The 72,089-nt window shown below is 40.6% G+C and overlaps 5 protein-coding genes and 1 long non-coding RNA gene across 7 annotated transcripts in view; 2 read left to right on the forward strand and 4 right to left on the reverse strand.

Moving 5' to 3' along the window:
• The window catches only part of LOC128624272 (protein IWS1 homolog), a 7,701-nt gene extending 6,216 nt beyond the window's left edge, over positions 1-1,485 (forward strand). Inside the window, exons 15-16 of the mRNA XM_053651786.1 lie at positions 130-241; positions 1,147-1,485. Coding sequence (XP_053507761.1) covers positions 130-241; positions 1,147-1,272 — 238 coding nt within the window. The 3' untranslated portion in view covers positions 1,273-1,485. The remainder of the gene's footprint in view (positions 1-129; positions 242-1,146) is intronic.
• A 1,641-nt stretch (positions 1,486-3,126) lies between these two features.
• On the forward strand, positions 3,127-7,095 carry cbln2a (cerebellin 2a precursor). The gene is made up of 3 exons (XM_053651787.1): positions 3,127-3,603; positions 5,063-5,182; positions 5,613-7,095. Exons 1-3 carry the CDS (start codon positions 3,325-3,327, stop codon positions 5,808-5,810), a joined length of 597 nt encoding a protein of 198 aa, XP_053507762.1. The 5' UTR covers positions 3,127-3,324; the 3' UTR covers positions 5,811-7,095.
• A 10,085-nt stretch (positions 7,096-17,180) lies between these two features.
• Positions 17,181-23,539, reverse strand: socs6b (suppressor of cytokine signaling 6b). Its single transcript, XM_053651929.1, has 2 exons — positions 23,084-23,539; positions 17,181-22,279 (listed from the first exon to the last, which is right to left on the reverse strand). The coding sequence occupies exon 2, from the start codon at positions 22,147-22,149 to the stop codon at positions 20,635-20,637; it is 1,515 nt and encodes a 504-aa protein (XP_053507904.1). The 5' UTR covers positions 22,150-22,279; positions 23,084-23,539; the 3' UTR covers positions 17,181-20,634.
• A 4,399-nt stretch (positions 23,540-27,938) lies between these two features.
• On the reverse strand, positions 27,939-38,733 carry LOC128624523 (uncharacterized). Of its 2 annotated transcripts, XR_008388776.1 has the most exons (4): positions 38,508-38,733; positions 38,157-38,336; positions 29,760-29,890; positions 27,939-29,444 (listed from the first exon to the last, which is right to left on the reverse strand). It is a non-coding gene; the product is annotated as an uncharacterized LOC128624523 (long non-coding RNA). The 2 variants fall into 2 exon arrangements; XR_008388775.1 differs by having other exon boundaries at positions 27,939-29,890.
• A 1,697-nt stretch (positions 38,734-40,430) lies between these two features.
• On the reverse strand, positions 40,431-51,052 carry crispld1b (cysteine-rich secretory protein LCCL domain containing 1b). Its single transcript, XM_053652052.1, has 15 exons — positions 50,934-51,052; positions 50,074-50,377; positions 47,657-47,775; positions 46,859-46,991; positions 46,215-46,330; positions 45,921-46,021; positions 45,412-45,603; positions 44,833-44,893; positions 44,637-44,703; positions 43,789-43,919; positions 43,602-43,645; positions 43,429-43,501; positions 43,237-43,306; positions 42,307-42,440; positions 40,431-41,705 (listed from the first exon to the last, which is right to left on the reverse strand). Exons 2-15 carry the CDS (start codon positions 50,323-50,325, stop codon positions 41,654-41,656), a joined length of 1,545 nt encoding a protein of 514 aa, XP_053508027.1. The 5' UTR covers positions 50,326-50,377; positions 50,934-51,052; the 3' UTR covers positions 40,431-41,653.
• Positions 51,053-52,544: 1,492 nt separating this feature from the next.
• Positions 52,545-58,440, reverse strand: pi15b (peptidase inhibitor 15b). Its single transcript, XM_053652240.1, has 6 exons — positions 58,336-58,440; positions 57,903-58,177; positions 56,398-56,516; positions 56,172-56,304; positions 55,240-55,355; positions 52,545-54,750 (listed from the first exon to the last, which is right to left on the reverse strand). Exons 2-6 carry the CDS (start codon positions 58,158-58,160, stop codon positions 54,615-54,617), a joined length of 762 nt encoding a protein of 253 aa, XP_053508215.1. The 5' UTR covers positions 58,161-58,177; positions 58,336-58,440; the 3' UTR covers positions 52,545-54,614.
• Between the last annotated feature and the right edge of the window lie 13,649 nt (positions 58,441-72,089).

The following is a 72,089-nucleotide window of genomic DNA, read 5'->3' on the forward strand; positions in this document are numbered from 1 at the left end:
TAATATTAATAATTAACACACACACACGGATATTCATTCAGTAAAGTGTATATATTTATTTCTTTATTGTTCGTTTGTTTTATTCATTCGTTTTAAATTCTCTCTCTCTCTCTCCCTAACCCCCCCCAGAGCGTTGCGGCCTGGTGACCCTGGGTTCTGCGCGAGGGCGCGTGTTCCGATGCCCTCCAATAAAGACTACGTGGTGCGACCCAAGTGGAACGTGGAGACGGATTCAAACCGGGTCAGTGGGAGGGGCTAATCTTAGGGGACGGGATCAGTTGTGTGAAGTGGGTGGGATTAAACGTTTGGGGTGTTGTCAAATGGATAAAGTGGGAGGTGCTGAACATGTGGGGCGGGGTAAGTTAGTAGAGTGTTAATTTTGGTGGCAGGGGCATTTAAGAGACTCCTTTGATCAGACGCTGTGGTGTGGTTGTTAGAGAGGCTGTAAGAAAGGCATCAGTCTGCTGGAGAAACACAAGCGGCGTTTCCTGGAGCAGAGGAAGCAGCGGCGTGTTCAGGGAGCAGTGAAGATCAGCGTGGAGGGAAACCACATGCCCCTGTAGTTCAGCCCTGGGCCTGCAGGGGGCAGTAAGTGCTGCATGAGCACCGTGTGCAGTGTGGTAGAGGAACTCGGTGCGTCACGCTCACTAACGCTCTAACGCTGAGGGGAGACGTGAGGAGCGCCAAGCTTTTGCCTTCAACATCGTGTTTATACACGTCACAAACATCAGTACTGTTGTGATGCTGATTAACAGTCTATTGTTCTGTGTGCGCGGGCGCACGGGTGGGTGTGTGTGTGGATTGTAGACAAGACCCATGTTTAATGTCGTACTCAGTGACTTTTATTAACTGATTCTCCCTCATGTTCTCTTCCTCCTCATCCTCCTTTCATTCTCTCTCCTCCTCACTTTTTCCCTCACTTTTTCCTCCTCTACCTCTCTTAATCCTCATCCTCATCTGTTTCTTCCTTCACCTTCTTTGCTTTTTCCTCCTCCCTCCTCTCTCTTCTTTCTCTTCCTTCACTTCCTCATCCTCCTTGTCATTTTCTTCCTCCTCTTCCTGCTTTTTCCTCTCCTCTACCTCTTTTTCCTCCTCCTTTCTCTATTCCTCCTCCTCTTCTTTTCCCTCCTCCTCTTCTTCCCCCAGGGTCCTGTAAGGAAGAGTTTATCACGTGTAGATAAACAGATGCGACGCTTTGCTGATATCCGCCGCCTCACGAAGACGGGTCACGCGGTGAAGATCAGCGTCGAAGGCAACCGCATGCCTCTCTGATTCCTCGTGCGCATCACTTCCTGTATGTTTTTGTTCGTCTGATTTTTTTTCTGTGATGGAGTACGTGTGGAGGTCGACACTGCTGTAGGAGGAGGAAAAGGAGGCGGTTGTAGCTACACGTCTGTAATATAGCTGTAATAACGTGTGTAACGTGAGCCTACGATGTTCAGGTGTAACTTTCATAATAAAGACTTTCCAAACCTTTTGCTTTTACTCCCTCGTTCTCCCGCTGCGTCCTGTTTCACACGCTCACTTCCTGCAGGAGAACCCTGTCAGAAACCGATCCAAACACACATCTCTCTCGCCATACTTACTTAGAAAAAACATCAAGAGGAAACACACTGTTAAAGGAAGGAGTCTCCAGTGTCAGCGTTTTGTAACAGTCAGAGGTACAGCTGTAACTTCAGATCTCGGTTCTGGAGCGTGATCGGACAAAACTAAGTGCACCCCTGTGTTAGTCTCGAACTCCTTAACGCTTGCTGTGAATTTGGCAAAAATCAGAGAACGTCGAATTTCTCACCCAAAAAAGTGGTAAGGAGGTGGAGACTAACACAGGGGTGCACTTAGTTTTGTCCTATCATGCTCCTGAGCGGAGATCTGAGACTCATTTCCAATATATTTTACACTCAATAACATATACAAGGTTGTGAGGCACAAATAAATATTTTAATTGTCTTATCAAAGTCCACATGGGATGGAAATAAAACAGGAGGGGGCGTGTCCTAACAATGTTTAATAAGGCACTATGATTGGTGGAGAATGAACACACTGAAAGGAACGACTGTTTATAGCTGCTATAACGTAAGAAAGAACAGGAATTAACGTTTCACTGAAAATAAAATGTAACTATAAACACACACACACACAAAACAGTAACAATCCTCCACCACCAGGAGGCGCTACAACACCTTAAATTTCAATCCACTTTATTCCCCCAGTTCATCACATCACAGACCTGTTTAAAGCTTCTGGAAGCATCCACACACACACACACACACACACACACGTGACGAGTGAAACTATACAGAGAATCAGGGGCGAAAGCGAGCGGGGAAAATAGAGAACTCTGACTGTCCCTGTAAGTGTCCCACAGTGGAATATATTGGAAATGAGATGCTCAGATCTCAGCTCTGGAACGTGATAGGACAAAACTAAGTGCACCCCTGTGTTAGTCTCCATCTCCTTAACGCATGCTGTGAATTTGGAAAAAATCACAGCACGTTGATTTTGCCCAAATTCACAGCATGCATTAAGGAAGTGGAGACTAACACAGGGGTGCACTTAGTTTTGTCCTATCATGCTCCTGAGCGGAGATCTGAGACTCATTTCCAATATATACTTCACTCAATAACATATACAAGGTTGTGAGGCACAAATAAATATTTTAATTGTCTGGACTGTGGAGGATGAACACACTGAGGAAAGAGTGTTTATAGCTGCTGTAACGTAAGAAAGAACAGGAAAACACTGCCAAATGCCATCAACTTGTTTCACAGAACATTACATTTAACTAGAAACGGATAAAATGTATGACGTCGCAGTAAACACACACACACACATACACACACACACTCACTCACTGACTCTCACACACACACACACACACACACTACAGTAACTTTCATTCATCACCAGGTGGCGCTACAGCATCTTAAATGTCACTCTGGTCCACTTGATTCCCCCAGCCTGAGGTTCATCACATCAGAGAGATGTTTAAAGCAAATAAGAAGGAGAGAATAGAGGTAAAGGAGGGAGGGAGAGAGGTGTGTGTATGAGAGAGAGAGAGACAGTGTGTGTGTGTGTGTGTGTGTGTGAGAGAGAGAGAGAGAGAGAGATTAGGGAGAGAAGAGATACACAGAGATACAGAGAGTAAGTGAGAGTGACTGAGTGTGAGAGAGAGAGAGAGAGAGAGACGCAGGTCGGTGATGAGTGAGGTGAGGCAGGTGCTTTTTTCTCCTCTCCGTTTCCTGGAGTGCTCGTTTACATTTTCCTCTCTGGTTCCTCTCCGGTTCCTCTTTGGTTCCTCTCCGGTTACTCCTCACGTGTGAGAAGATGGGCTCTCCAGCCGTTTCTCTCCTCTTCTCCTCTGCTCTGCTGCTGTCCCTCTCAGTGTCTCGCTCTCAGACGCACAACGACACAGAGCCCGTGGTTCTGGAGGGGAAATGCCTGGTGGTGTGCGACTCTAATCCGTCCTCAGACGGGGGCATCACCTCCTCGTTCGGGATCTCGGTGCGAGCTCCGGGGGCGAAAGTGGCGTTCTCAGCTGTCAGGGGGACGAACCACGAACCGTCCGAGATGAGCAACAAGTCCATGACCATCTACTTTGACCAGGTTCCTGCTTTCACTCACGCTCTCAGGCGTACGGGACGAGCGATACAATGACGCGATACTGAAATTACGATATATTTTTAGAGAATGTTGTAGATATCATCAGCTGCAACTTTAATCCGTATTCGGTAACTCATTAACGTTGCTTCAGACGAGTGCAATATGCTATTGTTACTGTGATAAAATGTCACAATTAGCATTTTTTTTAAAAATATTGCTATTTAAAGTACATCATCAGGACCTTTTTAAACACAAACCAACTTTATATTTAATTAAAAACGCTGCAATCGTTACATTTCATTTTAAGAGTCTGACACTTCATAAAATTTAAACGTTATATTTTTGAAAACTTTACATTCATTCAGTGGCATGTAACATTTATACAATTAATTTTTAAAATTCTATTAAATATAGCAAAAACACCGCATAGCCAGGCATTGAATAAATAACTATCAATTCATCTATTTTATAGCTTTAAAATTCTGTTTTTAAAATGTTTTTATTTACTGTGTTTTAAATACTGGTTTATATTGATATTAGAAAACCTCGGAAAAGTCGATTGGTCTGTTTTTCTCCACTGAATATCATGATACTAATTAGGATTGTCACAATGTAAAAAACATATGAATATTAATGAATGTAAATGGAATATTAATGAGTGTATAATATTATAGCGCCACAGGGTGTGTGTGTTTATAAAGTCTTAATTTCGAGAAACTTTCAAATTATTTTAAGTCAATAAAGCATAAATTCGATAAACTCGGTCAATTATACCTTATAATTCTGTCTTAAACTGATATTTATTGGTAGATAATAAATTCGTCTATTTGCATGAACTCCACCCAGTATTTTACACTTTAAGGACAGTAGAAACATTCCCAAATAATGAGAGATTCATAAAGGAAAACAGACAAAACAGTGGTTTCTGACACTGACACACAGTAAACATGAACAAAAGGACTTCACAAAGCTAAAAACTGCAGTGGCGGCCATCTTGAACCCAGAATCACTCGACGTGAATCATACTTAAATCTTTAAATGCGCACTTATTAAAACGATTAAAGTACAACTGGTATTTTAGCCAAGTGATCGGTCATGTTAGCGTTTTCTACGATGCTAATCAGTTGTCCTAAGCAGTCTTTGCTTTTTAGGTTCAAATAATCGATCAAATTGGTCTTTAAGTTTGCACTCTAGCTGCAAAGCTAATGATGTAAACAAGCAATGGAAGCTTATAATCATTAATTAGCATCATGTGAGCTGTATGACACGCACGGCTACGCTAAATATTGATCTTGACAAACTACAAAACATGGATTAGCGAAAAAACTAATCGAAGAATATAGAATATAGAATTTGTAGTTTTACCTTACACGTCCTGTTTAACGTCCGAACCCAGTCGTGCCGAATCCTCAGCTTCCTGTTTAAGATTCTGTCCTGGAGAGATGACGTTCTCCTCTTGCAGGTTCTCGTCAACATCGGCCACCATTTTGACCTGAAGGCGAGTGTGTTCCAGGCACCGAGACGCGGCATTTACAGCTTCAGCTTTCACGTCGTCAAAGTCTACAACCGACAGACCATCCAGGTGACACGCCGATGTCTTTAACCTTCTTTCAACAGAACAGCTATGATGCTAATGTAGCTAACAAATAATGGAAACGTAGGACCACTGAGTAGAATCAAGCTGCATACAAGCATTTAAAAACATAGACATCAACATTTAAACCGCTTTCTGTGAAAATAAAATAAATTCCAAGCTGTACAGGCGGCCATTTTGAATCTGCACATGATAGCTGACTTAGCTCCACCCCTAGACCCACCCCAACTCCCACATTTAAAAAAAAAAAAACCCAAACTGAATACAAGAATTGTTACGAATTTGTGTGTGAAACTCGGCTATCATATGGAACAGTTCCAAAAGTTTTGACCCCCCAAAATGCATTCATGTTATATAAATCAACCTAAAATTCAGCACTGGATATCCAAACCCTCACCTCTGTTTTTTAAAACTCCAGGTGAACCTGATGCACAACGAGTACCCGGTCATATCAGCGTTCGCAGGAGATCAGGACGTGACTCGTGAGGCTGCGAGTAACGGAGTTCTTCTGCTTCTGGAGCGAGATGACCGACTCTACCTGAAACTGGAGAGAGGAAACCTCATGGGAGGATGGAAATATTCCACCTTCTCCGGATTTCTCGTCTTCCCGCTCTGATTTCCATGTCTTCCATCTCGGAATCCTGCTCCTTTAATCCCACTGTACTGCACATTAACAAGGGTTTCATGAATGTGTGTGCTCTACGAGTGGATTTAAGGAGCGCCAGGTTCTGAGTTAAAGGAAACATCTGGCGTTTTTCACTCTGATCTCTCTGTACTGTATCTTCAGTTTATTCCAAACTCACTTAGAATGGAAATCTAACCCTATGTTCATACCAGCAGGTAATGAGTCCGTCGTGTCGCTTGTAGTTTGTCTCTTGTGGGCGTGGCTTGTCAAGCATTTTTAAAATTCCAATACTAGCTATACGGTAGCTTCTAGTTAAACTCAATTAAATAACGCACTAATCAGTGTGAAAAACTGTTTGATTTACGTGTTATTAAACCTTACTGTGTTTACTGACGTGTTGGAAATTTAAAGATAAAAATCCATAAGAACAGTTTTGGGAAGATTTTCCCTCACATCTGTCTCATCTGAACACCGACATCGTTCCTGTAGAGCTGCTGCAGATTTCCGTTTGTGTTTTATAGTTGCGTAATTTAAACATTTATTCAGTAACGTAGCTTCACGTCTGCCCTTAGACCTCCAGACTTCTCTTCTCAGTGGATGGAGATTCGAGTGGAAAACGCTGGAGACATCTGAAACAGCTTCGGCTGGAGAACTTCCTAATGACCTTGAAGAACCTGGTGATCATCGAGTGATGATCAGGTTTAAAACCAAACTCTTTAGGAAGAATAAGGACTGAAGAGCATGAGGACATTCTTCGAAAGGACTTGTGTCATGTTGTTTGATCAAAAATACAGCTTGTATGTATCACCTTTTAAATTCTCTCCGAGTCAGGATTCAGGATTTTACAGCCTGAAGAACCTAAAAACCGTGCGTAAAGTGTCGTGAAAGAGGATTGTGTATAAACCAAATGCAGTCTAGGCATGGGTTTTTGATTATTTTTGTATTGAAAAGCACGAATTCTGTCGCACGCAGCGTGATTTTCATTTCGTGATTCAGTGCTTCAGTTGTTTTGTTCAGTATTCGTCTTTTAATTATTATTAATAGCTATTAATCCACTAGCGCGATATCCGCTCTATGTGATTTTTAAATATACGTGAATATAAACAGCCGACGATCACCATGCCATAAACACATAACACAGAATGTAATCACGAACCATTCATTCAGCTTTATCCCTCAGTAAACAAAACCAAACAAATGCAACATGGCTTATATTTGCTTTTGTTTGTTTTTTTGTACTTACAGACCATGTAGAGAATAAAACTTCACTCGATCATCTCTTTCCATGTGCAGAATGATCTGTCTCAGAATAACAGGACTAAACTATAGTACATTTGAACATTCTGATTATTGGGGGGGGGGGGGGGTATACGAGCTATACATAATCAGACATGAGGGGATTAGAATGAAAACCAATTGCCGGTTTATCAGATCCACTTAGCATTAGCGAGCCAAACTCATTAAAAACCTAGCTAATGTTATGCTAATTATGCTGTGTAATCCAGCTTCACGATGTTACGCTAACTGTTATATCAAGTTTGCTAGCCAGCTAGTTATCATGTCAATGGATTAATGGCTGTAGTGTGAAAGTTTAAAATTTGTCATATTAATACAGACTTCAGTTATTGTGATGCTCTCACACGTGTGTGTGTGTGTTCAGTATATCACTTTTAGATTTTTACAACGAGTAAAACCGACAAACGCAGAAATTCATGTCTATTTTGAGCCAGGTGCAAAAATCATCGCTTTATTTCTAATAATTAAAATGTTCAAGGGGACTTTAGCAGTTTTGAGAGGGTTCCGGTCTCTTATTGCTGGACACACAGGACTCTTAAAGGACATTTTTCCTTCCTGTTTGAGTATCTTTAAAAACATGGTAAACGTAGCCCAGAGCCTGAGCTCCATCACCCTCTCCATCACGACCTTTATTTTTACCTACAGATGATAAAGAGTGAGTCAAACAGACACCCATTACTAAACAATGCTCTGACCTTTAGGGGAAAATCCACACAATTTACACAAATTCCCCTAAACTTATCTTTGTGTTTCACCTCTAACATTTGTGTGAAATGCTCATGAAATTAGATCAACGTTACTTAAAAAAAAAAGACAAACACAAGGATATTAGCTAAACGTCGTGTTGCTTCTCGTATTCATTTTGAAATCGGTCATCATTTATCTTTATACGCCTCTTATATATTATTAGTATTATTTGTAGTAGTCGTACTGAATGACACACCGTTGCTCCTCAAAATGGCAGAACACAGATGTTTAGTTAGCAGCTGATGCTAACTGTAAACACTGTAATTTTAGCCATACAAAGTCTTTTTTTTTTAGTTGTTTACCAACACATCTGAGGTAAATGTTGACGTTCCAGATCAGTTTGTCTCATTTTTACAGTCTCTAACTGTTTAGATGGTCTTTAATAAAGACTGCATGTTAGCTAGCTAAATCATTTGCCTCAGCTAGCTTGGCTTCTCTGTTGCCAGGTTGCCTAGCAACAGTGCGGTCTTGACTTCACACGCTGGAAGCAGCATTTTTTGTGTGTGGATATTATAAATCTAGATATTTATTGTTTAGCAGAATAAAGTCCAGCCTTTTTCTTCATTTTATATATTATATTTAACTGTATTATTATTATTATTTTTAAAAAAACCTCTTAGATTAGATTTGTTTCCGTGACCTCATTATCTGTATAATGTTCACCAGATAACTAGATCAGATATGAAACCCCGGATTACAAGTGAAACCTTCCCACCTGCATTAAAACGAGAGAAACGGAAGGATATTTATATTCCCTCTGTGATGGCGTCACGCTCTGATTACGCACGTCTTCTTACTCAGTGTGATATCGAGCAGGCGTGTGAGTCATGAAGATAATCAGGATCAGTCCTGGGCCGTGAAGTGGAACCGAACTTGTCCTCTTTTCTACATGCTTAATGAGTCTGATGACTCTGAAACGACCAATCACAAACGGCTTCCTCGTTATACTGTATATGCTCACGACATAGAGCACAACATAACGGCCACGTCAACTCTACACAGTGTTCAAACCCAATTAGAGATTCACACACACACACACACACACACACACACACACACACACACACAGAAAGCCAAAAGGTTTAAGACGTATATCCACTGAATAAAAGTAGGTCTTAAACAGATCATTTTAAACAGACGAGGAAGACTACATGAGCGTTATGTAAACTGAACCAGCGGTTCTGGAAGTTTTTCACACACACAGCAGCAGCGGAAAGACGGAAGTAGATGCGTGACGCCGTGTTTCTGTGATTTTGTTCATGTTGAAAATCTCCAATATCAAGGATTTCCACACACTAAATAACAAACAGGAAATCCAGTTGGACTGAACAAACTCAGAAATCCGACTCTAATCAGTTCTGAAACAGTGCACAACAGCGGCTCGAAAGCAGTCAGACAGATTTGATGCTTTTTTGCCATTTCAGACTACAGGAAATCTTTCCTACTCAAATCAGATATTTAAAATTTTAAAGCGTGAATGCACGGGGTTAAACTCTTACCAGGATCCAATCCAGGCACAAAATTTGTCTAAGTACGTCGCTCTAATTAGATTTTTCAGATCAGAATTTGAGTTCAGTCCAAAAGGATTCAGACTTTTATACCAGATTCGAGTCAAAATGGATTCCATGGGTGTTAACTGCCCAAGTTTCTCATTTGTGCCCTTCGCAAAAAAAAAAGAAAAAAAAAAAAGAGCTGTATTAATACAATGATATTGAATGTGAAGCAAATGCGATTACAGTGTACACAGAGAAATCTGATTCGGTTTCTTCTAATTAGAGTTTAAACACAGCTGACACATGTCAGAGCTGCTGTGGTTCGTAACATGTTTGAAAAGTGTCCTGGATTCTTTCCTGCATTTTTAATAATCCTGATGCGGTTAAAACATGCGTGAAACGACTCTGTGTTTCGCACCCGGCTGAGAACCGTTACTGATGAGGCTGGGATTTGGAGGAATGGAATACAATGATGAATGTTTATTTATTGTTCTGGTGTAATTGCTGAATTGGAGAGTGGAGTGGAGAGTTTCTCTCTCCATGCTGGTGACTCTCACTGTGCTTTTGGCTGTTGAGTGTGCGTGAGAGTGTGTGTGTGAGAGTGTGTGTGAGAGTGTGTGTGCGAGTGTGCGCACCTGCATGCCTACAGTCCTCTTATTCCTGTCATATGGCTGAACGCAGTGTCTCCTCTCCTCTCCGGTGTGACTCCGTCTGGGTTCTTTTTGATGTCTTTTCCCCGTGTAGGAACCACACTGGGGCAGCAGAACCGACCCAATCTGTGACTCCTACACACACACTATACACGGCATCGGATCGGGCTCAGGGCCATGGATGCTCATGCTGAGTTGCCCTTTCCAAGAGAAAGAGACAGCATGCGCTCCAGAAAAACCCCACGGCCGGGGCATTTAGCTCCCGCATGACGCCTGCTGCTTCCTGTTCGCTCGTTGCTGCAGAGGTTTAGCAGGAAAGCAGGAGCTCGGCTCTCCTCTGCACTTTACTTAAGAGATTAATTTTAAAAAAAAAACGAGCAGCAGGTTTGTATCTGTAGCACTAAAGAGACGCTTTAATCACCAGAACCTACGTCGCTGAAACTACACACAGACCAAACACAAGATCTGGGAGGCGTCCAAAATTTAATTACAAACATTTATCCCGTCTTAAAGCATGCCAGATAATCTGTTTACGTTCAAACTAGTTCATTTATCCGTCAATATCCTAATTTCACCAAGAACTGGGCGTCTCCGTGGGCCAAGGGGGCGTGGCTCAAGTCAAATCTGATTAATCGTAAACTCATTTAAGAATAGAGCGTAAACACTACTCTCTTCACTTCTATTAACATTAACAATATACTGCATTTATTTAACTATATAACAAAACATACTTAATGCTAGCTAGCTTGCCTAAACTGCTAGAGATGCTACACTAATGTTAGCTGGCTAATGCTAGCTAGATATTTTATCGCTAAACTATTCTACTGTATTATTAAGCACACGCTAATCAGTGCAGCACGTCACAGAAGATCAAAGAGAAAAACAGGCTAGCAGTCACGTCTGATTTAAACAATTACTGTTCAAGCAATTCGATCTCTTTTCAGTCGTCACGTGATCTCACGTTTACCAAACAGCCAATCAGAACCTGTCCCCGATCAACCCTTTAGTCTCTACAAGTCTGTCTCGCGCTGTGCTTGGTTTAACTCTTGATATGATCGTGGCTTATATTTTGTTTGCAAACTGATGTCACATTACTGGGAGGTGAGAAAGCAGACAGAAAACACACACACACACACACACACGCACGCACACACACACACACGCACGCACGCACACACTCAGATGGATCATAATTAGGTCGTAATGAGCTGTTTGGTTCATTTGCACCTCTCCAACACCTGGACTCCCTCCATCAATCTGCTTTACACACACAGGACACGTTAATTTAGTGAAGAAGCGACAGAGACGTCGGCTCAGGCGTGCGAACATCCCTCACGCTCACGGCGTTTATCTGAGCAGATCAGGGACGGGCCTAATAGTAAATTATTTCATCCTTTATGGCATTTCATCATATAGAAACCCTCATAGAATTTGTAATGGAAATTATATTGGTTTTAATGGTTATAATGGGAAGTGTATTGGTGTTAATGGAAACTGTACTGGTCCCTATGGGTATCTAATGGTAATTTGTTGCCTTCTATTGGTGGCATGTTATGTCTAGGTAAGTTAAGGATCAGTAATGGTGTTAATAATTATCTGATGGTTTGTAATGGTTTGTGTAGTGGAAACCATTAGGAATTCTGTATAAAAAAAAAAAAAGAAAAAGAAAAAAAAGCATGTTTTTTCCCGTTCACACGAAAACCATGAAGGCTTAAGTTTCTTCACCGTTAAAGGTGTTTTCAAAAAGCTTAATTTGATCCAAAACGCTGTTTTTGTGTGGAGAAAAAGTGTTTACGTGTGGACTTCAGTCATCGACGCCTCTCAGCAAGGGGCGCAGGGGCGTGTCGGTGCTTTAAAGGGACAGATGTTCCATACAAAGAGCTGTAAAAGTTTTTAAGAAGTTGGAACTGCTGATCTTGTTTACGCAAAACATTTAAAGTAGCCAAATTAGATGTGAAAACTGCAGACCTGGCAACCCTGCACACACACTCAGTTTACAGCAAGAGGAAGAGGAGAACATATCAAAAATATCAAATATAATTCAATTAAACAAAGAAACAAAATGAAAATCATTCGTTATATTACATATAGCATATTTTATTTCTGAACCCAGTTTGAGGTGTTCGATCAGTCAATATGACGCATTACCAGCCTCTGTGTGTGTGTGTGTGTGTGTGCGTGTGCGTGTGTGTGTGTGTGTGTGTGTTCTTTTTTCTCCGTGTTGATTAATGAATCTTTGCTGGTTTGTCTCAGGATGTAATTACACTTTACAGCCTCTAAAGCAGGACGTTTATATTCATGCTCTATGACTCTGCATATTGCTTTTGTCGGATAAATGGACAGGAGCGTGTCGACTTTCTTATTCGAGCTTCACTCCATCCGGAGAGATTTTATACCCGCCATCTGCACCATCATAAAGTTTATATCCTCTATTCTACGATAAAGTTTTCACTGCACCTTAACGGCGAGGTGTGTAACATCATAACACTTAGAATACAGATGCATCATCCCATCGTTAATAAACAGCGTCGCCTCGTTCTGGATCCTGATTGGTCAGACGGTGTTGATTCATTTTCTCTAACAGCAGCTCTGACGGAAGTTCCGGCTGCAATTCAACTCACAGGTTCATATTAACGCGCCCCTTATAAGGATAATACGTTATCGTTTCTATAGCAACAGCTCATTTACAGGGACGCGTACGTTTATGGAAGGAGTCTCCAGTGTCAGAGGTAAAGCTGTAACATCTTCTGGACAGACGAGTTGCGTTTTATTGTTTTGTCTGATTAACGTGAGGAGAGAACAGAGAGAGGGATGCTGAGAGAACGAGTGTTTATAGCTGCTGATGAAAGGATGGATGCGTCATTGTTTAATAAATGAAACAATTGCAATCGTCGACAAATTGCTGTTGTGGAATAGAAATGAAGCACTTGCTGAAGGAAAATAATCAGCGTCATCGTGGATGTTAACAGTAACGCCGCTTTATCATTTCCTCGTTGTGTTTTATTTATATTTACTCGAAAAAAATACACATCACTAGTCATTAAAAGTGGCTTTACCTGAAACGCAGTCGATCAGGTGTGATGTTTTCCGCTGTAATGAACAAAGCAACGCAATAAACAATGCAATACAGCTGCATTTAACAGTTGAACCACTGACAGGAATGTTATTTGTCATGTTAGCTTTAACGAGCTTAACGAGCACGTCTCAAATGTTAAAATTCATCCATAGTGTGAGGAAAAATAACCCCCCAAGAGAACCATGAGGGGGCGTGTCCAAAAAATCTGAAAAACTAACTCAGATCATAAGCGTTTCATTTAATAATAAACAAATAAATAAATAAATGTTATTTTATTAATGTGAACGTGTGATGATTCATAAACAGATTCAGTGCGTGATGTTAAACCGGCTGTTGTGTGGGTGCACGTCCTGCACGTGTAGCTCCAGTGCACAAGTAAAACACACCAACTTCAACAGCTGTTTTAACAAATTTCACCTGGAAGTCGAGGAACGCGAGCCCTTTCTGAGCGTTGTGTATTCATCAGTGTGGGACCCGTCGTGTGGCGTCGCATCTCGTTGCTCGGAGTTGGAGATATTTCTCTCTGAAGGACGTCAGGCTGAGTGTAAATAATAAATAAGTGCATCTGCTGGTTCCTGTTTTGTAGCCTGTTCCTGCGTCTCATTAAGTCAGCGAGCTGGAGTTCGGAGTTACGAGTCGTTCTGCTCATTGTCGAGAAACGCCGGAGAGCACGCGGCCTGATCAATAATGTATGGCGGCAGCCCGGAGCTTTAAAAGCACACGCATGCTTCAGACGGCTGGGTGCTGGCGCTCCTCTGGAACAGCGTCCTCGAGGGGGCTGCATGAAATTAATGAGACCACACGTTTATTCTTGCCTCCGAGTGTGAATCACAAACACCTTCAAATCTGGAAGCATCTAATGAACACCTTCTCAGGGAAGATGGACTTCACTTCACTTAATCAAAATCAATCAGCATTAAAAAAAAAAAAAAAAAAAAAAACAACTTCCTGCCACTTTTCTAATAACGGTATTAAACAGCGTTCTACTGAACCTACAGAACGCCAACACGGTCCATAAAGAGTACACCACAGTGTGTGTGTGTGTGTGTGTGTGTGTGTGTGTGTGTGGGGTGCTGTTTGAGGAAAATAATCAGCGACAGGGTGGTGTGAACCTGTTATTTTCCTCTAACAGCACCACACACACTGTTTTATTCCCCTTACACCGCAGCAATGTTCCAAATGTTACAATTTTGTATTCATCAAAAGAACACGTCATACCTTTTATCCATTTATAGTTACACGTACTGGACCAGGAAACAAGTTCCTGTTCTCACTTGCGTTATAAACAGTCGTTCCCCCACACTCTTGAAATTAATAGGACAAAAAAAAAAACAAACAAACAAAAAAAACCACTCAGCTAGTCATGCTACCAAACCACAAGCTAGCATTATTTTATACACTGGTATCTTTAATAACTCTTAACTTTAATAAGTCTACTAGTTTAAAGTCAGCTTCTTTTAGCCTGTTTATTATCGTGCTAGTTTGTGATTAGCCTGTTTCCTATAGATAGATAAACATCACACGCACGTCACAGCACGTTTACTGCCACCCTTCCTCACTGTCTCTTCTCACACTACATCACTCGGTGTTTTGTACTTGTACTCTGCTCAATGACAATAACTTGTCTAATCTAATCTAATTACGAACAAAGCTTAGATAGCTATCCTACTTAATGCTGTAATCTGGATAGAGTTCTTTCGTCAGAACGAGAAGGAGACCGGCGCCTCAAAGGTAAAACGGCGAAAGGAAGTTAAACGACACAGACGTGTTAAATAACAGACTGAAACACAAGTACGAGCACTTGATGCGGCTCTTTGAGAGACACTAGCATAGCACGGGGATTGAAACACAGCCGGATTTGTGGAAGAATCAGAAGGTGGTAAAGAAGCTTCTCGCTTTTGTGTCACGTCTTCAGCGCCGTTATGTGAAGATCGTCGCCATCTGCCCGCTGCCCCTGTAGGCCTGTTTCTGCGCGCACCATGTGTCTCCACATTAAAGGGAAAGTTAGCGCAGCGCTCGTCAACATTTATCACTCCCCCGAGTCGAGTTTAAGCCCAGTCTTTTCCAGATGTGCCTCCGTGTCACATCATAAGCATTCCTCTGTCGGAAGGATGCGCTAGTTTCAGCCGGCGTGCAGGTGTGATTTATAGCACACAGCTCATTAGCAATTCTTTTTTCCCCCTCGTTCTTTTCTTTAAGTCAAGAGACAATAAGTAGGAATTAAAAGCGCTCATGACTCGGTGCAAGACTTTACCAGTGGCTCTAATTTTCCTGTTCAGAGTGTAGAGGATGTCAAATCAGGGGGAAGACTGTGGGAAGGCTGCTCTCAGGAGTGTACACAAACACACACACACACACACACACACACACACACACACACACAGCACTGGATTGTGGTCAGAGACACTTTTAAACGCAATGCTAGTTAATTGACATTTGGTCAAGTGGGAGAAAGAAGTTGGGATTACGCTCGGACCAACACACTAGCAATTAAACCAAGCTGCTAACTCAAGACAAGGTTTCTTTCCTCCCTTTTCGTAGATTCTTCTATATATTCTATATGCACCAATCAGCCGTAACTTAAAACCACCGGTCAGGGGGTGGGAGATATTTATTAGGCAGCAAGTGAACAGTCAGTTCTCACAGTTGACGTGTTGGAAGCAGGAAAAATGGGCAAGGGAGAAATTGTGATGTCGAGACGCCTGGGTCAGAGCAGGGGTTAGTAATTTAAGGGGTTAGTACCTACCAAAAGTGGTCCAAGGAAGGAGAACCGGTGAAACGGAGACAGGGTCGTGGGCTCCCAGGGCTCACTGATGCGTGTGGGAAGTGAAGGCTAGTCCGTCTGGTCCGATCCCACAGAAGATCTATTGTAGCACAAACTGCTGAAGAAGTTCATGCTGGATCTGATAGAGAGGAGTCAGAACACACAGAGCATCACAGCGTGCTGCGTATGGAGCTGCGTAGCTGCAGAGCGTACAGAGCGTCCAGGCTGAATCCCGACTCAAATCGTCTCTACTATTACCAACCTTACCTTTAAACATTTTACAGTTAAGCTTTAAACACATCATGCACTTTTTTATAGATTTATGTACATGTGATTAAAGTATTTATTTGCCATCAGCACTTTTTAAAAACTGTCTACTCATGCAGCATCATAAAAGAGTTCCAGAGGATGATTGAGATTGATGAGAGTTAACGAGCAGGAGGATCTGGCCGACGTCCTGCACCTTCTCTCCTCACGCGTGTATCTGAACCGTCAGCATGTGAGCACGTGAGCTGAGTGTAATGAAGAACGCGCCGTCGTGGGACGGCAGAGAAATGTTTACAACCCTCACATGAGCACGTTGCAGACGAGAAGCTCCAGCGAAACCAATTAAAAGGAGAGCAGAGGGACGGAGAGCGGATCCAGATGATGATGATGATTCGTGGTGTGTAATAAAGCGCTCTGTGGAATGAGAAAACTCAAACTAGACCTGCTCACTACATGAACACGGGATATTAACACACACACACACACACACACACACACACACACACACACACACACCCCAAGTGAATCTCCATCAAAAGGTCTGCAAACCAGGAGTTCATTTCCTTTCGAAAGCAACTGCAAGGACGAAATAAAAATTTTATAAACTTTTTAAATCTCTCAAAATTTAACACAGATTTTGTTGTGCACTTATGCGCTTCCAGTTTGTAGACCCGCCCTCTCAGCTCTCTGGCCCATCCACTTGGCCACACCCCTTCAAATGTAGAAGAAAATTCTACCACACAAACACCAGCACAAATTTCAACAACTAATTAAACAACAACAACTTATTGCAAAAGGCTAGCATGACGCTACAAAAACACAAATCATGACCTCATTGCTGCATTTACATAGGAAGTGTTTTAAATAACTCCGAACCCCTGCGTGCCGTGTCTCCTGCGTAACACTGATGTTTCTCATGTTTGTATTTTCTCACTTACTTTATAACAAGCTAATCATTTTGCTAGTCACGTCACTACTCACGTCTGTTGCTGGTTCTCAACAATGAAATCGAAGCACCTTGAAATCGTAATGTTTATACAAACGCGTACAAGAACAGAGTAACACAAATTTGAGAATAAGTCTTTTTTATTTACATTTCAGAGTAGATATAAAACATTTAGCTCAAAATGTGCAATAATAAAAACCAGCACACAGCTTTCCTCTTCCGAGATCTAAAATACGTGTGAAAACGTCTGAAAATTTCTTCCCATACGTGTTAATGGAACAAAAAACACAACAAGGTGCATTCGCACCTTCGCCTCATCCCAAAAAATCCGATTTATCCACGAAACACACGCGGACTGAAGGACAGCCATGAAGTCAGACACAAGAAAAGAAAATGAAAAAGTACCGATGAGGAAAATCCCAAAACAACCTCCCTTCCCTAAAAACGGGAAACGACTCGGCCTTCAGCCAGGCCTGTGCTGATAATCACTTACACGATATATCGTAATATTCACGTACGTTACCGTTATCGAGGGAAGTTTAAAGATCCTCGCCCTTGCGTTCCAGACGTCCGTGACGAAGACGTCTTCGCAGGTAGCGTTATTGTGCTCACATTTAAAAAGCAGCATGAAAATTGTTTTAAACGATCTCCGTACGTCGTTCTCAGAGAGTCATCGTAAAAACATCGAAAGAACGGACACAATGACGATTCTTCACTTTTCAGTTAAAATGCTCACCAACACGTCGTTATTTTAAAGCTGCAGGACGTTATTTATTTTAACAAAACGTTACTGTTGACAATAATGGAAGATTTTTTTTTTTTTTAAACTAGAAAATTATTAAAAGAAATTTTTAAAAAATTATTTATTTAATATGTGGCGGTCTTCCAAGTCGCAGCTGAGCTGGAACTCGGAGTGGATTTAGCCTTTAATCCTGCAATTTTTATTTATTTATTTATAAAACAGATTTACACAAGCACCTCGGGGACGACTTAAATATTTGGATCTGAATGTTTATGGACGTGTCACTCAAATTAAACCGTGGTTCAATCTTGTCGAATTTGTTTGGGGTGGGGGGGGGGGTACTTGACAGGCGTTCCATCTTAAGTTGATTAAAATGAACAAAATGCTAAAATGTTACATATTGCAGCTTTAAAATACAACAGTGTGATAAATAAAAATGTAACGTACTTTTACACCGTACGGCAAACAATTTAAAAACAACAACATTACAGAATGGAAAAAAAAAAAAACGTGCGCGAGATATTTCACTATACGTGTGTTGAATTTGTGACGAAGCTCCACCCACACCGGCTCATGTAATATGTATCGTAGCATTATATTTCTGTTCGCAGATCGCCAGAAATCGTTCCTACGCTTATATTTAGCTAACGTGATGCGATCTCACCGATAACGTACGAGTTTAGTTTATATCTAAGCGGAGTGGTTAGCGAGTGAAACGCTTCTGAGCAGCGAATAAATGATCACGTTACAATTATCACGAAACGAGAAACGGAATATTTCAGTGTCGACGCACAAATCGAATCACATCGGCAGATCGAATCGAATTATCGCCCGCTTAAACTTCGGAGCAAAGCATAACACGTATTCAAGTAACGGGAGAAGCCGCTGTAACGCATCGTACGTGCACCAGTGCTCATTTAGAACATCACGTCTCAAAAAAACCAACAAAAAGACGAGCAGCGTGATAAACATTCATATGTACAGACATCCTCCATGAGCAGAGACTCTAACGTCGCTCCTAAACTACAAGACCAGGATAAAGTTCACGCAGAAAAATAAAAAAGTACCAATAACGAGGACAAGTTTTGAATAAGGTCGTAATGAGAGACCTGCGTGATGTCATCATGAACTCTTCGCATCACCCGGAAGGGAAGCGTTATACAGAACCATGTGGTCCTGAGACTGCGATAAATTACGCTCTGATACGCTTTTTATTCTTATTTTATATATTGTTATTATAGATGCCAAACTTTGTCCACTGTTACTCGCAGCTGGACGTTAAAATTTACTTCATTGATTCGTGATATAAAGGTGTAATATCAGCACACGCCCATTCAACACGACATTTCACCTAAATGTAATAAAACTCACTGGATGACCAACAAAACACTGAGTCACATGACCAGGAAACGTAAACAAAATTAGGCACGTGCCAATAAACGTTATTCAACGTGACATATATCGTGTATATATACACACACGTGATCTGTGAGATAGAACCAATAACAGAACCACGCTTATTCTAATGAACGCACCAAAAAAAAAACAAACAAAAAAAAAACGGAGAACTAAACGTGGATAGATTTATTTATTTATTTATTTTAAACGTACCATTAATCGTGTTTATATAATCCTTCACCTCCTACAGACCTGAACGAATCCAGATCCATGATCCCGGACACGTTCACTATTCCCTACAAAGTGCACTGTGGGTGTTCGATACTCGTCAGGGTACATCATGTGGGCACTAATCTGTTGCAGTGCATTATGGGATTTCACTTTTCACAACATGCTAGTGCGTGAACACAAAGCGGTTCGGCACACACAGAGGAATCCGTTTAGGGAAATTTAATGGAATGTATTAAACTCCGTAAGAAGGCTAACACCTGGCTAACGTCGAGTTTGAGATTCAATTTAGAGCTAATTATGCAATTTAGCATACATGCAGACAAAGAGTCCATTACTGCTACCCTTTTTTTTTTTTTTTTTTTTGGAAATGTGCATTCAGCTATATCCTCAGGCTATATCCATGACACGTCCACATACGCACTATACCTGCGTTTTTACATTATTTAGAACTTAGCTAGGCTAACGAACGTTACTAACATTGCTGCTAGCTATATCTGTTCCGGTAACGTAGCCTAGGAATTCCTTAATCGTTTCATTTATACTTAATAAAGACTTGCTAAAATAAAAGACAGATTTGCGATCGATTTCAGGTTCGTCGCATTACGGATAATAATCCAATTTTTTTTTAAACAGAAATCTGTGTGATAAAAATTAATTTAAAAGAAGTTTTGAAGGGGAGGGCAACATGGTAAGATCTGAATATTGTGGTAAATTCAAAGTTTTATTTATGGTGAATGAAATATCTTTAGATTTATAACGCGATACAATTTGTTATCAAACACCAGTAAAACTAAACACTGTAATACACACCGTGACACGATGTTTCACCACGAGGCCCTTCCTTCAGTAAGGAAACGTGAAACGTGACGAGTTTAGAGCTTATTAGTGTGCTAAAATGTCATTAAGGCAAAGATTAAACAAATTTACGTCGTTCCTGTATTTGTTCCTGGAATTAAAACGCACGTTAGAAATAATACTAGACGTCTAAACGAGCATGCAGGAGTGATACGCCCCGTTCACTCGACCCACCGTCTTAACATCTCATCTGCTACTTAATCTAACACTCGACAAACAAACAAACAAACCAAACATCACCGTTTTCCTCTGACGTAAAAAACGTGGAATTTAATGGCGTGACGAGCCACGAGAAGACTGTTCGTTCTGACATCCTAGAAAGTGCAAGAAGCGACGTGCATCCTGTCGGCTCAGTAGTGTTTCTCTTGCAGGTAATCTTTCATCTTGTTGGGTAAAGGCAATTTCTGGATCAGGTCTATGCGCGTGTACTGACGAATCACGAACCGGCACGAGTACTGCAGCGATCGCACTTGCATAAACCGTGAAACGGGATTGGTCAGTCTGACGGGGTACGTCACAGACCCCGGTAAACGCGATCTGGAGTAGCAGAACGCGCCGTTCTCCGAATCCCTGATGGAGTTGTCGATGAGCTCTACGATGGACGTGTGGCCTTCCATGTCGGGCTGCTCGTAGAAGCTGAACGAGCCGTTGGAATGCTCGATTCGAGTATGAAGCGTCTTTCCTTGCGAGCGAAAACTCAAACTTAGAAGATAGCGCTCGTCTGAACTGTCACGAACCAAAAAGGAACCATCCGGAAGGTTTGCGAGCTTCTCCTCAGCTTCCCAGCGTGTGATCGGACCCCAGTACCATCCCTGCTTGGCCAGTTTCTTCAGCTCCACCGTGAGACTCGTGACCACCATCGGACCGCCGGTCTGCACCGCGTCGTAGACCCGCTGGACTCCTGGAGCCGAGTTCGGATCAAAGCTGAGATGTTCCAGAACCGAATCGGCTACTCGGGTGCCACCGAACCGAACAGGAAGGCTGCTAACAGGAAGTGGAGGTAGCAGAGGAGACTCCAGGCGTGAGCTTTGCAGCAGAACGTTAGCGGTGTTCAGAATGAGCCGGTTTACTGACGGCTCCATGAAAATGTCAGGAGACAGGAGGTCATGACTGATGGAGTCTTCGTCGGCGTGAAGAGAACACTCGCTCTGAGGCAACACGTCCATCGGTGACGTTACGTCCAGGCAATAAGACCGAGGCGGATCGTCTCCGGCGAAAAGCCCATCGTCTAAAGGCATCGTGTACTGAATGTAATCCTGAGCAGTGAGGCCGATGACTACAGGCACGTGATCGTCCATTTCCAGATCGCCGTTCTGAGGGTCGGGACTCCGACCGTCAAACATTTCGTCTCCCAGGAAGTTCTTCTGGACGGCGTTGAGAGATAAACTCGAGTTGCTGGACGGGATCAGCGCGCTGACTCTGGCGTTGCATGTCTCCTCCGAGCTCGTCACTCTGAGAGGCCATGGCGTCGGGCTGTAATGGTGGCTCTGTAAAGATGTTGTTCGAGACGAATGCTGTGACTTCAGGTCGCGAAACGTGATGGGCTCCGACGACGAGGAGAACGCATCGTCGTCGATCGAGCAAACGGACGGAGAACTCGCTTTCACCTTTGGTTTCTGCTTCGTCGATAGTCTCCTCTTCAGCGTTCCCATAAGACCCTCGCTTTTAGAGCGACTTTTACATCCCTTCAACTCCTCGTTATCCAAATTATCGCCCACGAGGTCCTTGCTATAGCAGCCTCCGTAAAGAGAAGGCTCCGAAGGAAAACCGGTGGACAGGTCCGGCTCCGACACCGCGTACTCGTTCTCTTCTTTCCCTTTTATGCTCAATGACTTTCTGATTGTGTTGAGACTAAATTTCTTCATCCTGTATATTCCCTGTGCGAGAACCAGTCACACTAAACCGTCCTTGAGAAGAAGAACGAAGAAGAACGACGGAGAAGAAGGCGGCGAACGTGAACACTTTCACATCGCTAATCACACGAGACGGCCATGCCTAGAAAAGAAAAAGACGGAAAAACATTACATAGTTATATACTACATATATACAAATCTGACTGTACAGTAAACAGAAAGAGTATAATAAATGAGATGTAGATCGGTATTGGGCCCGAAAATCATCTGAAACAACGCAAACCACGAAGCGTGTTATACCATGAACGCCTCGTGATGTTGTCCGACACACAAGACGCAACTAGTATTATGACGTTTTGCTGAACTTGGCGACCGAAGAGTATTAAATCAGTATAATGTAACGGCCCATACTCACACCTCCGATACCGGTGTCGAAAAGGTAAAAAGTGGGATTTGTGCAAAATACAAAGTGTACAAACAACTAAACCCTGCTTTTGGCTAAGCAGTGCAATAAATACTGACAGTGTAAGAAATGTTTTGGGAAAATATCTGCTGTAATCTGTAATGATATGATGCTGTGCTGATAAACAACATTTATAGTTATTTAGAAATAACAGGTAACTATTTTATTACGATGCAATAATTAATCAATATTATAATTAATGTAACTCTATGACTGAATTAAAAATAGGAGGAAAACATTAATAAACACCACTAAACTTGGCCTGTCTCATGAAGTGAAAGTTGTTGTTTTGTTTTTTTTTTAAATCTTGTATTAAAGCTTTTTAGTTACACTTTTATCTGAATAATAGTAAGTTATCTGCAAGGCATTTCTTCAGGCCTGAAGCTGGACCTCCAGAACATTAGCACCTGAGCTACACCAGAAACCACAATAAGAACAATTTGTGCTCTCACAATCTGAAGATGAAAAGAATAACCTCGTTACCTTCGCGTCCTCTGGAACACTCTGTCAGCTAACCGCAGTCCTCATACTGTTCTTTATAAAACACATGAAGCCTGACGCTCACAAAGCTTCAAACCGTTTTCTGATATTTTAGCTAAAACGTTAGCATGGGGCTTCTACTCGCCTGAAGCGCGCGTGCGCGCCGTTTCCACGCATGCGCTGTCACGGAGTGACGCACGAGAGCTCTTTGACTTGACAGCCTTGTTTAGCTTAGCTTTAGCTCAAAGGTTAGCTAGAATTTTAGTTTGGCCTTACGAAAATATATATTTGTATACATTTAATACATAAATGGTCGTGTGTTTCTATCATACACCGTCCATGTGATAGTGTTTGGATGGATTTCAAAGTAACTGCTTAAAAAAATATTCATACCCCCCGCCCCCCGACTTGCTAGCACTAGTGTTAGCTTTAAGCATTAGCTAGCATTTCTTTCTGTCAGGTCTTTCTGCCTCTTTGTTGAGAAAGTGCGATGATCTTTGACGTCACTACGGTGGTCAGGGAGGACATGGGCGACGTAATAATATTATCACAACGAGAATTGTAAAATTTGAGATATTCTGTGTCGACTGGAAGAATTTTTATCATTTTTTTTTAAAGTTCAGAAGGAATTAAAATTCGGACGTTTTTGTGAATACATGCTCCAACTGAATCGAATTTAACACAATTGACATATAGGCTACATTACATTGATTTCACATGGAAAATTAGATACAAACTCTAAATAAACTCGACATTTTATGCCAACTTAATGTGATTCTTAATAAAATACATATTTCTCTCATATTTTTTATTATACATTTTTATGAAGGGTGCCAATAATTCTGGCGTCCACTGTAACTGAGTTCACGAGGACTAGCCACATAATTGAGCTAACGTTACGAAGGAAGATTAAACCTAATTTAGTGTACTTTATCATTAACAATAAATCTAACGTCTTAGTCAAACTGCTAACTTGGTGTTTGATAGCTTGTTAACATTTTGTAAGCTGTGAGCGTTTACATGTAAATTAGCATGTGGGTCGACACTCAGCACAGAAATCTGAGCCAAATATTGTCAGGTTGATGCTCATAAGGGTCAATTATTGGCTTAATCGATTATCCTAATTAATGTTACATATGGCTGAACGATATAAAAATTAAAAATAACAAGATCGTTTTGTAACATCACCCTGCCTTTCAGTTATGTTGTGAGGAATTTTTTAAAGCAAATTTATTTCATTAATTTACTCATAGCCTAAAGTTACACCAGTTACTAGATTCACAAAAAAAAGAGTCGCTATTTTTGATAAGTTGCTGTTTCTTTTCTTATTTGTAGGATTAGCAAGTCTAAATAAAATTTAAATATGTTGGGTAACATTCAAATATTTTACAAGCTGTTTAAAATGACATCTCTACATTCCCAAAGTGAGCGACATTACTCTGTCAAGGATTAGCGCTAACGTTAAAATTTAGCTAATGTTAGCCAGGTATTAGGAAGTGATGCTTGTTTTACAGTTGCTAGCATGATATTTAGTCTAACATAATACTAATCCATTAGCTGGTTTGCAAAACAGCAATTAAAAAAGAAGTACTGTTTATGCACATTCTATTCCTGTGGGTATTTTCGCTGGTAAAATGATGTTGGAAGGTTCCGGCATCAGGATCTCAGCAAAACCCCACAGACCTACAGACCGCCATGGCGGCTCAGATCGTAGCTCCATGTTTCAGTACACATCCTCAGATGATTCAGTGGTGGTCTAATTAGTGTCAGTAAGACTTCAGGAAGAGCGCCTGTGCGTTCCTTTGGTTAATTGATGTCACACTTGGCTCTTTATTAGTTTTTTTTCCTCCTGCACTTTCTTTCTCTGACAGTGTTGTGTTTTTTGCGGTTGGATGTGCTGAAGAATGCAGTGTGAAGACACTTACAGCGGGAAAGCCTAATTACTTCACCTTATTAGAGCTGTTCATGAGGCATGGTACAGGGTTTTCACCCTCTTAAATGTGCTAATTAAAAGTCACACTTTGAATTCTATTTCGACTCCCAATTGCGCTTTACATTGTCACACAGTCGGTCTTTCACCACCATACAACGTAGTGACAATAATCAGATATACAATACACTATTAATTATACGGATGAAAGCAAGATAAAGTGACATAAGCAGACACCAGGGGGCGCAATAACAAATATTGCAGCCTGTTCACATAGTGTTATCACCTTGTTGTATGAAGCCTGACCGTCTCACCGGTGTCGCCATCCCAAAGGGGTCAACTTTCCAAATTAACTCATCAACTTGAATTGTATTAAAAGTTCGACAAAAATGTAAACACACTGCGTATAATTTGGACGTACTTTCCACGGACACTTCAATACAAGAGAACAAGGAATTACTTTCAGCAGGAAAAAAGTTTATTACTGCTCATGATGTAAATAAGTCAGAAGGGAAAGTCTACGAGGCGTTCAGAACAGTGCATGAATGTAAAGTGCATTAGTTGGTGACGTATTCTAATGTACTGTTGAGTATGAAATTCGCTCCGGGCTAAAACCGATGTACCCACGGCGCCGCCCTATTGGTGAGGCGACTTCACCGACTGAAATATTTTGTGAAAAAGTGGATCAGTGTTTGAATTACGAAATCGTTAGGTTATGAGCAGGATTCGTCCAAGTGAGTTAGTGTTTGAATCACCAAATCATTTCAGCGAGTCAGTGAGTCCAGTGTGGACCTGTTCAATGTGTTCCATCCAAATTGTAGATTTCCAGTGTTTCTGAGCATGAGGACATACACACTCATTATAAAATAACACAACCTGATCAGACTGCACAGATTAGACAAAGTGCATCAAGTGAATCATTTAACTGAGTCGACTCCAAATACTCGAGTGACAAAAAAAAAAAGTAACTAAATATTTTAAATTCCTGGTGAGGTTGAGTGTGTTCTTGTCCCCGTGTAACTCACTTGTTCTCTAAGAGCTCTCATCAGAGACGTGTACTCGAATGTAGAGACTGGTAAAGCGCACTAGGTGGCGTAGTACTCTGATGTACAGTTTAATAAGAGGTTTAGGATGTAGGCTGAAACCGAAATAGCTCCCTCTACTCCCTATATTGTGCACTAAATATGTTATATTTACAGTACGTTTATATTTACACCCTATATTTTGGAACATGGCTCCATTCTGGATTCAGACATATCCGCAAGTGTTCAGGGAATGATTGCGTGAACATTTGGCGCGTCTTTGAAGGTCAAAGGTCACACTTAGCAGTCAGGACAGGCCATCCTTTATCAGGTGAGCATGCGGAGAGCAGCAGTGGGACAATGAGATTGATTTTGGGGCGCTGGAGCTCAGTGTGAGAGCATGATTACTCACACGTACTCACAGTGATGGGGTGATGGATCACGAATCAATGCTGATTGTCGACATGGAGCTTTTATTCGGAGAGTCGGCCAAGGTCAACTTTTACAGGCGCCTATGAGACTACTTTTCTGGGGACAAAAGAAATAATAGAAAACTTTCTGTCTGATTTGAGGAAGGAGACATGAAAAGGTGTCATTGCTCTGAGAAAATGCCTCGGAGAAAACCTGTCACATCTCTTTAAAGGTGACATTCAGGAAAGATTAAAAGGCACACAAATTTTTCCTTTAAGTCAGATGCAAGTTGATCAACCAGGACGCGTTCGGTGTTGAACAAACTCATCCATACTCACGAAAACAGCTTTCCAAAACCTTTAAAACATCATAATATCTATCAAATATATCATGTATAATAATAATAATTATTATTATTATTATTATTACCACAGCACTGTTGAATTCTCAAAATCTTTAATCGTTTCTATAGTAACAGCTCATCCACAGGGACGTGCACGGCGGACGATCCACTAATAATAAACTGATAAAAAAAATGTGTGTAATCGTTGACATGGTGAAGTTTTCTCTAAGGAGACATTTATTTAACATTTATGGAAGGAGTCTCCAGTCCCAGAGCTTTATAACAATCAGAGGAAAAGGTGTAACTTTAAGTTTTCAGGACTGCATCACTTCTTGCTATTTGCTTATCGCTACACATTAGGAGGCGGGGCCTAAAGGGCGTGGCATCTGGCTGTCCAAGAAACTGAAGAAGAAAACTGTAGACGCTAAACATGTCTCAGTTGATTGACTACATTTGGTGCAAAAGGATGTGTTTTTTTTCATCAGACTTTACCTTCGATTAATATTTAGTTTAAAAATAGCACTGATCTCACACCGTGCGCAGGAGTGTGATAATCCTGCGGTATGTAAAGGCCCATAGCATCAGAGTGTGAAGGTGTTGAGGTCTATCAAACATGAAGGTGTCATATTTAAAGCTATATGGCACATGTAGTTTGGAGAGGCAGCGTACGAGTGGAGAAGGAAACTTCTGGAACATTCGCATATAGAATAAATAATGATGTAGTTCAGGATTGAACTGTTATCATGAACATGTGCAGACACCATCGTACACTTCAGACATTCAAATCCTCATGAAATGTCTAAAAGAAACTTAGTTTAGACGACTATCTCAACTGTCTAAGCTGAATCTACACTAACGTAGACTACTTTAATACTAGACGACGAGATGCATGTGTTTTTGGAGTTATGGCGTATGTGTTAGAGTCGTGGTCGAGCGTCAGCGTTGCCGATGGTGACGGAGAGCCGCAGGATCGTCACCGGGAGATATCTGATGCGTCTGAGTGGTGAGATAAAATGACATTACTGAGTCTTACTGATGGAGACGGTGTATGAAGACGGGATCGTGCTCCCCATCAGTCTTAGGCAGCGACAGTCCGACACTGAGCAGCTCCATGACGGTTAAATACGCCTCTGAAAAGAGTCACAAAACCACCAACTCAGATAAACTCCGCCCACTTAGGCATGAATAAACTCCAAATATTTATTCTCATTTGGAAATGGGAATAGTGTTTGTGAAGACATACAGGGAAAAAAAACACAGGTGAACCATGTTTACTGGTAAGGAGCTGCTACTATAGAGAAAGATGCCCTTGGGGGCGGGGTGTATACACTATACACTCTATAAAGTATTTAATTGGACGAACACGAGACTAGTACAGGATGAGTAAAAAAAGAACAACTGCTGCTCATGATATTACGGTACAGGTTCATAAAACATGAAACATCAGTGCTGGAGAGATTTGACCGCTGTTTAATGGCGCCGTGGTCGTGGAGGAGAATGTTAATCACATGTCGGTGTTCACCTGTAACGCAGCATGACTCCGAGCTCAGGGAACTGATGCGCTTCTCACCTTTTCAAGGAGACGTGTGATGGTGTCTCCTCACAGCGACAGAGCTGCCGCACGAGCATCGCTTGAAAAATGTTCTCATTTCTGAGGTTCATAAAAGTGGAACCAGAATACATTTCTCCTGGCATGATCAGTATGCGGTGCAGCTCGTCTCCAGCCCGCGTCTGAGCTCCGTCTCGCAAGGAACAGGAGAGATGATAGAAATGCAAACACTCTCTTTATTCAGGATTTAAGCAGGAACGGTGGTGATGTTCTATTCTCTAGCGGTTCTCAGGTAGAAAATTATATAAAAGTGTCAAAACCTTGCAGAAAATATGGCTAGGAAGGAAGAGTTCTGTACTGGAGGACACAGTGTGAAAAAAAAACATCTACAGAGTTTACTGTAAAAATGACAAGAACGTTAAAACGAAAAAATAATCTTTACAGTAGTAACTGTTCGATCGATTACATTTTACACATTACATCAAGTTTCCTTTTACCGTATATCAGCAATAACAAAACATCCACCAATATACCAAAACATACAGGAGCTGATTTTCCCTTCAGTCATCCCCTTTAATTAAACAATTCAAACAGAAACAGGGATTTTAAGAAGATTTAAGGTTCTAAGATTTAAGGGTTCTTCACGTCTCCCTCTGTAGAACCCTTTTATAGTCTAAACTTGTTTCCCTATCAGGAAGGGTTCCCCATAGACCACTTTCATAAGGCTAAGAAGCCTTAGTTATGGAAAGAACACTAAAAGAACCCCTGAAAGTGATCACATACCGAGTACATGACGAGTGATGACTCAGACCTCTGGATGTTTCTCATGGAGAAATCTCAACCTTTCCTCATAATTTAATCCAAATTGAATCAATATTGAATCATATCTTGCAAAAAAAGCTTGAATTACGATTTGCTAATGTTCTGTAATGTACGTGTAGACACATCTTCAGGTGATGCAATGATTGACACTTAAATATTCTCTGTTTGATGTTTATTTAAGGAAGAAACATCCACAAAAATGACTTTTTGTCCATGTAACTGTGCACTTGGGGGAAAAAAATCCATGAAATTATGCTGTGTAGATAAACGATGATGAAGTCTGCTGACTGGGCGAGTTATTAAATGAGATCCATTAGATCAAAAAAAAAAAAAAGAAGAAGAATGAAAGAAAAAAGAAAACAAAGTGGTATGCAGATTAGCAAAGACTTAATTATCTACTGCCTAATTTGCATATAAAACAACTTCTCAAAGAAAATTGAAAGTAGACATCTATTGTATTGATATATATACACACATACAGGTGAAGTGTAATTCTAACACAATAAAGTAACAATAAAAGGAAAAAAATTCTATTAGGGGTCTGCTCCTGGTTTGTGTTTAATGATCTGATTCCAGCTGAGTGAGTAAATCAAGTGAATCACCTCATCAGCAGGAAGCGGATGCTGTTTTTCTCTCCTGATCTCGGGGTGTGTTTGCTGTTTCTCCCCCGAGTCGAGTCGGTGTGTATCCGCTTCCTCACGTCTGCCCTGAAGCATCATGGGTAAGGCAGATGCTGCCATCAAGAGGTACAGAGGAAAGCGTTAAATATTAAAGAGCAGAGAGCAGGAGAGCTTCTGAAACGTCGACCTGGATTATACAGAACAAGTTTAACGGGGATATTCCGAGAGACTCGTCTGTGATTTCAAAAAAAGATAAAGAATGTAACGGAGCAGCAAACAATGAAAAGATCATGAATTAGTGACTGTACAGTGCTGCATTATTTGTACTTTGATCTTTGTGTTATGATTTTTTTAACGCAATCATTATTATTATTAATTGCATGCAAAGAATTAAAATAGAATGAGAGAATGCGTTGTTTTTTTTATTTTATACTTGTTTTTAAAATTATATACTGTAACTCACATAGAGCTGCGTTTAAAATCCATGAAATAAATAAATAGAAACTATAGAAATAAATGATTACTTAATTCTTCAATGAAAACTATTTATTATGGGGACAATGTGGCTGAAATCGAAATATCCACCATGTCCCTCTGCTCCAACTTTTAGTATGAAGTTTGTTTCTTGAGCTTTGTACTGCAGCTACACGGCTTAACAAATAATGGAAGCTAACGGCTACCAGTTTAGCAGTAATTCAAACTCCATGTCTGAATCATCACACACACAGACACACAACTCTAAACACACCATATGTATATAAACAGTCTGGTAAAATAGCACAATAAGTATGTATTAAATCTTTTAATGTACATTTAGTGCACCATGCTAAACTGGAGGCTATAAGATTCTGAGACTTGTTAACTAACTTCATTAGCCTTGCAGCTCGAGTGCTTAATTGGACATGTTGAACGTGTCTCGGCAGATCAAAAAGAAAAAGAAAAATCCTCTTTTTGTTGCTGTTACTCGAGGCATCCCTCAGGGCGCTGTACTCGGCCCGCTGCTGTTTACAGTCTACAGGCTTCCCTTCGGTCGTATATTAATAATAATACGGATGAATTTTAACATTTGGGAAACGTGATTTTTTTAAATGTTAAAGATTAAAATGTGGCTAAAATGACAAATGGTTGAAAGGTTTAAACTGGTGGCTATAAACTGGTAGCCATTCCAACTAAAGAAGCAGAATTCAGACCCAGGACTAATCTCAGCTAATCTCCATTTTCATCAGTATTGTTTATATTGCTAATAGTTTTAAGATGATAATAACACGTATAATGGATTTTAAAATAAATGTTGTAATTATAATGTGATAAATTGAAGGACAGGGCCCGGGGGATAACGAGACACAACCCTGAGTGACTGATTCGCGCTCGGTGTGTGGAGGAAGTGTGTTCGGGTCAGAGCTGCTGCCGTTGGCGTGGGATCAGCCGCTGTCCGAAAGCAAAACACGTCAATCAGAGGCCGGGTGTCGGAGCCAGAGCTCCACTGGCATCCTGGAGGAACCAAGAAGGGTCGAGTTTCAATCTGCGCTCCCACTGAGTGGCATGTGGAATTAATCTCAGTGCATTTCAGGGGAGATATGCACAAGAGCTGGGCCTCAAAAAAACACCAAAAAACTCCAAACACAGCAAACTCAAGGAGCTCGATGAAATCTGAAAACCTCAGAGAGGACGACTGCATGAATAAAATATACAGAAAATCAATAATAAAGAAATAAAAACAGGATGAAACTGGGACTGATGTCGAGTCTCTGGAGAAAAATGAAAAAGAGGCAAATTTTTGTTATGCACACATTAATACAAAACCCCACACACACAAACACACACACACACACACACACACACACACACACACACACACCAGGAAGAGAAAATACATCTAAAATGCAATGCAAAAATCCAGATATGTTTTTGAGCTGAAGAAGAAGTGAAGAGTCTGAACAGGATCTTTATTTTCCTTCTGCTCAGCTGAACCTCACTGTTTCCCTCAGGTCCCCACACACACACACACACACACACACACACACACACACACACACACACACACACACACAGGGTTCTGCTGTGTTCGCTCTTTCCTCGATAATCAGGACGAGAGCGTTATGAACTGCGCCAAACTTCCCTGAAGCGAGGCGGATTTTGGCTTCTTCCACACAGACCCTGTTTTTTTTCCTTTTCCTCCCCCGTGTCCTCTGTAAAACTCTCCCTCGCTACTCAGACTTGATGAGGCTGACTTTAAAATGCTGAAAACAGTATGTTCAAGCACATAATAAACTCCAACAAAAAGTGATGAGCTTACTCCACCGAGCTCCCGCTGTGATTAAATCTGATCTCGGCTCGGACGCTCCTGCATCGGCGTACGACTTCATCAGACTCGTCAAGTGCTTTATTCTTCTTACACCACAGCGATTTGCCAAGAGATAAAATGTTTTATTGATTAAAGAATGCTGCATATCCGTTTATATTTTGTATCCATTTTTAGTTTCCTTGCTTCTCTCTCTCACTCTCTCTCTCTCTCTCTCTCTCTCTCTCTCTCTCAGTTAATAAGACAAAAAACCCCGCAGCTTGGCGTGTTAGCGAGAAACCGCAAAGAAGCGTAAACTCCTCTGTCCTGAAGACGTCGGAGAACTTAAAGTTACAGCTTTACCTCTGACACTGGAGACTCCTTCCATAAATGTTACATAAACAGCTCCTTACTTTAAGAAACCTACTGTATCATAACACATCTTAACCAGTTTATTATCAGTGGAGCGTTCGCTGTACATGTCCCCATGAACGAGCCGTTACTATAGAAACCATAACGAATCAGAACGAGCGCGTTAATTATAAATAAAGCTGTGATTTGCAGCTGCGCTCCTGTCAGAGCCGCTGTTCTAGAGAATTCATTAATCAGCACCTTTAACCAATCACGATCCAGGATTCCAGAAGAAACATGCTTTTAAATGTTAGTGAAGTACTTCAGCGTGTAGCAGCTGTATGAGCCTCACAGCGTCGGAGGGAACACATACACATTTACTGCGCCTTGCTGATCTGGTGGCTACAAGCTTCCCGTAATTGTTAGCAACATTAGCAAACAGAAATCATGTAATAAACACTAAGCGTGTTGGTTTAACCTTTTGACTAGCCGGTCGCTCGCTAGGCCACAATGGCGCAGTTTATAATCAGCTCTCCTTTTTAAATCGGCCGCTTGATTTCATGTGAAAGCTTTAATTTAAGCCAGGTGAGGATGAGGAGCGAGCTCGGCTGGTCTCGTGCCACTCTCTAGCGGTTTGGCCTCCATCCGACCGGGACAAAGCCGCTCTTTTACGGCTGTCGCTGCTCCTGCGGCAGGGGAAATCAAACACCGTCTCCAAACAGCAGAAAGGTCAAGGATGACGTGATTCGGAAAAGACCGTGGCCCCGTGAGCCGCTTTCGCTAAGTCGCGTGGACTATAAGTAGCCCGTGGCTTTGTTTACACGCATAAACCCCTGTACCACATAAACACCGGGGCTGGGACCAGCGTTAACGCTGTTACACTTCTGTGTTCGGGTGTGTACACTTTGGCTTCAGAGTCACAAGCGGTTAAACACACACACACACACACACACACACACACACACACACGGGAGTAAATAGTGCACTTTGTGTTTATCTTTGATCTCATTTTTGCACAACATTTGATTCGTTATGCACGAGTGATGTGTGTGTGTGCGTGTGTGTGTGCGTGTGTGTGTGCGTGTGTGTGTGTAAAACAATGCGCTCAGGTTGTGTAATGTGTTTAATAAAACCTGAGGGAGAAAACAAACTGGAGTTAATGTTGTAAGCTCAATTTGATGATCTGCAGAATTTTAACTAAAATAAATAAATAAACCCCGAGGCACTGCTGGGAAACTGGTCTAAAAATCTCCTCATGACCTCGAGTTCATTTTCAGCACGAGCTGATTTCCGGATGCTTGATGACGTGAGCAGAACCTAGTCGCGTTGTTCAATCGCAGGTCTACCGTTAGAGGATCTTCATCGTATAATGGGACTCTACGACAGAACACACGCTGTCACACTGGGTGCGTCTCGATCAGCTCCCTAGTTCAGAAGTTCAGGGCGCTGATCAGGGAGTCGGCCATTTTAAGGGCTGTCTCAGTCGCAAAATCCTTCCAGTGCGCTGGAACGTTCGCTCCCTAAAAAATCCCACGATGCATCGCCAAAACCAGGGCGCATCGATGCTCACTCTGTTCCCTTACTGGACGTAATAGGGTGTGTCTCGATCAGCTCCCCAGCTCCCTCGGTAGTGACTCAGTATATGATGTACACAAGTTGGGGCTCTGCTATGGACTCTGTCTCACTACACACTGGGACACTGATGACTTCATTTCCTTCGTCTGTGAATGAAAGTAGCTTGTTATTGTGGCTCTCGAATGATTACTTACGTTAGCGATTTTTTACTTTATGTGACGTTCAATATACGGTTTGCTTGAGTCATAACTTTTAAGTGTTTAATGATTTTTAAAAATACCCTAGCTAACCTACGATCCTGCTTGAAGTACCATGACAGAAACACGTACGATTAAGCGTTTTACATGGCGAGTACGTAGTCGTGTTGCAGTGTGTAGTGAGCCAGAGTCCTTACCAGTGCCTTGTCTCGTGTACACCATACACTGATTCACTACCTAGGGAAGTAGCGAGCTGATTGAGACGGACCCACAGTCTGTTACAGAATTTATTGGGATTGTACAGTGTGGTGAGTAATGATCTTAAAATACTGCTGAAATCACAGAATTAGGAATAGTCCAGAGTTCCTCAGGGAAACCTGGAGAAACGAATGGTAACCATTCAGCTGATTCCCATTACATGATGGAAACCATTAAAGAAGTCTGTAGTGCTTTTTTTTTTCCCAGCAGGAGAACGAGGCCAGCGGAGGGCAGTGTGTACAAAGACATGAACTTTCCTTCCTGGATTTTCCAGAGAGATGGTTTAGTATCTGTGTGTGTGATGTGTATGTAATTATTCACTGGTTTTTTTGTTGTTGTTTTTTTTTAAAACTCTGGTTATATGTATATATATATATACGTGTGTGTGTGTGTGTGTGTGTGTGTGTGTGTGTGTGTGCTGTGAGTCTGCATCATATGTCTGCTTTTGCCTCCTCATCCATCATCTGTATAAATCCAGCTCTCCTCAGTTCCTCAGAGTCTGAATGTCAGAGCTGTGCTTTTAGGCAGCACACCATGCACTCGTAATAAAGCAAATTTTATGATTTAATTACGTTTATAAATATTACTCTGGAAATAGGTATGCATGTGGTGTGTGTGTGTGTGTGTGTGTGTGTACTGTGCTGGGGTCAGCGACAGGTGGGCACCGGGGTCCGTGCCAGGTTTCAGGATGCTGTTTTTAGCCTGGTGGAAAATTTTTGCAAAGGTTTTTCAGGAGCATTGAAGGGGGCAGTTTGGGGCTGTGGGGAAACCTCTGGGCGAGAGAGAGAGAGAGAGAGAGAGAGAGAGAGAGACTGAAAAAGAAGGTGTACTTTTACAGTATGTCACACTGTACGAGAAAACGCCTATGAAACCTCGGCCGAGTTCCTCAGCAGACTGCGTGAGCAGGTGAACATACTGTAGATAAATTTCTCATTAAACCACATCGCTGCTGTATTCTGGATTCTGATTGGTCAGTGTTAAAGGTGTTGATTCATTTTCTACAACAGCAGCTTTATTCGTAATGAATGCGCTCGTTCTGATACGTCATAGTTTCCATAGTAACGGCTCGTTCACATAAACGGATTAAAAAGCGTGTGTAATGGTTGACCTGGTGAAGTTTTTCTGTAAGGAGAAACGTGTTTATGTAACATGTATGGAAGGAGTCTCCAGTCTCAGCGCTTTGTAACAGTCTGTAACTTTACGTTTTCCAACATCTTCAGGACAGAGGAGTTTACGCTTCTTTACGGTTTCTCGGTAACACAACAAGCTGCGATTATGCGAGCGAACGAGTGTTTATAGCTGCTACAATGCAAGTGAGAACAGGAAACAATTTGTTTCACAATGTAACTATAAATGGATAAAAAGTCAGACCTGTTGTTCTTTAATAAGTAAAAAAATTGTCCTCACTGGTAAATTGCTGTGGTATAAGGGGAATAGAACACTTGGGGACATGCTTTAATGATCAACGTTGGGACAGTAGCTTGCATTATAGCAGCTATAAACAGTCGTTCCCTCACAGGTGTCGCTCTCCTCTGTCCTGAAGAAGTAAGAAAACTTCAACTTTTAACTCTGACGGTCAGAAATGTCTCCAGCACTGTTTTTATTACTATTTTTTTGAATGAGCTGTTACTATAGAAACGATGACGTATCAGAACGAGCGCATTAATTATGAATAAACCTGTCAGAGCTGCTGTTCTAAAAAATGAATGAACACCTGATTTGAGAATTGATCCCTGCTTGTGGTAAAATAACATCAGTAGCAGGTCGGACAGGTGGGGTAACGGCGTACGGTGGGTCTGATGGGTGATGTTCTCTACACGTCAGTTTTGGACCGAAAGCGCTCCGACTGTAAGATGCGGTCTCGTCCGGTGGAGCTTTGTGTTTTGGCTGCTAGATTGAGATAAGTTCATGGCTGTATGTAGGCCAGATAAAAATATAAGCAGCCCTGGGCCGCTACTGCGCTGTGATCTGGCGTTAAGTGAGTTAAAGGAGTTTTACGACCAAAGCATCCTGTTAGGATTTGTGATTTTTTGCCTGCGACAGCATTCTTCAAGCAAATAATCATAGAGTTCAAACCTACAGAGAATGAGAAACTAATTCAATTTGATTAATATCTCTTTAATACTGCTCCCTCGCTAGCAAGCAGACGTTTCTGGAGCAATAAGTGAGATACACATATAATCACACCTCACCTGAACGCCGCGAGACGTCTCTAAAATTAGTCCCGTAACGTCTAATCTCAGTTTTATAGCGACTCGTTTCCTGTTGTTCCTCCTCGCGGGAATTCGTCTCATTTTCACCAGGTTTAGGTCACGGTTGAATTTAAAAAAAAAAAAAACATTCTCAAATACATGTGCTATTTGTGTGGCGAGGGTCAGTGTGTGAACATTTATAACCCGTTATCATTACGAAAACCAGCAGAGCGAGGAGAAGCCCCACCGCAGCGCTGCACGCATGTCAGGATCGTGTTCATTAAACCTCAGCGTGGGAGCGAGAGAAAATAAAGCTTACACGAAGGTAGTCATTGCTGACCCGCATATATATCACACACACACATACACACACACACACGGGACTCTATATGAATGCACACACCAATGCGGTCTATACGTATTTCCAGCTGCAGGCCGGAGGCAAATGAGGAAAAAATGTCAAACACATGTTGGTGAGCGTGTAATCAGAACCGCATAATTTCAGGGGTGCGACATGCTAAGATCAACAATGACTCAGAATAACAACACATTACAATAGATTAGCAAGCGCTACACACTGAACTGGACTGGACCGGACTGGACCGGACTAGACCGGACTGGTTCATGAGAAAAACTTTGTTAACTCTAATAGTTGTACTATCGTAGTCTATACAACAGCTAGACAGAATATAACTATTCAACAGAATAGACTACGATGGTACTAACCCGACATTCACACTAGCCTGTGGCAAAGAGACATGCCTGAAAGATTCGTGTGATACGACGTTCCCCGCTCACAACTTTAGTTCCTAACCAGATTAGCATTATAGTAAACAAGCTAATCACAAACTAGCATTACAGTAAACAGATTTAAACACTAGCTAGCATTACAGTAAACAAGCTAATCACAAACTAGCATTACAGTAAACAAGCTAATCACAAACTAGCATTACAGTAAACAGATTTAAACACTAGCTAGCATTACAGTAAACAAGCTAATCACAAACTAGCATTACAGTAAACAAGCTAATCACAAACTAGCATTACAGTAAACAAGCTAATCACAAACTAGCATTACAGTAAACAGATTTAAACACTAGCTAGCATTATAGTAAATAAGCTAATCACAAACTAGCATTATAGTAAAAAAGCTAATCACAAACTAGCATGAGAGTAAACAAGCTAATCACAAACTAGCATGATAGTAAACTAGCATGTACATCAGAAGGTAACCATGGTAACTGCGATGCTTGAAGTAGAAGGACCACCAGCCTGGCTGTGGCCTGAAATACGCCGTGATAAGCGAGTAAAAAAAACAGCAGAAGTGTGTGAAACCTGCATGTGTGAAGTGGCCTGATGCTAGATTAGAGAGAGAGAGAGAGAGAGAGAGAGAGAGAGAGAGAGAGAGAGAGTCACTGTGTGTGTGTGTGGGGGGGGGGGGGGGGGGTGTGGGGGGTACATCGTCATGTTCCCGTTGCTCCATGGTTTTGGAGTCGTTTCCCAGCCCTGTGACCTGCGAGCTCACCTGTGTGTGAATTTTGACACAGCTCTGATGCATGCCTCTTCTCCACGGAGATCTGGAACTTTCCTCAGGATCGCACAATGATAACTGATGAACAAACGCTCATAAACATCTGGAGGCCTTTCAGAAGCTGCTGGAGAATCACCTTCTTGAGGTTTCTTACCCTTGAGAACCAAGCTGAGCCTTTTACAAACACACACACACACACACACACACACACACACACACACACACACCCTTTCAGATTCCTTCAGAGAAAACATTTTGAAACGTGTTTTTTCCTCTTCAAATACCTCTGCAGTGCAGAACTCATATCAGTGTTGTTAGCCGTTAATGCTAACTATAATCACACACCTGAAGTAAATGTTGATGTTCCTGATGAGTTTGTCTCATTTTCAGTCTCTGTGTCTTTCCATTGTCTGTGTTTAAGATTTAAGAACAGTTTATATTTACAATTTATATTAAAGAACAGTAATAGGCTAGCTAGCAGAATGGTACACCTCTGCCATTAACTAGCTTGCTCTTTGTGTATATTTTTGTTGCCATGACTGACCACTTTTCAAAAGGAGTGTGTTGTGTGTTCTGCTTCTCTTACGTCCAGTCCAACGCATTTGGTTTGGTTGTGTCTTTTGTTTTCGGTTCTTTTTCGGTGATATTTCATTTCAATGTCATGGAAACATTTATCGCTAATACAAATAGCGATAAACATGCTACAATAAACAAACTAAGTGACGAGCTAGCATTACAGTAAACAGACAAAATGCTAATCGCACAATTAGCATTATAGTAAATATGCTAAAGAATTTATTTGTTTGGCGTTGTTGTTTTTTAAAAAAAAAAAAAAAAACTATGTAGCTTAAATGAACTGCTGATGTAATAAGGGAAGAAGATTTAAAATAATTGTTTTTGAGTTAACATGAAAATTACCTCAGTAAAAAAAAAAAAAAAACCGACGCTAAATTAGTCATGTGTGTTTTCTTGCAGACAAAAAGTGTTCAGAAAGCCTCTTTGGTTAAGGTCATATTTAATTTAGAATTATTAAATTACCCAGAATTAAGATCAATTAACTTTAAAGAAAATGTAATAATAATAATAATAATAATAATAATAATAATAATAAAGCTGCAAAAGATTTCTGAGGTTAACTTTACAACTTTATTTACGCATTCACTTTATAAAAAGCTCAGATTGGAGCTCAGCAGGTAGCGACTCTGATAGAGAGCGGTAGTAGGAAACGAGGGTGAGAAGTCACACACACACACACACGCGCGATCACAATGGCCATCTTTGTGTGCGAGTGTTTTGAGGTGTGATCAGCTTTCAGTTTTTCATTCTGCAGCTCGGCTAAATTCCAGAGTGAAATAAATAAAGCACAAAGCAGCTCAGTTTTACACACACACACACACACACACACACACACACACACACACACACAGAATCAGCTTTGATCATATTGACATTTATTTTAATGAAGAAAATAACACATGTTCCCCTGCAGGTGGATTATTCGGAATAGATAATAAGGACTGATGAGTAGGCATGTGCTGATCATCGCTTATACGGTTTACTACAATATTCAGACGTCATATATTTGTATTTTGCGGATTGTATTTATTTTTGTGGAAAAGAAAACCAAGACCAGGTTTTGAACACTTTGTGGAAATATATGTGGATATATTTTGTCTTATGCTGTTAATGTTTTCCTAAAAACATAAACATGAATCAGATATACAGTATATTCTAATATATATATATATCTTTATGATATTGTGTTTTTCAGTCTTTACCTTCCATTTATATAATGTGTAGCAGTAATAAAGAAAGGTTATTCATTTATTGTGATATAAAAATGTAAATATCTGCACATGCCCACTGAAGCGTAGCTTCATTCAGTACGGACGAATAATAAATACTTGTAGTAACGTTTCACCGTCAGTTCCCTCATCCCCCTTTCACACACACTCTCACGTGGGAAATCATCCGAATTGTGTCGAGCGATTGTTCCTGGCCTGCCAGGTCGAACTCCGCTGTGGCAGAGATACGAAAAATACAAAAATAGAAACTTCGTCGACGTCGTAACCTCGCATAAGGAACAAAACTCAGGGGTGTTAATACGGATTATATACACCGAGTTGCCGTTTTATCAGGTTCACCTACGCTATAGATGCACTGTGTATGATCTGTTACTCTGCACAAAAGTATTGACACCCGTCTACACCTTGTTCGTTAATCAAAAGGGGGCAGCACTGAGCAGATTATATCCGTGTGGTGTTATTTTTTCCTGCTACAGCAGTGACACTTAACATGATGATGAAGTGGAGGTTAGATACAATGGAGGTGTACCTAATAAACTGGCAACCCAGTAAGCAAGTAATCGAAACCTTTATGTACAGATAGACGACCCTTACAAAATAAAATAACGAAAGAAGAAGAACTTGTTAACAAAAAACAGAACAGTGTACAAAAGTACAAAGAGGCCATGCTAATTTTCTGTCTCTTTTTTCTGTCCTGTTATCTTATAACGACTGGCTCATGGATCAGAAAGTTTGATTTTACAATTTCGACTCTTCAAGCACGCATTAGATGCACAGTTCAAGCCAGAAGTGGTATTCCTGTCAGAATTAACATTTAGAAACTATCTGATTTAGAAACACGAGCTAACCTTTTACCCATGTTCTTATACACAACTCCTTACTAGCATTAGCTGTAGCAGATATTAATATTATCTGAGACACCATGAAGGATTAAACTTTCATTTTTACATCTTCATTAACTTGCCTGTATATTAGCTGAGCAAAAGAAACATCACAACTTTTGAATTAAAGCATGAACTGAAGTGGCAGAATTGGAATATTCTGATTTAGCAACGCTAGCACAGCTTCTTCACTAATTAGCTTAGCTAATGTTAGCTTTCCACTTGTAGATATTTGACACTAATAGCTATCCATGTTCAGCTAAAGTTAGCATAACTACAGTATTAGGTACTAATTATACTGAAAAACTAGCTAATGTTAGTTATTATTAAGTATTAGCTGCACTATACAAGCTAACTATTGTGTAAACTACTGGCGACAAATTTATATGGTGCAAGTCCACTAGCACGCTAGCCAACGTTTGAAAGGTTTCTGCTAGCAAGTGTTCCGGCAGAGCTGCAGCTACAAATAATCTATATACACTGCAATACTGAGATAAATCCTGGAAAACTATGCTATCTAGCTAACTAGCTAAGACATTTTTCTCTCGTTAAGAAATCGGGACAGAAAAAATGAACGCCTGGCCTCTGTGTCCTTCCGCAGAAACGTTTAGAGAAAGAACCATTTACAACATGATATTATACAGAACATGTACACAAAGCTGAAGTCCGCTGCTTCTCGATTAGCCATATGGTTGGCGTTAATGTCTTTTTTGTATCTGTTGAGAGATTTTTCAGCTCAGCGTGAGGGACGCTGTTATTGTTGGCCGTTCTGCTCCACTACGGTGTGTGTCCTTGGACTGGGGCTTCAGATCACCGCAAAAACTCGGAACGCTTTTCCTCCGGTGGGATTCCGCAAGCTGGAGGGAGGAAGAAGAATAATGGCTGTTCATTTGGCTTCACTCACACACTCACACACACACATCATTTACATGTTTTATGACTCGAGGCACTAAACCCATACTCTGGGTGGTCCTTTTATCCTCCTCAAACCTAGAAGCTTCGACTCGACCGCAAATTACATTAAATTAGATCAGCTGATTTAATGCCCAACTGAAACCAGCATGACATCACCGGCACAGCGTTTTAACTCGTCCACTGCATTATTGCGCTTTTTCCCAGCGCTGACATTAAAGAGTGCGTAACATCACGCCAGCCCACAGCGCTGTGTTGATTAGTTCTCTAGAACAGCGGCTCTGACAGTAGCGCAGGTTTATATTAATGCACTCGTTCTGATACGTTATGGTTTCTATAGTAACGGCTCGTTCACAGCGACGTGTACGGCGGACGCTCCACTGATAATAAACGGATTAAAAAATCAAAGTTTTCTGTTGTTTATTTAACATGTATGGAAGGAGTCTCCAGTGTCAGCGCTTTGTAACAGTCAGAGGTAAAGCTGTATCTTCAGGACAGAGGAGTTTACGCTTGTTTGTGGTTTCTTTCTAACATGACAGAAGTTACCTCTCTGATGTGACTCGGTTCTGGTTCGAGCCGCTGTAGTGTCGCCGCTTGTCCACCGGCATCACGTCCAGATATCCACCCGAATCATTCTGAATCACACCGGCGTGAATCGCAGCCCGACAAATACTGGAGCTCTGATTAAAAAAACACACAGAGGAGAGAGAGAGAGAGAGAGAGAGAGAGAGAGAGAGAGAGGGGAGTTTCAGTACTGGAGAGAACAAAACTTCTGAAAAATGTTACTGTAAAGCGTGCATCCTCCATACACACGTCAGGTCACTGACCCATGATCTCATTTCCCACTCTGACCTGATGTGCAGTACTGAGCCATACAAGATCCTGTTTGAAGTTTGCTAAAAGGCGTGTTGGAGATTCAGCAAGTTCTCTGGTCTGATGAGACCCAAATCTAACTTTAAAGTTAAATGTAAACCTCTATATTCGGTGGAAACCCAACACTGCTCATCACGCTGAGAACACTATCCCTGCCTTGAAGCGTGGTGGTGGGAGCATCATACTGAGCATGTTCATTCTCAGTTCATTCCTAGTTGCTTCTCTGATTAATTCCCCTTAAACCCTGATTGAAACTTTTCCAGAACTTTGCCCCAGACTTGTTTTGATAGCTCCTGTGTAATAACCCTATTTGTTTAAGTATGTTCTCTAAATCAGAGGCCTTCCATTTTCCCACCAATTTCATGGGCCAGGGTTAGAGACTGTATCACTACAAAATGTGGAAACCAGCCGGTGTCTGCTTTTGCTTCATTTCATTTAGTTTTCTGTCATTCGTACCTTCAGATGTGTAAATAACAATAATTCCATTTCAGTTCCAGATGGAAAATGGAAACGTTCAAGAGAAATGAACACTTTTTTTTTTTTTTTAAATAATTTATATACACGTGTAAACTTTTCTCAAATTGATATATAGACAGAACTTACATCCGCATAGTAACGGGTCCCGATCACGCGGGCGTGGCTGTTGTAGAGGCAGTTACGAGGACAGTACAACCTGGAAAAGCAAACACTTCATTTAAACGACAGACAGCGGCTCATTAATTACACGCATTGCTGATTATCTGCTTACACGTGCACGCATTATCTTATCTGGAAAGTCGAGTAAAAGTCAATAACCTTGGACAATGTGTGACGGGCTTTTTGAAAGGGCAGTATTCAGCCACCGTCATGTCACAGGATATCGCTTTTACTGCAAAAGAAAAGATCAAATCCATAACAGCTTCTGTTCTGAGGTTTACTGTACGCACGTGGTAGTTTATTAGTTATTAGCTAATGTAATGTGTACTGACCTGGTACCTTTGACACAGTGAAGGCATTAGCGCTCTGCTCTTTCCTGCGGAGGAAAAATAGATATCAGAATGAAAAATAAAAGTCAGAGCTCTGTTCTTTTCCTCCGCGAGTCAGTGCGAGTCAGTGTGAGTGAGTGCGAGTCAGTGCGAGTCAGTGCGATGGAGCTGGAGCAGCTCGGAGACTTACGCCAGCGTCTGAACTCCGTTTTGGTAGGACTTGGTGAAACGTCTTCGTCTGCCGATTCTGGTGACGTCCAGCCAGCCTCCGTCATCGTCTATAATCCCGGCGTGCAAACCGGCGCCACAGATACCGGATTGCTGAATAAAACAGCATCATGTTCTATAAATTTGTTTGTTAAGTATTTATTGTATTAACTACATTCATGTTTCTATCTTTTGAATCAACTGAGATTAGGCTGCTGATTGGCTGGAATATGATGCTAGGGCTGGGCATTACGCCAAGATATCATCATTATTGTGATCAATTATGTCATAATGTACTTTTCTGAAATATTGTAGACATTGTGCTATCTTTTTAACATTTATGATGTTTTTATTTTTATAACTTTCTGATTGGAAGCAGCTGTCTGTTTGGTTAATAATTTGACTCCTTTCCTTCATCCGAAATTTACCAACAATTTTTAAATGTAAATGTATTAGTACGGGCGTGTTAATTATGAATAAAGCTGTGATTTGCAGCTGCGCTACTGTCAGAGCCGCTGTTCTAGAAAATTAATCAACACCTTCTGATCAACCGCCATCCAGAACTCAACAGCGGCGTGGTGTAATGGAACTTAATGAATGATAATATAAAGGTACCCAAACAATCTCATCGGAGACTCTACTGTTGCGTCTTTACAGACGTGTGAAGGGCGTGTTAATGAGCTGATGAGTTGAAACAGCCGTGTTAAATCAGAGATAAATATAAAGTGCAGTCGTCCTTCATCACCGCCGTCTGACTTCCTGTTCCTCATTGTTCTAATTTGGAAAATGTGCCTGCGTGTAATACACATGATCGTAGTTTAAATCACGTACCACATCATAATATCCCGATCCCAACACTTTTCCGTAGTTGTATAAACAACCAGGTGGACATTCATACCTGTTTTAAAAAAAAAAGAAAAGAAAGTTATTGGTGAAGAAATAACCGGGAATAACAAGTAGAGTGAAAGAAGTAGAGTGATATTCGAGTGCAATACAACACAGAAAGGTGAGAAAATAAAGCGTTCACCTGTTGCAGGTGGTTCCTTTACACCGATCACGTAACTTTACATCACACTCCACCTGCTGAGCTGCGAAACAGGACGAGGAAGAGGACATCTGACTGACAAGAAATCTGTCAGGAAATGTTTACACGTGCGGATGTGGGCGGAGCTTGCATGACCAGGAACTTTACCATGTGTAATGGTGTAATGTTGCTGTTAACACTTTGTTTTTATTTAAATCAATGGTCTTTGCTTCTTCGCCTGTTAATCACGACTGCAAACTCTCATTTGCATATTGCAACATGATTGGCTGCTATGTTCGCTGATGTAATAACACACTCAGGCTGACTCCAGATCATCCACTTTTCTTAAGAGCGTATTCCAAAACCATTCCACTGACAATTTCTTGACATTGTGATGATCTACTTATTTAAAACTTCATTCTCTGCAAAAGAACTCAAACTTTTAGTAAACGTTTAGTAAAGACGCTCATTCAACATTTATTTGTTTATTTACGTTAAAACGTTACACGGTAATAGCTGTAAGAGTTACGGTAACACTGTAAGGGTTGCGTACGTATGTATGAACGTGGATAAAGCTCTTACACATTTGCTGAGTGTTGATGATCTCGTTCCTGTCCAGGCCGTGGTTACGTGACGGTGTCGGCGCTGGTGTCGGGGCTGGTGTCGGGGTGTGTGAGTGATCAGCAGGTGGAGACGATTGGCTGTGCGATGGCTCCGGCTCAATGTAATTACTCTCTTCTGGCTCGGGGGCGAAAGATCTCGGACTGCCATCATCTGAATATATAAATATATATAAATAGTCACACGTCAACACCTGCTGCTCTCAGAACAGTGACAGGTCCAAACACAGGAGTGATTCGAGTGCTCATTAACACCCACAATCCTATCCAACTTATTTAATCTTATATAATTAAATATTTAACACAATGGGTGTTGATTCCACCTTATTTATTTAGAATTATTTAACACTAATAATTCAGTACTGGATTCTAATTAAATCCTAGAAGTGTTTCACACTGCAAGTGTTAATTTACCCGTGGAAGTGTTGACAGTAATAATGAACTAGATGTTAAATGAACAAACGGTGGTACCTTTATAGCAGAGGTTGTCCCTGCAGCCTCCTCCGTAGCTGGATGGACACGCTGAACACGGCCGGCCATGTTTATACGGCGCATGACCCCACCAGTTCCCCCTAACATCATCGAAACAGCCCTTTACTACAGTAAAACACTGTTATAGCTGACTTATTGCCTTCTGTGCTTTTGAACCGCCCGTCGTCCGGGGTTAACTGCATCCGAGTTAAATGATGTATGTTAATGAAGGGAAAAGGTTTTTACATGACTAATTCATGTGACAATAAAACACACAAGGGGTTGTTTACTTACGGTGGTGAGTAATTACACACTAGATAGACGGCTTTGGCCCAGATCATTCCCCAGACGTTCATGTTGTAACACACGTTGATGGCACAGCCGATTTTATTGCTGGTGGCCCAAACCAACTGCAGACAGACACCGGTTCAGTTTATCAGCAGTCATGTGACTACGATCATTCTCTCTGAGCAACAACACACAAAACTGCCTGGAGCTAAGAGTTATACTCTATATTACATCCATCATATTCTGTCTGTATCGGCTGTTTTAACACCTGCACTGTTCTTCTGGACCTGAGCACATCTGGAGTTCACTTCAGGTGAACGTGAATGACTTCACCATGTGTGAAAACAACCTGTTCCCTGGACTGAGCATCGAATAACGTGAATGGCTGAATGTTTTAAATCATGTTGTGGTCGGTCTCTCTCTCTCTCTCTCTCTCTCTCTCATATATATATATAAAACATTACATTTGACATTATATCACACTATAAAAGGAGATGGGTGGACAAACGCTGCAAGCCGACTTCACTCGTTTCTGCACTTCATGGTTTTTAAAGAATATACTCCACCTCAGTTACACATGCTGTCTTCAAACTTTACGTTGTATTGTTTAAACACCGAACAGCTGTATAGTGATTTAAAAGTGTGTGTACCTGTGTGTAGTGTGTACAGACGGGTCCCGAGCACCTGTAGGGACAGTAGGGGTTACACTCCTGTGGATAGGGGAAGCTGAAGTGCTGAACTTCATCATACCACGCCTGCACGTGAAAGGTCGGAGGTCGTTCTCTACGAAAAATTAAATGAAACAGATACATTATCCCTTTAATAACAGACTGATTAAAAACATATAGCAGTGACTCTCTATACTGTACTGTACTATACTGTGCATTTTACTAAAGATACAGTGACTGCTAATCCTACACTATACTACATTTCATACTGCAATTCTACCGCACTACAAAATACTGGTATGCTTTAATGTTCTGTATAATACTACATAAATACTGCACTATACTATAACATTCCACAGTCAGTTTCACAGATACCTTCCTGCAGTACACCATACTGTACTATGATTTACTACATAATACTACATGTATGATGTACTACATAATACTACACTGAATACAACACAAACTGAGTATGTTTGATACTATACTATCTTCCGTACTATATTCAACAATAAGATGCCATCCTACACACTACACACTACACTACATACTGTGTGTGTGTACCGGGTATAGTGTAGTGTATATACAGTAATATGTATTACAGTAGTGACGGTACTCCTGACGGATGAATATTAGTGTGAACTCTGGTGTTGTATACGCAGTATTTCTCACACTGTACTTGAAAGCGTAGAGAGGTGATCACAATGACAACAAAGTTTGATGTTGAAAAATATTTTGGTGAAAGGACATGGAGTGATTTATGTAAGAGCTGAAGTTCACCTGCCCCAGTGCGCCCCCAGGTTCTGTCCGATCTGCGTGAGCAGGTGAGACGGGCCGTGCTGCCACAGACAGGTGTGAGCCCAATCCTCTGCACTGCGCTCCAACTCAGTGTCCCACACCTGAGACCACACACACACACACACACACACGTTTCTATTACTTGTTAGCTCCATTATCCTTGTAACGAACATGTCTTAAGGTGAAAGGGGCCGTGTTGATTATTTATTTGATTGTAATGCGAGCGTAAATAAGGTTTCTGTGATTTCGGCATGGTAAAGCCTCAAACTGTCATTTCGTGCGTCAGTTCCTGGCTGTGTGCTTACCATGACTCTCTGATAAGAGATCAGATCATGGCTTTAGCAGCTATAATGTGTTTGTGCGTCAGTGTATTTGGACAAAGAGCTTTGTGTAGAAGCTCGGACGCTCTCCATTGTGCACCATGCTGCTTCATTCATCCACCTGAACCTTACTAATGTGCACTTAAAGCTGATTGTAGATGCTAATTCGTTCCATGTGCATGTCTATAAAATGGCCATTCTTTAAATCCAGTGATTTTTTTAAACCGTTCTAGTAAAACACATTGCATTAAACAAGTTTCGCTCAACTTCATGCGAATAAGGGAAAGTGTCGAGAGTCAGGACTGGCTCTGGTTAGCCAAGCATTTCCATAAATAGGTGAACGTGAGTAGCTCGGTCGTACAACAGCAATAAACCTTCATAAACATAGCCGTTTTGGCAGATGGCCTGTGATTATCTTCGCCACGAGCATACAGTTTCTCGATGTGAGTGCAATGCTGCAATCCGCTCGTCTTATTTCACGCTCCGAACTCCGTCTCGTGGAGCTTCTGTTACCCGAGTTTGGCGTTCTGCCACCGCTCACTTGCTGTAATTCCTCATTACTACTGAGTCCTGACTTTAGAGTTCACTCCAGCTGAAACAAGAACCCTCTGTGACCTCCAGTGTTTCCTGTTCAGAGTAATTACCCAGACGTCTTTGGGGCGGCCGGTTGCTTATTGTGCTCTGCTCTTTGGGGGGCCACACAGAGGAACACACTGTTCTGCTCGGCTCCGGAGATGAACAGATTACCCCGAGAGCCGACAGAGCCGGCCGGCGTCAGTTTCAACGCATACTGAAAACACGGCTGAGGTTTTTTATTTATTTATTTTTTTTAAAGTGCAATTACTTTTAAAAGCAAGTATGTGAAATGTGAAGCCTTTCTGTCGTCATTACAGTACTCAATATACTCCTAGCAATTACTGTATTTCATACATACTATTTATTTGCTTTTCTCTGATTCTACTGCTCTAATGTCTGAAACTGTTACTCGGCAGGTCTCATCCACTGCACACGTTTCAGCTGACTTTAGCTATAGAACACTATAGTGAATTTTTTTCTGAAAAACATCATATGAATAATAATAAAATAATAGTTTTAAATGAATTAAACGCATGCACAAAACTGACTCTCCAAATTCCTGATGGAAATCTTTCAAATCCAATTCAACCTTTTTTTCCCTTATAATCCAGAATATATATGACAGCATTTCTGCGGGAAGAGAAGTCAGTATGTACCGTTATTTATCACTAAAAAGTCCATTTAGTGCAAACAAGTAACCAGTAACGCAGTTACATTTACAGAAACTTCATAAAAATAAAAATAAAAAACCTCTAAATTCCCGCTTCTAAAATCCTACCTGCCATTTAAAAAAGCCAAAGATTCAATACGATCCAATTTAGAGATGATTAAATGCAATAAAAAACAAGGCCACGCCCCCTTCATGGAGACTGACAGGCACAGAGGCCACGCCTCCTTCAGCAGGACTGACACAAACGCCACGCCTCCTTCACTATAACAGTCACTGCACCTGTCAGACATAATGAAATCCTTTCCCTATGTTTGGCTCGAAATTTGATCTCTGAACATGAACTCGTGACCTTTGACCTGAGAGCCAGTATTTCTCTCAACTGTTGCCAACTGCACTGCACTGTGCTGGACAAATCTTCTGAGGACTACAGTGTGGTATTTGCTGAAGAGCCACTACTCCAAGAAACAAGAAGAAACCAGAAGAAACAGGAGCTTTGGCTGGAGTCCAGCAGCAGCAGCAGCAGCAGCAGCAGCAGCAGCAGGGGAGCTGAGGTTTGAGTGAAGGGGCAATAAGGGTACGATGGCGCTGCTGCCTTCCTGCTGGACTAAACTGTTTGCAGTCGACCACAAACTCGTCCATCATTCAGGATTCTTTTCACCTCCACTATAGCAGTGTGAAACCGATGCACAGATTTGGACAGGTGTAATCTTCATGCAAACACTGAGGAGAGATTTATAGCTCGTGGACAATGCTGCTACTGACCTACTGCTCAAACTGGACACCGTGGTTTTAGACGATGCAGTATGGGGTAACCTTTATTAACTGGATCTCACCATGTACTCCATGTTGGACGCAGGAGGATAAACCTGACCCCTGAGCTTGTTGTGAAGGTCGAGGATCAGCTGCATGTCGCCGTGCGAGATCGCCCTCTTGCCCCTCGGCCTGGATTCCCACCACGAGTCCTCCTTATCCATGTACTTCTCCATCATGGCTTCCAGGTGTGTGCCGTTGGGGATGAACATAGCGAAAGCCGTCTGGACGTACACGAGGAGCAGCACGGGAATGCTGAACCAGTGCTGCTTCATTTCCAGATAAAAGCACAGAGACAATAAACCCAACGTAAACTCTCCTCTTCACCTGGGAATGCAAATCAAGAGAAATAAATGATTCATTATTCTTTCACCGGTTATAATTTCTCACTTCCATGCGCTTCTTTAGTCTCCAAGAGTGTTTACACACATCTGCTCCATCTCAACACCTCTCATGTAGTGTTAGAGGAGAATAAACACTGACTTAGTTTTAAAACTCTCTCTGGCTTTGACTTCTTAATGCAGTTCTTTTTTCTTCTCTCGGTATGAAAAGCTGTTTCAGCATTTCTTGCACGAGCGTGGTTTATTATTCGCCGCTAATCACACGCACGTGCAATATTTCATACGCTTGTGACTTGCAATAAAACACACACACACACACACACACACACACACACACACACACACAGCTATATATGCATGCCAGCCATTAAAGCTCACCTTAACACAGTGCCCTAAAGCTTATTTTCATGCATTCGAGTTCTGAAGTCAGACACGACTCTCTAAGATTTTTACATCTCGTTGGTTTTTGCGCGTGCTCGGAACGCATATAGATCACATCAAACACATCAAACTCAATGTTTCATCCATGCAAACAAACCGACCTTAGTGTGCGCGCGTGCTGTCCAGCCCGGTGTGACCGAGTCATTCACATTCACGTGATTTCACTCAGACGCGCTCGAGCTCTGCTGATGCGCGCGCGTGTACCGCAGGAGCGCAGACGCAACTTCTTATACCCTAGTTAGGCGGGACTTTTATTTTAAACCCCACCCCATGAGCGTTAACACCTATCCACACCTTTTCATCCCAAATATTTAGTTTAGACCCAGAACAACACGGTGCTTGGAGTAAATATGACCATTCACTGGAGAACGGCGTGGAAGACTGCAAAAGTGGTTTACAGTCAGGAAAACTGGGATACCTTTTTTTTCCCCAAATCAAATGTTTTTTTCAATAAAAAATAAGTTTGCACAGAATGCATGCCTTCCAAACCGTTTCCATTACTAGATGAGCTAAAACAAGATCAATCATTCCATCAATATTCAGTGCTTGACATAACAAAAAAAATGAAGCAGATTAAAATCTGACAGCACATCTAGCCTACATCCATCTATTTCTATGCATTTTTCCAGAAAAACAAAACAATAATGGAACGGAACAATAATACAAGTGCATCTCAAAAAATGTTAATATCGTGGAAAAGTACTTTTTTTCAGTATTTTAATTCAAAAAGTGGAACTTGCATATATTTTAGATTCATTACACATAAAGTGAAATGTTTCAAGCCTTTTTTTGTTTTAATCTTAATGATTATGGCTTACAGCTCACAGAAATCAAAAATCCAGTTCATAATACAGAAATGTGGACCTGAGAAGACTCTGATCAGATAATTAACTCTAAACACCTGTGAAGGTTTCCTGAGTCTTTAATCTCTCAGTCTGGGTCAGTACACACACACAATCACGGGGAAGATGAAAGTAAACGCTGCATTTCATTTGGAAATCAAGGTTCCAGAGTCTGGAGGAAGAGTGGAGAGGAACAGAACCCAAGCTGCTTGAAGTCCAGTGTGAAGTTTCCACAGTCAGTGATGATTTGGGTTGCCATGTCATCTGCTGGTGTGGTCCAGTGTGTTTTCTCAAGTGGAGAGTCGATGCAGCGTCTACCAGGAGATTTTAGATACTTCATGCTTCCATCTGCTGACGAGCTTTATGGAGATGCTGATTTCCTTTTTTTAAATAATGGATTTGCCGGTGCTTCGTGGGATGATCAAAGTCTGCGTTATTTGATTTATAACTAATACTTGTCTGAGACTTTTCCAGAAGCATTGCTCATATATTCAAGCTTGAACTGTGTTGATGCACGTCTCTGCGTTTTAGCTACCTGACATGTGGAAATGTGCGTGTGCCAACATGAAAATTAAATATGACCAAAAAATCAGCAGCTCTTCACCGCATGGCCCTGCTGTGCATCTGGAACAGCTGGAACAGTGGCGCTCTGTGTGAGCTGAAATCTCAGAGAAACCAGCACACACTGAAGGTCTGATTCACCATTCAGCCTCTCTATACACACAACACAAATAAAGCTGCGGGCTTTAAAATAACTACAGACACACAAAAAAGGTTATAATGCACCATGAAAACACACACACACACACACACACACACACACACACACACACACACACACATGTGAATCCAGTTACAATAGACCTGCACAATAATGTTAAAGCAGGGATGCATTTGTAGTGCCTTGCTGATTTAGGTTAACACTGATTTAATTATATTTAATGTATTTTGTTAATTAGAAGGTAGAGTAAGATTTCATGGAACAATCTCAGCCATAATTCAGCAAAGAACAACAATCACAGGTGAAAAATACCTTTAAAAAAGGAGAGAGTCAAATGGGAGGCGAAAGAGTCGAGTCTTCTTGGTGAGCTGAGCCAAATGATCCGACTCGCTCGAAAAACTTTCCCATAATGCCAGAATTCCCACCACTACCCAGAATTCATTGTGTGCTGATGTAATTTCCGTTCTAAAACATGGCGAGGAGAAACACATGGCTTTGGTCTTTCCAGGTTCCTCAGTTCGTTCGTAAATTATATTTATATATACATATGTATATATTCTGTGAAAGCTGAACCAATAGAGTTAATAGAGCTGTTGTTATTCGAAAGGGAAGGGGGGGTAATTGTTTAATTTCCGATCACCTCAGAACCCATGCCAACGCTGCAGGTTTGTTAAAGTTAGAGAAATAAAAGTAAAGGCCAAAACAAACCCATGGCTGATTTGGTGTTTCTCATTTTCTCGGGTCTGATTCGAACCGTGTGCAGATGTGCAGCAGCTTTATTCACCCAATTTATCTTCATCAACATGTCGGAGAAGTTTAAGACCTCCAGCACAAACACTGTCATGTTTACGTTCTTCTCAAACACAGCACCTCTTTATTGAGTACAATATCCAAATCATACATGGACAAAAGAATACAATCAATCCAAAAATATTTACATCTTCAGTGCAGTCCAGCCTAGTGATGAGTCTATTGAGCACTATCACACATGAAGTGTGTTGTGAATGAACAGAACACATTTAAAGCAGTGCACCTCCTGTCCAGATGATGGCGCTGTACCTCAGTGATTTAAAAAACAAAACAAAAAAACCTGCAGGAAGAGGCTGTTTTTTCTCCTGATAACATTTTACATGTTTGAGAAGAGTGCGAAGCTGCCAGACTGCTTTTATTCAAATTTAAAAACATGTTGGTTTGTCCACATTTGCAGTGATTTGGCTTTATTCTGGGTCTGACGCCTCCTCTGAGATACAGAGCAGGATTAGCAAAAAAGTCGACAAGGGCGCTAAACAATAGTGATAATAAATAATAGAAAGAAAAATCCACAAAGTTGCTACTTTGAAAAATAACAGAAGGTTTGTGTGTGTGAGCGTGTGTGTGTGTGTGTGGACCAGATGTTTAACCCGGTTGAACAATGAAGCACCATTTCTCAGGAGGAGTAATAAAAATATAGCAGCTTTTTCTGGACTTAAACATGACAAGTGGTGCTTTTTTTATTTTATTAATGTCAGAATAAAGAGATGCTGATGATGGAACGACTGTTTATAGCTGCTATAACGTAAGTGAAAACAGGAGCTAACTTGTTTTGTGGACGTTCTAAAACATTAAAGGTATATATAAACAGAAAAAAAGTATGCTGTCACTCATTAATAGCTAAAAAAACTGTAATCGTTGACTAATTGCTGTAGTGTAAGAAGAATAAAACACTTGGGGACGTGCTGTTATAGGAAAATAATCAATAATCTTCGGGGTGGTGGCAGTAACTTCGCTTCATCACATCACCCCGTCACGTAGTATTTCAGTGTAACACACACACAGTGTTTATAGCACATGCTTACAAACAACCACAACCACTGCATGTTGTAGCTACACACAGACTGAGATTATAACATGGCAGATCGTGGCTCATGACATCTGAATATGCAAATTCAGAAATCATGTCTAAGTATATATATATCTATAACAGACTGAATAATTTATAGATATGTCAAGCCTTGACCACACAGGACTACACACTTGCACTATCAAGAGCATCAATATGATGATCTGTAGTAATAAAAAAGTTTTTAACATCAGCACCATTTTAACATCAGCACCATTTCTGGAATTGTACGTGTGATTCATATAAACTCTCCTGCTGCTGTACAAAACTCACCGTATATATTTATCAAAAGACACTGATAGTACACGCGTGTATGTTTGCTCTGCTACTGTATGGCAGCTCACTTAAACCAGTACATGAAGTTGGAGTTAACTGACGGGAAGCACATGTTGTTCCTACACGATCCTCCGTAGCTCGGGGGACAGGCTGAACACGGCACGCCCACTTTGTAGGGCGCTTCACCTATCCAGTTCCCCCTGCAATAAAGAACATGATCAACTAAAATGAGATATACAAAATAATCATCTGGATAAGGTTCTTTCTCCACGCAAAGTTTGGTGTCACTCACACCAACATCAGGAGAAGATTCATGTAGAGGGCGTGGTTTAAAGTCTGAAGGCGGAGCTTTAATAAAGACTCCTTCTGCTATTTTATGTACAAAATGGCGTAACAAAATGGACAAATTATGTATTTTGAGGTGAGTGATGATGATGATGATGATAAACGGCTGGCTATATGCTAATTTACCTGTCTCCACTGACTTACTACATTTGGGCTGAATTTGTACATTTTTTTTTATAATTTTTTTTTATATACCGTCTGTTTTATAACTCATCATTATCTAGTCAATTATATCATAATAAGGTCAAATATCTTTGTTCTCCTGAGTCTGATGTAGGAATTGGTTAGCAATGGAGACACCAGATGGCGTTATTGGGTGAGTTTTTAAACCAGACAGCACTCACTTTGGGGAATAATCACAGACCAGGTAGGTTGCTTGTCTCCACACGGATCCCCACACCACCATGTTGTGACACACCTGAACTGCACAGCCCACTCGGTTTGTTGTCCCCCAAACCATCTGTGTAAAACACGGAGAGATTCTCAAAAAATAAACCTGGTGCAGGTCTACAGTCAGGTTTAACAAGCATCTGAGTTAAAGACGGTTATTAATATAGAAGTAAGATAGTAAAATAGTGCAGGTATGTAAGTAAGATCATACAGTATGTGAGTATGCTATGTATAATCGTATTGAATAAGCTGGTATGCAAGTACAGTGCATCCGGAAAGTATTGACAGCGCTTCACTTTTCTGAGATGTGAATACTGAGAATACTTATGTACATGTGCTTTTTTTGTTTTTTATTTTTAATAAATTTGAAGAGATTTCAAACAAACTTCTTTCACGTTGTCATTATGGGGCATTGTTTGTAGAATTTTGAGGAAAATAATGAATTCAATCCATTTAGGAATAAGGCTGTAACATCACAAAATGTGGAGACAGTGAAGTTCTGTGAATACTTTCCGGATGCACTGTATGCTAGTTTGTAAGTATGACAGTATGCTCGTAACCTAGCATGCTAGGTTGCTATTATGCGAGTACGCTGTGCTAGTATCCAAGTATGCAAGCATAATGTTATTAAAGTATGCTAGTTTGTAAGTATGACACTATGTGAGTATGCTAGTATGTGACAGCTCTGATTGTGTTATTATGCAGGTATGGAAGTTGGTATATTTGTACACTTTTATGTTGCATGAATGATAGTACTACTATTTTCAGACCTTTGCTAACACTTCCTGTTCATTTTATCTATTCACAAACCACAGCTTTCTAATGTACACACACTTACCTGTGTGTAATTTGTTCCACTCACCTGTGTGTAATTTGTTCCACTCACCTGTGTGTAATGTGTGCACATGGGGCCAAAACAGCGCATGGGGCACGTGGGGTTGCAGTCATACGGGTACGGGAACATGTAATCCTTCACCTCATCGTACCAGGGCTTCACCAGCTGCAGTATTGACCGGTAACTAACAAAATATCATAATATTAATATTAATAATATTTTCCCTTTTTTCTTGAGATGACCTGGAGCAGAAGCACTTAACATTGCTGAGACTCACTTGCCCGAGCGGACGGAGAGATTTTGGCCGAGGTATCGGAGCAGATATGGAGGTCCGTGATCCCAGATACAGGTGGCAGCCCAGGACTCTGCTGAACGTGCCAGAGACTCATCCCACACCTGACCACACACACACACACACACAACACACTCCTGATCATAAGAGGTTTATCTCACAGAGAACTTTACAGAACACAGAATATTCTAGAAAAGTATCAAATAACATTAATCTGAGTTGGAAAGCAAATCTGTTGATCTAATCCAGAACTCAGGCACATATTTTCTGCCATGTCCATTCACAAATGCTATTTCTATTAAAAGGAGCTGATATCTAATTGAATTTCATTCAGTTATAATTGAATCATAATTTAAATTCATTCCAGATTTAGAAGCGTCGTTTAAAAAGATGTTTGGCCTTTTAAGGACATATTTACTACAGTCTAACTTCAAACAAAAAAAATCACTGCAATGCTTAATATTACCCACTAGGGGGAGATCAGCCAACAAAATGGCGCCCAGCCAGACCTACATCAGTTATAGTACTGCACACTTATCCGAATAAAGTGCGACTGATAATCAGTTTTAAGTCTCAAATTTGTGAGCATCTTTATTTATTGTTTAAAACAGTTAACTTTTCAGTAAGATAATTTTCTGTATGACTGATATTCAATAACGTATCATTCATCTCTGTCGTGTCATATGAATAGGAAAACCAACAGTCTGCATTATCCAATCATATCCGTGCCTTGAATTTCGCGCCATAAATGATCCAATCATATCCGTATTCAGAGTTCATGCCCCAGCAACCGTTACCATGGCGACCACAGGCAGCGATTGAGGCGAGCAAATTACAAAATGAGATCAAATATAAACTGAATAATAATTTAACTGTATAATATTTAATCTATACACCAACCTTTCTCATTAAATAGCCTACATTCTTATAGTTACTAAAATAAGTGTTTGTTTTATAATAATTTATATAAAGTCATTAAACAGCCCAGCAGGGGGAGAGCCGCCAACAAACATGGAGTCCAGTACAGCAATGCTGTAGCTTATCATATTCACTGTCCTCTTGTGCAACGAGTAATAGTTTTTAAAATTCCAAAACTTGTGAGAATTTTCAGACTTCTTTAAATAAAACAGTTTGTTTTTTAAAATCGGACTTATAATTATGCAGTCATAATAAATAAATAAATAAATAAATACAACAGCGATGCGTTATCCAATCATGTCTGTAGTTTGGATTTCGCACCATAAATGAACCAATCATATCTGTATTCAGATCTCACGCCACAGCAAGTGTTACCATGGCGACCAAAGGCAGTTGATTTAGGCTAGTAGTTTACAAAAAACTGTAGAATTACTAATAAACATAATTTAAGGAATTTTATATTAAAGTTTTTTGGGGGGTCCTGATAAATCTGATAACAAAGACAAAATTTATATTCCTATGTATCTATAGCAATTATTCTTATTGAAAAACTTTTTTTTTTGCTCACTCACCATGTGCTCCATGTTAGCTGCTGGAGGAAACACTCGAGCTCGCACCTGATTGTGATAATCAACGATGGCCAACATATCGCTCTGAGAAATATATCGCTTCCTCCTCGATTTAATCGCTGACTCCGATATCTGATCCTCCACGTTCTCTGTAACGGTCATGTTCACACCTGTCGATAAACCGGTGGCGTTGTTCACCGTCCGCGCGCTCACGTGGCTGGCGATCCATAAGAGAATCAGGTCGATGAGAAAGTTCCTCATGTTCTCCGGTTAATCTCCTGAAATGACACCAACATTAGACATGAGGAATCTGCACACTGGGGCTTAAATAAATGTCATGTTGGAGCTGAGAAGCCAAACAGTGAATGCAGTGCATTAAAAGGTAGTGAATCATAACGAAATGCAAAGCTGGAGCAACGTTAAACAGTGCTCTTACCCTTTAAATAGCTTAAAACCCTGCGAGCAGCTCTAACTGATGACTCTGTCTGCTTTCTCTTGCACTTTTCCCACTGCAAAAACACCTCCCACTGCTCTTTCAGCCCATTCCTGTTTATATAGTCCAGAAGCTGGCTTTAGGTGCACTCAGTCCCTCCCTATTACCTGCATCGAGTGCACTTGAACCAACCATCCCTATTTAGGGACCATCAGCTAAAGTAGCTATCCAAAACAGCATAGTTTAGTAAAAATTTTGCAACAAATAAACAACATCATGCTACCAGATTATGTCCAGTCTTGCCAACTTTTAAAAGGTGGCTAATGCATGCTCAAAAAGTTGCCAGATGATTGACAGATATCGACTAATTTGCATATTCATTTATGCAAATAAAGGTACGTTAATACATAAATAATGTAAATAATTTATGTTTTAATAGAAATAAGTATGTAGTCATGGCATCACAAACAATTGTAAACAAACTGTAAAGCGTTTTACCCTGATAAATATGAATAAAACACTTCAGGGTGTGCTTTTACAGGAAAGTTTCCTATAACAGCACATGTCATGTCCTGGAGTGTTTTATTCCTCCTATACCACAGCAATTTGTCAGCAAGTACAGATTTTAATTTATTTATTAAAGGATAACACGTCATATTTTATATCTAGAAATGACAGAAAAAATGCAGCTTGTCATGTTACTGAGAAACCACAAAGTGTAAACGTCTCTATCCTGGAGACTTCCCCCATGAAAGAAAATTAGCTTTACTTCTGACTGTTACAAAACTCTGACACTGGAGACTCCTTCCATAAATGTGACATAAACATCTCCTTACTGAAAACTTCACCATATCAACAATCTCGATGTCAGGTCTCTGTAAACGAGCTGTTACTATAGAAACGATGACATATTACAACGAGCGCATTAATATAAACCCGCACTACTGTCAGAGCTGCTGTTATAGAGACCTAATCAACGCCTTCTGAACCAATCACAATCCAGAATTCAGCAGAGATGTCACTCTGAGAGTAACTGTTGCTCTTTCAGATTTTGTTAGGCAGCTTTTTTTTTAAATAAATGGATTACCACACAGGACACTACTCAATCGCATAATTCCAGCTAGTCGGTGTAAGAAGGGAAGATGGTGGGTGAAACTGAATGTATTTAAGATGCATACTTCATGCATAAAATCATACACCATTATATAAATATTATCAAAAGGGTCCTGTTTCTCTCAGTTTTCAGGGTGGTTTTTCAGGACCCACTCGTTATTCTGGTGCACTTGTTCTGTGTTTTGGATCTAAAGTGCTTTTCTTGTGGTGCAGAAGTGGAGCACTAAAGTGTTTGTGTTGGCAGGTGAAGGCTGGCAGAGGCAGCGATGTGACGCAGGTCTGTATGACCCCACTGCACTCCATCCTCCACCGCACACTTCTCCCTTCTCTGCTTTTTTCCTGAACTTTGGACAACCCAGCTTTTTTATTATTATTATTAATCATACTGATACATGACTCTGAATCACAGGCGTAAACCTCACTGCTCAGGCCCTGGACCAGGTTTAATACAGAAATCACTTTACACTATAGACTACCTGGGGGTGTTAGCATATATTAGTACACTGTGATAAGTATGATAATGTACAATACTGCGTGATGGAGTGGTGTAATGAAGCGGAGTTAATGTTACCACCCTGATTTATTTTCCAATAACAGCACGTCCAGATTCCAGAATTCTGGATCGTGATTGGTCAGAAGGTGTTGATTAATTTTCTATAACAGCAGCTCGGACAGTAGCGCAGCTACAAATCACAGGTTGATTCATAATTAATGCGCTTGTTCTAACACGTTATCGTTTCTATAGTAACAGCTCGCTCACAGGCACGGTGGTCACTACACACAAATGGATTAAAATGTGTTGTTAAAAATAACTGTTGACATGGTGATGTTTTCTGTAAGCTGAAATGTGTTTATTTAACATTTCTGGAAGGAGTCTCCGGTGTCAGCGCTTTTTAACAGTTAGAAATAAAGCTTTTTGGTTTCTCGGGAACATGACAAGCTGCGATTTGTTTGCCGTATAAACTTCAATAGAGAGCAAAAAGAGATGCTGGTGAGGGAACGAGTGTTTATAGCTGCTATAACGTGAGTAAGAACAGGAACTCACTTGTCTTGCGGATGTTCTACAACATTAAATGCAACTATAAATGGATAAAAAAGTAAACCCTTTTTTTGTGGGGAATGTGCTGTTATAGGAAAATAATCAACTTCAGGGTGGTAACAGTAACGCTGCTTCATCACAACACCAGATGCTAAGCACTAAAATCACTGTTAGCATGTTCTTAAATTCTAGAACTGATGCTAACATGGAGGAAAACATGGAAGATGTTAAATGCTAACTGGGAACAGCACTTGATATGTTATTAAACTTGGCCCGTAAGAACGTGCTTATCGTATACCACAAATATATCATCGTTAGCGGTGTTATCTGTTTGATCTGTTTGATGTTTGGTATGCCACTGGAAAATCACTGTTTCTGGAATATCCTGAAATAAATTATAATCTCAGGTCCCATATAATCTGAGTAATATCCCACGAGGAACATCCACCATTTCATTTCTGCTTTGCGCAGGATTATGATACTGAACATTTGTTTCATTTTTAACAGAAATTTGTTTAATTGAATCACCGCCAGGTTAGGATAGCGAGATAAAGATATTAATCAGCACAAAATAAACTGAACACAGTCTTTTGATGAAACGTGCTTGTTGGATTGTGTTTGTGTTCAGATCGATCACTTCAATGCTCATTTATAAAGAGCGTGAGGAGGAATCTGCAACAAAACCTGTTGCTTTAAGAAATATTGTATAACAACAATATAAATATTTCCACCAAAAAAAAAACAAACCCAGTAGTAGTGAACGTGGAATGAGCGGAAAAGTCTGAGTTTCATTTCTTGTTTCAGTGGATTTCAAATATAAACAGCACCCAAGCGAAGGACAAACCTTTAATCACGGCATCAGTTCACTGCGAGTCAGTGGCTTCTACTTATAGCTAATGTGTTTATATCCTCGAAAATTGAAAATAAACCCAGCACTCTTTTAATCTGTGAGTGTGGGGTTATTAAAAGAAGCTGTTGAGACTGTGCTTTTCAGTTGTAGGGCTGCTCAGAGAGTTCATATTACACGCGGATTTATCTGATAATAAAGCTCTGAGCGGCACCTCGGAGGCCTCATCGCTGCTCCAAGTTTCTGGTGACATTCACTGTCATGCCAAAAAGCTATCACGGTCCATCTGCAGCAGAACAATAGCTTTTCATATCTCATCCTTCGTTTCAATCTGGTATTTAACACACACACACACACACACACACACACACACTCGCTCACTTCCCGTAGTGGTATCACAGCACAAGGGCTGAAGTGTATGAAAACATTCAACATCAGCAGTAAAAACAATGCATTTCAATGGACTTGAGTGTTTTGTTGCTAGCACGCTAATTAGCTTGCTTTCTGATTAGCTGCTAGCTCTAAAAAAATCTTTTAATGACAAGAAATGACAAAAAATGTCTGTGGGACATTTACGCCCATTATAAATAACAGGATATATAGTATAAATACCCATGAATATGCAAATTTGGAAATGTCCTCCTGCCATCCATAACAACATTATATAATTAAAGTTAGCAAACGTCTCAATCTGTTTGATTGTCTTGATTTACATTCTCATTTTCCTGCTGGATTATTGAAGAGCAGCCAAAAAAAACCTGTCATCGTTACCATGACAACCACCATCTGCTCATCAGTAACGTTATCTACTTAGCCGTCAAGGTTAAACATGACGTTAACAAACTGATACTAAATGCTAAAGCTATAAAGTATAAAGTAGCATGTGGTGAAACTGATGCTAGCGTGTGCCAAACATGTGTTTTATGATAAATATCAAAACTTTCAGTAATAATAACACCACAGTTCTTCTGTCTCAGTGGACGTTTCCTCGGGTTTTATTAAACATTCATTTTCCTTGGAGAGATTTTAAGCTCTGGTGTTTCGTTGTGTTTAGTGTCACCAAAAAAGTTATTTGTGTTTCACAAAAGTGGTGATATATTTATGGTAATAAAACATGAGTCAGACAGCTTGTTGAGCAGATGCTCACAGCAGGAACAGATGTTTGGCTCAATATACTGGCACATGTCAATACACACACACACACACACACACACACACACACACACACACACACACACACGCACACTGACTTGTGTTGTTTAGCGAATGTGTGCTTCACTGAGAGTTCTCTCATCTCGCCCTCGTCTACAGCCAACACAAACCTGCTCAATAAATCAGACGTGTTATTATAACGTCTTAAACGCAAACACCTTTACTGTTGTCATTAATGTGAGGCGGAGACGGATGCACGTGCAGAGATAACGCTTAATAAAGAACAACACAACACAAATCAGAATATATGAGGCGAGAGAGCATAACGTGATAAGAAAAGGAAAAAACAAAGCCCGACACCGAGTGCTGTACAAATCATGACTTAAATACACACAGGAGCTTGTTAGTCAGGTGTGGGTGGTGACCGTGAGGCAGGTGTGCAGAGGCTGCTGGGAATCGGGGTCCCGAATTCCTTCTGGAGATTCATAACAACTGTAAAGAGCTGTGTGGAAATTTCGAAAGGTTCTGAAAATCTGATTTTCTTGTGTTCTACATTAGATTAAATCAAGTTAATAAAGGCAACATCACATCATAACATCATAACAGTGGTTATGTTGCACAACTTACCAGAAATCTGCATAGTCTGTATAATTGGTTAGCATGTGCTAAAATTCTGTGAAAAGCTATAGCTGTCATTAAATGCTAAAACCATTGTTAGCATGTGCGTAAACTAAGATCCAATATTAAAACCAGAACTAAAAAGTTAGAACATGTTAAAACTGACAAGAAGCTTGCATTTTGCTAAAACTTAGGCTAAATGCTAAAAGTTAAACGTAATAGCATATAATTTGTTAAAACTCCTGAGAACATTTAATGTTGGTGTATAAGTTTATCAGTGCTAAAACTGTTAAAATGTGTAATAGTTAGCATAAAATGATGCTAAATGCTAAAATGAGTGGAAACTGAGGTCAACTGATAAAATGAATATTATAATGTGCTGTAACTTAACGCTTAAACGTCGCATAAATAATAGCATAAAAATGATGCTAAAGGCTAAAAACAGTGTTAGCCTATGTTAAATCTGACGTGAAACTAGCATAAGCGAAAACACAGATTAAATATTAAAAGAGAATCGCATAAAAATTATTTTAAATGATAAATGTGCTATTTCATTTTCATAGCAATCTAATTAACATTAGATGAATAGTGTACTAAACATTTAAATAGGAATTCTATTGTAATACTTATGAGGATTTATTATTATTTATTTCCATTTAAGGGTTTAAATATAAATGAGTGTAGAGTTCAGCGCTCAGTTGCTCTGGCTTGAGTTTAGCACAACCCCAGGTTTCATTTTTCATCATCATCATGGCTGGCTTCAGCAGCGCAGTGTTTTCAGGATTTGGCGAGCAGAGTCGAGATTCAGGCCAAAGCTGATGAGAATTGTTGTTTCACATTTGGGCCTCGTCTCATTTCTCTTTTTGCACTACAGAGGCCAGGAGATGACTCATAAAGCCATGACGCTAATCACTGTAATCAAAACGGTTTGACAAATACAGTACAGAATTATTACATTATTCAGTGTAATTCTGACTAAAGGTTTGTGATTGTTTGCAAAACAGAGTAGTAAGTCATCTTTAAATAAACTCTGTTTTAACTCTGCAAGAGCTAAAGTTAACTCCTTAGGAATCAAGTTATTGGAAAATAATTAGAGAAAATTCATTAGTTTAACTAGCCAGTGGGTGGAGCTTACTTTTTTGGCTAACACATTTGTCCCATAAGTGCTCAGAATCCATAAAGTGCCCTTTGCTAGCTTGGCTGCAAACTAACTAAGCTCCAAAAGGTATATAAACCATAAACTCTTTTGTTTGTTAGCATGTTATCTGGCTAGTCAGTGTTCTTCTTGCCAACTAGTTCGTTTTTTTTTATTAGCGGTGGTCTAGAAAGCTATACAGTTTATATATATATATATATATATATATATATATATATATATATATATATATATATATATATATAAACCTTAAACTCTTTGTTCATGAACATTAGCTTGTTAGCTATAAACTTTCTTGATATCTAGCATATTTGTTCATTTCTTATTAGTGGTATTAAGCTAAAATCGCCTAGAAAGCTAGCTAGCACCATAAGATATATAAACCATAAACTCTCCTAACTGCTAATATTTTAAATATCTAGCTTTTAGAATTTCACACATGAGCGTGATGAAGCAGATTGTTGTGGTTTGACATGAGACGATGTGAATTGCTAAAAACTAATGATGAATGCTAAACGTGAAGTTCCAAATCCACGACTAAAAACGATATTATCTGTTGTTAAAGCTGGTGTTAAATACTGAAAGTAATATACGGTGTTAAGAGTTGAACTCGAGAGCCTAAACTGATGTTAGTGTGTGCTAAAAACAGCACAGAACTGTTTCTATTAATACAGGTGTGAGCAAAGGAGAAGCAGGAGAGATTAACTTTGAGTAAGTGTCATTGTCATGCTGTAATCGCTAAGCTAATCCTCAGGGATGATTTAATTCTTTTTAGTAGACAAAGTAAACATTATTTTAAGTAACAGAGGAGATTAAGGAGATATTTTCCCAGAAATAAGTGCTGAAGCTGAACAAAGTTTGAGTTCATCTACTGTAAGTTTATGAAAATGAGCTGATATCATCATCATCATCATCATCATCATCATCATAAAACTCTGGGATGTGTAGACTCTATCAACGTTGTCTATGAAAATTTTAAACTCAATTTAAGATTTACAACTAAAACTATGCTTTAAACTTAAATTGTAATGTTGCATACAGACTGCTCGTTTAGCAAAATATATAAACATATAAACAAATCACTGAATACAACAACAAAGAAAAAGTGACAAGGCAGGTTTCAGAACTGTGAAAAAGTCAGTATTTTATCTCTATCATATATAGAAAATAGTCTATATAATAAAGTATGTACAGTCAGCTCCAAATGTATTGGCGCCCTTGGTAAAGATGGGTCATGTTTGTAGTTAATTAGCTTAATCTCACACTGAAACTATGAGAACTATATCCTTTAATTGAAGCAAGTCTAGGAAACTATAATGCTCGATGAGATTGGAGAATACAGACTCCTTCTAGTAAAGTCTGTGTACTTGTCGGCCATTTTGGTGATTCTCCTGGGCAGTTATTCTCAGTTCTACAAGGCCAGGCTCATGTCTACTCGAATGTGTAGAGACGCATAAACCAGAAACAGAAATCACTGTTAAAATCTGATTTAAAATAATAATAAATAATGTGACCTTTTTCGAGTCTGAGTCTGATTGGCTTCCAGCTGTTTTTCCCTGCCATGTTCTGTGAACTGAATAATTTTCCAAGAAACACACGTGATAAATTTAATGAGTTTTTGTTTCAATTGAAGGAAAGTAAGGAACTGTATAATACTACTGTCCTCACGCTGAATGATGGAAGAGTCAGTCCTTAATAAGGGAAACACAAACGCTGTCCAAAAATATTCCTCCTAATTAGACAACCTCCTAAGTAGGGACTTGGGGGATAATTAATAAAAACAGCTGATTATTGGCACAAGTTCACACCCCGGGGAAAAAACATATCTTTTTGGAAAAGTGTGTAATGCAAACTGCTCGTCACATTTAAAGGAAAAGTTTGTGTTCAGTTCAATCAAATGTTGTGTTTAAAGTTATTTCTTGACAAAACTCCAGTACTGTTTAATATGTGTGTATATATACATATATATATATTCTAAATCTCTAATGTCAGCAATATTCACAGCCATTAGTGGGAAAACCGTGTGATTAAAGGCTTGACTCATTTTTTGACGGATTTCCCCGGACCACCGTGAGACGTGACCTTGAGGCCGGCCAACTCGATGACATAAACTGCTATTTACACGTTTCAGCACCATTTTAGGGCAGTGCAGCTGCTGGCTTTTGGCATTTATAACGCCAGAAATGAGATTCAGATTTGTGAACTGTGTTTTTACTCCAGTTAATGATCTCAGGTCAGATATTCTAGCAAACTGGGAAATCAGAAAATGTCAAAATATTTACTACAAAGTCTCTCCGGGGCATCGTAGCATTCCCAGCATCATGCCAACCGTTTAATTACCGATCGTAGTAACGATTCTCCATATAAGTCATTTTCAGAAATACTCTGAAGTAAAAGTGCAAGTACTCGACTAAATAAATCCTCTGGGGGAAAAGTTGTGGAACTGCTTTAAAATTCTTCACTCGAGTTACAGTAGAAAATTATAAACTTGACGAATGTAAGTAAAGTAGAAGAAAGATTGACAAAAGAAAAAAATGTCACTGATTTTAGTTATTGGTAGTAAATTAGTGCCTTTTTCACCAAGGAACGTAGAAAAACATTAGCTAAGGCTAACTAACAAAAGCGTGATGTTGTTAGTTAGCATGATAATCGCATGATAATAACTCTGATAACACAAACTGACTAAATGTCAATAGATAGCAGTCGCAATACAACTTGCCGTGATAAAGACAGCGCATGTAGATAGCAGATAGTTTACGGTGGTTGGTGGGATGCATCAGTACTGATACTGGTATCCGTGGCAGTCTGATTTCATTCTTATGAACTCGTACTCATGAAAAATCCTCCCGTACCAACATCCGGTGATACTATGTGACGTGAACCTAGCGTACGCTGTCACGCTAACGAACAGACGACATGAAATGACTGCGATCGTGATTATTTCAGGAGTAACGATCAGAGCAAAGCAGACTGCAAACTGTGAAGATATCAAGAGGTGGATCTACGGCATCTTCAGCCTGAGCACAGAGAGCAGTATTAGCATGAGGATTCATCGCTAGCAACCGGCGCTGGCTAGGTGAGAAAAATGTCTACAGGCAAGGCTGTCACTGACAGCAAGTGAAACAAATCCTCATTAGTGAGGAGAAAGTGAGTAAAAGTTAAAAGTATTAATTACAACTCAACTACAGAAATTTAAAACCAGACTTAAGGACAGTAATAAAATACTTCGTTACTTCCCACTTCTGCTCGAAATCTCAGATATCCTTTAAAGTGGAATTTTATTTACAGTTTATTACCACTGGCATTGCTCTTTCTTCCAGTTTGACCTTATATGACCTCCTTTAACTGTCCTGATGACCGTGACCTTCTCACACACGTCCATTAACACACCACACGTTCCAGCAGCTCAGCTTCGGGTTTAACGTCCAGACCTCAGACGCAGATTTATCTCCACCATCTCATAACTCATTAATCCCACCTAAGATGAGTGCACTCATAAAACTATGTGTGGGAATCCATGATCTTACCAGGAACCCTAAGTATAGCGTGTGTTTTTATGGTGGATGTGGCGGTCGGAGGCGTGGGAACGTGAGATCTCGGGTCTGACAGGAGCGTGTGGAGGATGATTTCACTCGTCAGATTTATTTGCTGGAAAAATCCCCGTAAACCCGCTGGCCTCGGCGCACTTCACGACCTGAATATCACAGGAGAAATATATGATAAAGAGATTTCTGGAACCAATGATGATGTCATCTTGCTATTCCCCTTCAGGAGTTTTTAAATCTGTTTATTACCAGTGGAACATCTGCTGTACACGTCCCTGTGAACGAACTGTTACTATAGAAACCATAACGTATTAGAATGTGCGCATTAATATGTACCTGTGAACGACTCCTGACCAATCACAATCCAGAACTCTGCAGCGCTGTCGTATGACGTAGCTGTAAAACATCCGTGTTGGACACCGGCTTCCTCCTGAAGTCCTGATATGAGCTCACACACATGCTGAACCGCTGAACTCCAGCTGCTGCTGGCTGACCAGCGACCAGACTAACTCTACATCCACACTCTGTAAATAGACTTGAATTACAGAGTGTGATGCGTGAGATGATAATGTAGGCTGTAGAAAGTTGTGTTCCGTCAACGTGAAGTTTATCATGGTTGGAACAGGTGGGAAAGCCGTCTCGTCTGGGCTTGTCAGGAAGTGGAAACAGGAAGTGTGTGTCTTGGACAGGAGTTGTGTATGATTTGGATCCTAATGTGAAATTCAGACAGTGCTGTCACAGATCCTTGTGATCTCTTCTGTGATCTATTGCTCCAACTCCGCCCTGACCACACCCCTGATTGATTTTCAATTTCTTCATCATTACACTAGCTTTGCCATGGTTTTTTTATTTTCTGTTTCTTTTAAAAAAAATTTTATTTCTCAAAATAAATCACACCCTATTCACTACATAGTGCAGTATTTTGTTCATTTTGTAGCCACATTTAAAAGTGAAGTGCACTTATAAAGTCCCACAATGCACTGCGATGGATTAGTGTGTATATAATGTAGTTTAGTAAGAGGAGAATACCAAACCCCTGGAAATAAGGAAGAAGGAGCCATTTTACACACAGAGCTACGTCCTTGTTGTGTAATTCCCAGTTTCTTCAGATTCTTATCTGTACTTTTTTAAGATTTTTCATTTCCTAGTTCCCAGTTCCTTGTTACATGCTTCCTTGGGCAATTTCACACCTAGTTCATCTACTTAAATTGGCACCACATCACTATTTTGTAATATTATTTATTATTTTTACTTAATGTATTTGGATTTAAACTGCAGTGAACCCTTGAAGAACCCTTTATTTTAAGAGGTGATGATGATGATGATGATGGTGATGATGATGGTGATGATGGTGATGATGATGATGATGATGATGATGGCGATGATGGTGATGATGATGATGGTGATGATGATGATGGTGATGGTGATGATGATGATGGTGATGGTGGTGATGATGGTGATGATGATGATGGTGATGATGATGGCGATGATGGTGATGATGATGATGGTGATGGTGATGATGATGATGGTGATGATGATGATGGTGATGGTGATGATGATGATGGTGATGATGGTGATGATGGTGATGGTGATGGTGGTGATGAATGAATTAACCTCTGATTAAAAAAACTACTCTTACTGCTCGCTATGAAATAAAGAGGCGTTATGTTTGTCCTCCACTCATTACAGCTTACAGAGTAAACCTGATCGGTTTTACGGAACACTTTGTCTTTTTACGCCGTCACCGAATTAAAAGGAACATGTAATAACGTTGCTATTTTCATGGACTTGGCACGGCTCTCCGGTTTCTATTTCGAGGAAATATTCCTTTTAGAACTGACATCACTAATGAATTATGGTATGCATTTCTGAGGCAGTTTTGTGCGAGTGGTAGACTACACACTATGAGTACAAATATGTCCATCAGGCCACAAATCATTCCAGTACTTTTTCTCCAAATCATATGTAAGCCAAGTGTACACATGACCATATATAGCATTTTATTATAAAATTAGTCACAACACACACACACACACACACCTTCTGTTATTGTATGCCAAGTGTACAAGTGTGTGTGCAGTTTCTTGGGTAGTGGTTATCACACTGGCCTAATGTGTGAAAAGTCTCAAGTTGGAACCATTTCTTGGACACTAAGAACCATTTAAGGAACTCTTTTTGATAAGAGTGCACAATATTATTATTGCATGTATTATATTTACTGTATATGTTGTATATTCGTTAATAAATCAGACGACTGTTGAAGTGTAACACGTTAAATTGGAATATTTTGTGTTGTTTTGTAAAATTCGAATTCAAAGCAGTTCAGGAAAGCAGAATGCAAAAGTGGCGCACGCTTTTTACACAAAACGTGCTCCTCAGGATTTAATAAATCATCAGATTTAGTAAGAAACCTCTGTTTTAGAGTTCACCAAAGAATTACTAGATATAAGATTATTACTGTTCATACATATTAAAGATTTGCTAAATCTGACTGCTTCGCTTGTGTAACTGTGTGCAAATGTCATCTCTGAGAACGTGTGAGAAGATGAGAATCAGACGTTTTAAACAATAACATCTGACCTAAAGGCATGAACTCATTCTGTACCAGCTGAAATCACTGTTTCGAAACAGGGCATGACGTAATTCTACCGTTACCATGAGAGAGAGAGAGAGAGAGAGAGAGAGAGAGAGATGGATTAAGTTCCTCTACTATAGTGCAGCTGCAAATCGCAGGTTTATATTAACGCGCTTGTTCGAATACGTTATCGTTTCCATAGCAACAGCATGTTCACAGGGGCTCCTACGGCAGACGCTCCACTTAAACGGATTAAAAATCGTTGACATGGTGAAGTTTTCCGTAAGGAGACGTTTATTTAAGGAAGGAGTCTCCAGTGTCAGCGCTTTGTAACAGTCAGAGGTAACGCTGTAACTTTAAGTTTATGTTTATAGCTGCTGTAACGCAAGTGAGAACAGGAGCTAACTTGTTTCACAAAATAATTAAAGGTATGAAGTGTCGCTCATTAATAAATAAAAAATTGTAGTAGTTGGTAAGTTGGTGTGGGGCAGAGAGAGTTAAAGGAAAACACTCAGGAGGTAACAGTAACTCCGCTTCATCACAAACACACACACTAAAAACACTGCAGATGAATTTCTCAGTGTCTGGTGATAACTGATCATGGAGACTACATGGATCTGTTTAACGACTGGAATGATGGATCGTACAGCGTGCGAGGTTTGTTACAGGCTTCAACTCAAACTGATGGATAAAACCGCCACTGTGAAGTTCTCAGCTCTCGCTGCACGGTCCTGCGCTTTCACGCGACTTGGACAAGTTCAGGCGCTGTTTACATCTGCTGCAGTTTTTAATCTCCAAGTTAAGCTCAACACGCCATCCTCAGGGCTCAGGACAGCGGAGTGTGTTTGGGAGAGGCTCGTCTTAGCCTTACTCACTTAGGTTAGTGAGTTAAACACAGCTGCTTGGAGAGAAAACACACCCTGACATCAGCGCCACACCAAACCGCCGTCTGAGGAGCTGTCACGGAAACCTTCTCCTGCCGTGCTCCTCAGCTCCAGCTCCGTTCACGCATGGTCGTGCTCACCTGGCTCCAGTTTGGCCCACCTGCGTCTCGTTGTGTTGTTATGTCGCTCGGTGTATAAATACTCCTGCGCTGATCTACGGCCTTCAGCAGCGTTGCATGTTTCTGACATTAGATTTCTGGTATTTTGATCTTGTTTGCGTGTGTTTAGGCTTTTATTCTGAATTATCCTGCCATTTCCCAGTCTGCATGTCTGTGCTTTCATCCCCGCTGCCTGTAATGATGCTGAATTAAACTCACACACACACACACACACACACACACACACACACTCCACTTTCCCCTAATAACAATGGACGAGTGTGTAGGGGGGAACAGGCCTGAGGTGAAGACGATGTGGGGTCATGATGACAGTCACAGAGCGTCTGTCCATCTCAGTGCTGCAGAGAGAAACAGTGTGGAGAGTCTGTGAGAAATAAATAAATAAATACATACAGCGGTAAACAGAGAGGCCGAGGAAAGAGAAGACTATTCTGACCCCATGTGGTGAATAAAAGAGTCTGACTTTAAGTTTCTCTAATACACCTGAACCTGAGAACCGCTCAAAGCATAGAGACATAGAGAGAGAGAGAGGGGGGGGGGGAGAGGGAGAGAGAGAGGGGGGGGAGGGGGGGAGAGAGAGAGAGGGGGGGAGAGTGGGGGGGAGGGGGGAGGGGGGTGGAGAGATAGAGAGAGGAAGAGACAGAGAGAG

This window comes from Ictalurus furcatus, chromosome 20 (assembly GCF_023375685.1).
Source record: "Ictalurus furcatus strain D&B chromosome 20, Billie_1.0, whole genome shotgun sequence".
Taxonomy (NCBI): domain Eukaryota; kingdom Metazoa; phylum Chordata; class Actinopteri; order Siluriformes; family Ictaluridae; genus Ictalurus; species Ictalurus furcatus.

What these genes read in the sequence shown, in the direction of transcription:
- crispld1b (XM_053652052.1), bottom strand. Translation starts at nt 50,325, where the DNA reads ATGAAGCAGCACTGGTTCAGCATTCCCGTGCTGCTCCTCGTGTACGTC. An exon ending in CATCAACACTCAGCAAATGT is followed by an intron (nt 44,894 to 45,411) that starts GTAAGAGCTTTA and finishes CCTGTTTCGCAG; the next exon opens with CTCAGCAGGTGGAGTGTGAT. An exon ending in GGACCCGTTACTATGCGGAT is followed by an intron (nt 42,441 to 43,236) that starts GTAAGTTCTGTC and finishes TTTTTTAATCAG; the next exon opens with AGCTCCAGTATTTGTCGGGC.
- cbln2a (XM_053651787.1), top strand. Translation starts at nt 3,325, where the DNA reads ATGGGCTCTCCAGCCGTTTCTCTCCTCTTCTCCTCTGCTCTGCTGCTG. An exon ending in TGACCATCTACTTTGACCAG is followed by an intron (nt 3,604 to 5,062) that starts GTTCCTGCTTTC and finishes CTCCTCTTGCAG; the next exon opens with GTTCTCGTCAACATCGGCCA. An exon ending in ACAACCGACAGACCATCCAG is followed by an intron (nt 5,183 to 5,612) that starts GTGACACGCCGA and finishes TTAAAACTCCAG; the next exon opens with GTGAACCTGATGCACAACGA.
- socs6b (XM_053651929.1), bottom strand. Translation starts at nt 22,149, where the DNA reads ATGAAGAAATTTAGTCTCAACACAATCAGAAAGTCATTGAGCATAAAA.
- pi15b (XM_053652240.1), bottom strand. Translation starts at nt 58,160, where the DNA reads ATGAGGAACTTTCTCATCGACCTGATTCTCTTATGGATCGCCAGCCAC. An exon ending in TGTGCACACATTACACACAG is followed by an intron (nt 55,356 to 56,171) that starts GTGAGTGGAACA and finishes TGTTTTACACAG; the next exon opens with ATGGTTTGGGGGACAACAAA. An exon ending in GTCTGTGATTATTCCCCAAA is followed by an intron (nt 54,751 to 55,239) that starts GTGAGTGCTGTC and finishes TCTTTATTGCAG; the next exon opens with GGGGAACTGGATAGGTGAAG.